The 72,089-nt window shown below is 40.2% G+C and overlaps 1 protein-coding gene across 4 annotated transcripts; it reads left to right on the top strand.

Moving 5' to 3' along the window:
- Window positions 1-25,383: 25,383 nt before the first annotated feature.
- MYB (MYB proto-oncogene, transcription factor) lies at window positions 25,384-60,777 on the top strand. Of its 4 annotated transcripts, XM_032651812.1 has the most exons (16): window positions 25,485-25,612; window positions 30,035-30,152; window positions 32,185-32,256; window positions 33,763-33,855; window positions 34,102-34,322; window positions 36,034-36,268; window positions 37,606-37,686; window positions 38,127-38,231; window positions 39,543-39,797; window positions 40,704-41,066; window positions 42,579-42,721; window positions 44,170-44,284; window positions 44,377-44,502; window positions 45,627-45,737; window positions 48,471-48,578; window positions 59,500-60,758. In XM_032651812.1, the coding sequence occupies exons 1-16, from the start codon at window positions 25,590-25,592 to the stop codon at window positions 59,614-59,616; spliced, it is 2,286 nt and encodes a 761-aa protein (XP_032507703.1). In that variant the 5' UTR covers window positions 25,485-25,589; the 3' UTR covers window positions 59,617-60,758. The 4 variants fall into 4 exon arrangements, with proteins under 4 accessions (XP_032507699.1, XP_032507701.1, XP_032507703.1 ...); XM_032651808.1 differs by lacking the exon at window positions 40,704-41,066 and having other exon boundaries at window positions 25,384-25,612; window positions 59,500-60,777; XM_032651810.1 differs by lacking the exons at window positions 40,704-41,066; window positions 45,627-45,737 and having other exon boundaries at window positions 25,384-25,612; window positions 59,500-60,777.
- Window positions 60,778-72,089: the final 11,312 nt, after the last annotated feature.

The following is a 72,089-nucleotide window of genomic DNA, read 5'->3' as shown; positions in this document are numbered from 1 at the left end:
AACACCCATGCTGGGGTAATAAGAGGATAGGGTAAGAGGTAGACTTTTTTCACTTTTAAAACCTCATTTAAGATTGTTGTAAAGCGTTTTTTTAAAGGCTAAAAACCCTACTTACATCTTTTGACCTATAGAGCATACCCACACACTGTCATTGGCGTCTTGCTAAGGATTCTAAGAGGAAAAGTAGACTTCAGTTTATTCCTCTACAGCCATATGAGCTGTGCCCTAGCCTAGTCATTGTAGTAGGAACATATTTTGGCAGTAAAATCGTAGTTAAGTTTAGTTGAACTGCTTAGCTATGCATCAGAAGCCAAGAGTTGCCTATATGCAGTTTAATATTACTTTCTGTAAAGAATCCATTAGGGTCTAAAGCCAGACTTAAGCAAAAATTTAAAAGACACTTTTAGAGAACAAGATACATCGTTCACTACAAGTTGCTTCTCAGTACAATTCCCTTTACCAATAATTCTAACTTTCACTGAGAAGTGTCTATGGGCCAGGCACTAGGCTCAGTGCTAGGGTAGACCAGGCATTATTTCATTTAATCTTTACAAACCCCTGTGATCTACCTACTATTACTATGCTCATCTTAGAGTTAGAAAAGTGAAGTAATTAGCTCAAGTTGACACATTCAGTGAAAGACAGAGCAGAATTTTCAACAAAATTCTATCTTATTCACTCTACACATACCGTCAAAAAATACAAAAAGTTAAAAAGGAAATTTTCACTTGAAAGCTCTGACTGACAATTCATAGGATTTGATCATTTGGCCATGTCAATGCATGAGCTTCTCTTTGGAAACTTTTCAGAAACATATTCCACGAGGGAGCTTCTGCTTTGTTAAAAGCCTGACGTTTTGTCACAGAGTCACTTTGCTCACTGGAAAAAAACCCAGCTCCAAGAAATAAGAAGCAACAAAATCATAGCAGTAGTTTTTAACTCTGACATATTCAAATTATCTGGGCAGTTTTGAAAAAAATACTGATATTTGGGCCCCATCCCAGACCAATTAAATCAGAATTTCTTAGGGATGGAGCCTGGGCCTTGTTGATTTCATATACTTCCTAAGCCCGTCATCTGCCTTCTCTACCTGCTCCACCCTGACCATGCAGGTGAAAAAAATGTATAACTAAGGTAACAGCAAAAAATGTCAATGCTTAAAATTTTTTTTTTTGTTAATAGGCCTAATTTGTAAATTTATGTGACTGCTTATAATTGTTGTTTATAAGATTATCTAAGCTCTGCCACTAGAATTTTCTAGTTTCAAAAGTCATACCAAAAGGCAACAGTAGATGGCTCACTCCTCTCAGAAAGATTCAAGAACCAGCACCGGATACTGCATGGAAGAACCAAAACTCTCCTTGAAATTAGCTTGAGGTAGGGGGTAGGTAAGAAGATAAAAAAGTGTTGGGGAAAATAAGAATTCAGAGTCTTTCCTAGAATAATTGAAGACTAGGTTAAAAGAGTCACCAGGGGGCTTCCCTGGTGGCACAGTGGTTGAGAGTCCGCCTGCCGATGCAGGGGACACGGGTTCGTGCCCCGGTCCGGGAAGATCCCACATGCCGCGGAGCGGCTGGGCCCGTGGCCATGGCCGCTGAGCCTGCGTGTCCGGAGCCTGTGCCCCGCAATGGGAGAGGCCACAACAGTGAGAGGCCCGCGTACCGAAAAAAAAAAAAAAAAAAAAAGAGTCACCAAAAAAAAAAAAAAAAAGTACTAGGAATGGAAATGAGCAAAAAGTGATTCCAAAGTATATACTGTCTTTGAAACTGATAATGAAAGTAGTGAAAGTTTGAACGAGGAAGTTGACAAACCATAAAAGTGAGTCCCAAAGTTCCCTCTAATCATGGATATCTTTTTTTCCCCTTTTTCGTTGAAAGTGAGAATGGAAGATTTGGGTTTTATATGGACAACATCTGTGAGGAAACTTGGTCTGTCTTTCCCCTGAATGTCAATATGTACCATATAGAAAGGCCCAAAAGGCCAGGAATTTTCTCTTGCATCATCTGTTATTAAAATTGTTTTCATTTTCACTTTTGCCAATTATACTGTACTTCAGAGACACGAAGTAATGATACCACTTGTTATCTCTTGCCGCTCTTTACCATCTCTCCCATCGCCCAGAGCACATGCCCTGTTTTGATCCAGAACTAACCATTTTTGGAGTGTGTTATTGGCCAAGATTGCCAGCTAGAGGTCTGTGGACTCAATCATCCTACAGACATGTTTTGTTCGGGTCTTACAGTGTTTAAAAAAATTTTTGTTTGAACATTTCCCAGGACTTCTATCTTCTTGTGAAAAATAGAAAATTTGTCAACATTGGGCCTACATTCCTATATGGCAACCAGCCAAAGCTAAAAAATGACTTTCTGCTTTAGATGTGGCCTGCAGTCTCGAATTCTCCACAATCCCCACCCCTTTCCATTGCATCATTCCTAGCCTAGTCATTCATTTTCTTTATCTGCCTGTCCCCTATAGGGCCATGCACCTTTCAATTCCATATTATTCCCTCATACTTGCTCCTCTTTGGGAAATGTTTTCTGAGTTTCTTTCTGGTAGACCTCTGCCAGTCCCAATTCAACACCTCCTCCACTGTGAAGTCCTTCATTTGTCTGTTTCATTTGTGATCCCTTACATATATTGTTATCATAATAATATCATAATAATATCATAATATATTAGAGTTCATTATAAGCATTAACTCCCTAAACACCTGTTCCCTCAAATTCAAGAATCTGGATCTATTTACTTCTTCGTTGCCAATATTTAGCACAGGTGCCAGTGAATGGATAAGTTTCCAAGAGAGTCATGATATAATATAGAAAAGGGTGAACTAATTCCCACAACATTGAAGGAGGAGTGGGTTTTTTCTGAGACGAGCCTTGGATGTGTTAACAGTGGTTGAAAGTGGGGCGAAAAAGTAGGGTAGTAAGAAAGTTAAGAATATAAGCGGAATTTTCGCTTAAGAACAAAGTCAGAAAATAGGACACATAATTGTACATAACCTGCAGATAGGTAAAAAATAAGTACACGGTGAGGAAAACTGTGAAGAAAACATATGGATACAAAAGTATTTGCATTAATATTTATAGTTTCCAGCTGAGAACATTTTCAAATGTAATCATATTGCTCTTACAATTAAAGAAGGCCAATTTCTGGGGTTCTTTATAAACCTATTCTTCTACATTATAGAGGTAAGAGGTTCAAACGCCCAAATGTGTGTTGTGGGAGAAAATAAGAAGAAAGTAACTCTCATTTTTCTGAACCTTTCACCAAAGAAGGAAGGAGAAGGGGAGGAAATTACTGAATCCATTAATATCTTAAGGTTTGACTGGTAGGTAGACCAGAGCTCAGCTGTATATTTCCAAAGCAACACTTACCGCTACATGGTCTTTAGATTTTTTATGCTTGCGTCTTAAATTAATTCCAGTAAACAATAAAAATATGGGAAGACAGTTGAACAGTTGTTTACTGAATGAGGTATATGAAAAGTAAAAATGATTGCACACATCATAACAACAGAACTGATACTCTGCGCTAATAAACAACAATAGTCTGGTTTGTGTAATGGATTCTTCTTTATCACTCTAAGGGGTACACACATTCTCTTGTATAATTCTAGATCACTTCCTTTAAAGCTTCTAACTAAAGTACTCTGACAAATGTGTGCTTGCATACATTTAAATTTATCTTTTTTATTACCTACTATTAATTTACTCCGACTTCTTTTCCATTAGCTGCTTAAAAAGAAGGCGCATGTAGTAATTGACTTAGAAAGACAAATTGCCGAGTTTTTAAATGAAAGAAAAGAAATGTGGTGTTTGTAAGGTGACAAGTTTATGTGGGAGTGTTATTTTCAGTGACTTCAAGGAACCCTCCTATTTTTGTTGTATAACGTCAAGTTAATGCTGTGCTCTTAATTTTTTTAAAAAAGTGTTCTCTCTCTTACAAAATCCTGTTGAAGAAATAAAACATACACATCTAAGTATAAGATACTAATTTCCTCAAGTATCTTCTATGAAGTTACAAAACTCATGATGAAATAACAGCCTCTTTAAGCCCTGTGTTCAATATCTCTGACTTCAGTTTATGCCGTTAGAAGATCCTTGGCATCAGAACATTCGTTCTCAATCCCATGCCCCTTAAACGTTTGCTCTATAAGTAAATAAGAGGTAGAGGTGTTAAGAGGAAGAACTGAAATGTCTTATTCTGAGGAGAAGAAAGTATGTCTCCACGTTTTCATTCGAAAACATCTATTATCATGATCAAATCCTTTCCTGTCACCAGTTTTTAGAATTAAATGTTTTATTTTACTTGAATGAATAGCAAAATGTATAGGCTTCACAGTCTATAAGTATATTTTAAAAACTGGTTTCTTGAATCTATTTTCTTGATCCTAGGAAGCTAAATTGTGCTTCCTTTGGAAAACTGACTAAAATTTCGCCAGGATATTTAAGGCAAAATGACACTAGTTACAGTCTTATTTTCATCTGTTTCTGTTCTTTACCGTAGGAGAAATTAACCTTTGACTTTTCAGAATACAAAGATCATTATCTCTTTTTAAATAAATTAGTCAGCATGAGCTCTTGTCTATCATTTTCCATTGAAATAAATGACCTCCCAAATATAGCAGTGCCTACCATAATTCAACTTACTTAACTGAGCATATGCTTTTAAAAGAATGCTTTGTTTTGTTGTTGTAGCTTTATTTCGTGTTTGGGCTCAGGACATTGCCTGTTAACATGCAGTCCAAGCCATTTGCCACAAGCCCTGTTTTTACATGTATATATCAAATAGGCAAATATGGATCTAGGGAATTTGGGGTGGGGAGCAGTCTGAGACCTTTTGACTTTGCCACTTACTAGCTGTGTGACCTTGGGAAGATTTAACTCTTAGTCTCCTCATCTCAAAAAGGAGGACAGGGCTTCCCTGATGGCGCAGTGGTTGAGAGTCCGCCTGCCGATGCAGGGGACACGGGTTCGTGCCCCGGTCCGGGAAGATCCCACATGCCACGGTGCCGCAGAGCGGCTCGGCCTATGAGCCATGGCCGCTGAGCCTGCACGTTCAGAGCCTGTGCTCTGCAACGGGAGAGGCCACAGCAGTGACAGGCCCACGTACCGCAAAAAAAAAGGAGGACAATACTTAAATTCTAGTGTTGCTGTAAAGATTCAATGGGATAATGTATGTCAAGCTGTTGGTCTAGTCCCTGGAACATGAAAACATGATCAATTAATGATACTGACAGAAAAGATGATATGATGATGAGGATAGGAAAAAGAGAAGAGAATGGTTTTTGGTCATTCCCTACCCAGGCCCTTTATCCTAGACAGAATTCAGGAATTCTCCACTCAGTCCAGGAAATGTAGGGAAGAAAGTGGGGTTCATTGACAGGCTGTGTCAAAGTAACGATGTCCTTTTTTTTTTAATTCCCTCATTCATTCAGGAAATATTTACTGAGTGCCCAATGTATGCTAGGCACTTTTCTAGGCAAAGAAGATACAGCTGTGAAGAAACAAGGCCTCTTTCCTTCTTGAACTTATATTCTAGTGGAGGAAAAGACAATTACAAGGGTGAGTCCAAATATATTGTACATCAGAAAGTGGTTACATGCTAGAGAGAAAAATTCAGCAAGAAAAGGGTATTAAGAATTTGGAGGTGGGGAGCAGAAATATTACATAGAATACATAAGAAGATCTCCCTGAAAAGGGAAATTTGAGTGAAGACCTAAAGCAAGAGAGGAAACAAGTCATGTGGACAGAAGAAGAACATCCAGGTAGAAGAAAAGCAGACCCTGAAGTAGGAGCATATGCCTATCATGTTCCAGGACCAGCTAAGAGGTCACGGTGACCGGAGTGGCCTGGGCAAGAACAGTAGGGTGATACGAGGTACAAAGTCAGGGCAGGAGGCAAAGCAGTGGTGAATCACACATATGTCATCACTGGGACTTAGCTTTTTACTCTAAATTGGAAAACCATCAGGTTTTGAGCAGAAAAGTGACATGGCCTGATTCGTCTTCTGAGAGGGTCTGGCTACAGTGTTGAGAGTAGACTGAAGGCAGTCAGTTAGAAAAGTAGAGTTTGTAGGTAGGCAGCTACTCACAGGGTGGTAGCAATGGAGGTGGTGAGGTGTGGTCATACTCTGGATACTTTTTAAAGGTAAAGCCAACAAGAGTTCTTGGATAATCTCCAAGTTTTATAAATGGAAGAATGAAGTTGCCCTCTTCTGAGGAAGGAAAGATTTGGAAGGATCCAAAGGTGAGAACCAGGCACTTCGCTACATGAGTCTGAATATCAAGAAACAGATCCAAACTGGAGATAACATTTCAGAATCAGAGGCATGTAGGAGTACATAGAAGGTATTTAAAACCATTTGTAACAAACTCTAAAGCAACAATGGGCTAAACACCTAAAACAAACTTGGAACAAGCAGAGTAGAAGATAGCAGAGAAAAAGAACATGGAAATGGAAGGGGATGGGTTACAATAGTTTGTTGCAAGGGGCTCCGAGGTCAAGGGCACCAAGCACAGCTCACTGTAACAGGAAATTGGCCATGGGGGCAGGGCTGTGAACAAAGATGAGCAATTCTGCCTCCTTGCACACCAGTGGGCCTTGATGATCTCATCTTACTATCAGCTCTTACACCTCAACCTACTCTCCGTACTCATTTGAGGGACACCTACTTCAGTGTTTAATTCTAACTTCATTTTTCTTTTGAACAGATAACAGCTCACTAAAGGACTTACTATACAAATAAATAATGTAAAAAATATTTCGAAAGGAAACGTTTATCCATTTGCTTCATGTGCAAAGAAAATATTGACATTTGAATGTGTTTATTAGGAATCATTCCTACAGATTGATTAAAGCAGGATCCTCAGTTATCATAACTTGGCATATGACACCTTGAGCTCCTGGAGCTTTTCTGCCCTGACTCTGCTCTTGGCTAGATTTTCCTCCCCATCAGGAACTCCTGGGAACTCTCTCCTTGGGCCATTCCCTTTCCCATCCTAACTCTCTCTTTGGGAGTTCAAACACCCCACACAACCACCAACCATATGCTGATGAAGTTGATGTTCCTCATTTTTCCATTTCTCAGTATTAATCCAACAAAAATAATACTTCCCTGGGCATCTTCCATCTCTCATAGGCACCTCAAAGGCCACACATGTCCAAACTATTATTTTCTCTTCATACCCTCTCCTCCTTACCCAGAATTACATTTCCTACAAGATGCATCATTATTTATGAAGTCTCTAGAGCCAGAAACCTCGGCGTGACCTTAACTCCTTTATTGACGTCTTTCTCAACTCGACATCAGTTAGTCTTGTTAATTCTGCAATTAAATATGACTTCCTCCCCTATACCACTTCTATAATTCCTGCATACTTTTATCTTTACATATATCAAAAGATTTAGCAATTATGTATTTCTATGTCTGTGTTCCCTGTTCACCTGTGAATTTCTTAAGGGAGGACACTGGATCTTCTTGTGGAAGTGAAGGGACTAATTCCAGATTTCAACAGAGTGAGACTAACTGGTAAGGGCTTGGAGCTAAAGACAGAGGTGACTGTAGCAAGTGACACCAAGAAGAAAGGGGCTGACATCTTGTAACAGTATGATCTCGGAAGGTAACCCCTAGAGTTGTACATATACAGCCTGTCCAGCCACCTACAGAAGTCCTGATTAAATACACTTGAATCCATGAGCGAGAATTTGCTGAATGCCTGCGGTGAACCAACACCATGATAGGCGCTGGTGGGGAATAAAGAAGTATCAGACACAGTCCTCTTTCCACCAAGAGCACAATACACGACAGTACAGAATTCACTGATTTACTTAATGGAGACTGTGTCCTGGAAGAGGAAAAAAAACATTGTAATGAAAACCTTCGCGCAGGAGGTGAACTTGAGAAGGGAGTAAAAATGGGTAGAATCCAATAGAAAAGGAGACTATGAAAAGGAAATGAACACATAGGTTCTGGAATGTGTTCACAGGACAGTCAAGAGATGAGGCTTCCTGTTGTGGGACAATGAGAAGTAAGGCAGGGCAGGGGAAAGACTGAAAATCTAGGCAGAGGAAGATGGTGGAAAGCCTGCGAGAGTCATTAATTTGAGCAAATTATAATTTAAATTTGACCCTCTACTCTACTTTTTAAAAAATCTATTTATTTTATTTATTTATTTTTGGCTGCGTTGGGCCTTGGTTGCTGCACACAGGCTTTCTCTAGTTGCGGTGAGCGGGGCTACTTTTCGTTGTGGCATGCGGGCTTAGTTGCTCCATGGCATGTGGGATCTTCCCGGACCAGGGGTCGAACCCAGGTCCCCTGCATTGGCAGGAGGATTCTTAACCACTGCACCACCAGGGAAGTCCCCTTCTACTCTACTTAAGGTTGATATTTCTTTGGGCTCTATTGAATTTCCTGAGGTCTTCTTACATATGAAGCATGATGACATGGATCCAGCAGTCTTCGAAAGTAAAGGAAGAGAGAGGGTGTGCCTGACACCAGTCATCAGAAACACACCAGCTGATTAAGGAGGGACATTATTTCACTTTAAAAGGAGGCTCTTGCTTCCTCCTAGGGACTCTGAGACTGACCACTTCAATAGGAAAGGCGACATCAAAAGGAACTGAGCGATGGGCAAACCAGAGTTAGAACTTCACAGTAGAACTTCAATTATAGACTCTAGAAATGTGTGTTTAACTACAGAAAGAGGACTTGGAGCCCGACCCAAAGAAACATCTTTGTGCATGTGATGGAAACAGACTACATCAGTTAAAGACAGGCCAAGAAAGGAAATGACAGAGAGGTGTGAGGTCTGTTTCCCTAATCACCCTCTCCAATTCTCAGTGAGTGCAATAGCCTACCCAATATGACAGAAAACTCATCGTGAAACTGGAGCCAGTGGCAAAGCAGTGAGCAATTTCATAGAACAACAACAGACATGAGGTCTTCAACAGAACTACAAAAGGAAGAAAGTTAACTGTTAAACCTCCAACAGTTACGTTCTGCCTGGTTTAGGAACAACAAAATTTAGAGGCCATAGAGTCTTAACTTTAATCCTCAGACGTAAGTGTTTTCCTTTTATAAGCTTGCTTAGAAACTGAACATACTAGACTAGGAGATTTTTTTTCCTGTAATTTGTTGTGCATTATCAGCTATTTACATAATTACTCTAATTAAACTAGTTACAGCAGTTCCTGTAAATATGCAAGAGATCACTGAAACATGTAATTATGTCCTTGTATCATTAATTAAATTATATCAGCTGGGAAAATTACTGTAACTATGTCTGGAGGTGTCACTAGTCTGTGTAATGGAGACATAGAATTCTTTACTGAATTACAATAAAGCGCTCTGCTCTAATAATCCATTTAAAACACCACTTGTGATTTTTAAAGGTCAAGATCCCAGGCATAAAAGAAAATTTTACCTTTCATACCCATAATGGTTTGAAAAACTGATCAGGTTTTAGACTTCCTTTATTACCAACTTGGGTAGAAGGCAAATTGACAAGTGGGCCCAATGACCTAGCGGTCATTCCTAGAATTGCAGAGAAAGTGGGCAGGGCCTAAGCTCTGAGCTCTTCCCCTGGTAAAGACACAGCCAAGGCCCATCCAGGAGGACATGTCTGCCTCCCAGGCCGGACGGGCCTCCACTGTTCCCTCCTGTATTCTCGTGTACCTAACCATTAACCTCTTTGCTCAGCGTTTATGTGTAGCTGTCCCAATGGCCCTAACCAAAATATTGGATTAATAAGGAGGATTCCTAGGAAAGACTGCATTTTAAAGGATACAAACATCAGAAGAGTGAAAATCTCAAAGTACTACATTTCTAAAGATAGAATTTCAGACATTGTGAGCATGATTTGTGAGGCTAAGGATCCAGTCTCTTATCCTTTCAAATCAGACAGCTTCTGCCTTCCCCTGAGGCAGGCCCTACTGCCTGGAGGTACTTCAAGCCTTATACCAGGAAATAGTATCCTGATTGAGTCAAGAGAAAATGCAGACAGCTCGGCCTGGGGATGGCAAATGATGGCCACAAAAGCCCTTATTGGTTCCAATGATGCTTGCTGTATAGGAAGAGGTAACTAGGACTAAAAAGATGAGGGGATCCCCAGAGCTTCAGAAAGACACACAGGAAACCCCCTCCCTCAGAAAATAACAAACAGAGAAAGCTTTCAGTTCTTCAAGTGCAAAAAATAAGAGCTTATGACTAGAATTCTGATTCTCTTTAGTTTAATGTTTATTTCTGGGGAGAGGAAAAGGTTAACTTTGTTCTTATACCAAAATCTTACAAAGGTTTTCATCTTTTTTGGAAACAAACAACTACATTCTAAAAGTTCTAATTCTTTGAAGTAGAAATGTCTAAGTTTTGGAAGAAAGCACATGATTTTATCTTCAATAATTTTAAAATATAATAAATACCTCCATTTGTCTCTAATCTTTGCATGTAGCAGATAACATACTTGACTAAGTTTCCATCAAATTCACATTTATGGACTAACCAGATATTTAAAAACTAGATTTGAATTATTATGATTTCTGCCTTCTTTCAACTTCATTTCCTGAGGTAGAATTAAACTCATTCCACAAAATGACACATAATAACATACCTCACTTTTTGGGTCCACCAAGGACTTCATGAATCTAATGATTACTACAAAATTCTCCCCTTTAAAAATGAAATGAATATATTCATTACAATTTACATGCAATTTAAAGTGTCCTCTAAAGTCTACTCATGGACCCAGGTTGAGGACCCAAAAAATACACTTTGAATTTTTAATATTTATTGGATTTGTGACTGTTCTCTGTTAGGACTTCTGGACTGAAGTGAAAAATCAACTGAAAGTTTCTTGCTTTTTTTTTTAACCAAAAGTCTTTAATGAGAGAAAATCATGGCTGATGATAATGTGTAATACAGAATACTGGCAATATTTCAGCGCAAACACTGGTCAGGAACTCAGACCAACTTTTAGTACACAAATACTACAAATACTGCTTGTTCCACTCCCCCATCCTTCCTTCTTTCAATGAATTTTCATAAGGCTCAGAATAGTGTATATATAAAAACTATTTTTCAACATACTCCTGAGGTAACATTGTCTCTCTGATCTATCAGTGTTGTCATATCTCCCCCCACGCCCCGCCCTGCCCCGAGTGAGGCAGCCTCAGCAGATCTCTCCACAGGCTCCAGGTTGTCGGCTTCTGTCTGCACATCACGATTCACCTACCTTAAGAGCAATCTGGTCTTCTCAAGGCGAAGCGTGTCTCTGAAGACAGGTTCCTTTCCAAATAAACCCAGTAAAGGCTGGAGGGCCTGCCTGTGAGGAGAAAACAAAATAGGAGCGATCTTACTCATTTTCTGAAACCCTAGGAGCACCATCCCCAAAGTTGTAACTCAATAAACAGAGCATCTGGGTACAAGATATTGCACGAGCCTCGGAGAAGGGATTTGCATCTCCTGCTGCTTCTCTTCCACTTGGTGACAGCCAAGCGTGGTCTCATTTGAAAGCCCTTAGTTAAGCTGTGCAATGCTACCTTCCAAATCAAGGTTCTTTTAGATCTATCGTGAGATGAAAAAGCGATGTGAAAACTGCATTTTTCATACTGACCTGAAGTTTTATGCCTTCTGCCAAGTAATTGCAGGAGCTAATCTCTTGATCAACCACAGTAAATAAGACTTTAGGATCACATACTTGGCCACAGAGTTTATCCTAGGATATAGGACAACAAATGGAGTCTCTGATACCATCAGTGGATTAACTCACCTCACTTAGGTAGGTAGTTGTTCTCACACAGTAGTTCAAGTGGCCTCAGCATGACCCTTTACATTAAGGAAAATAAGAATCTGGGACTTCCCTGGTGGTGCAGTGGTTAAGAATCTACTTGCTAAGGCAGGGGACACGGGTTCAAGCCCTGGTCCGGGAAGATCCCCCATGCTTTGGAGCAACTAAGCCCATGCGCCACAACTACTGAGCCTGTGCTGTAGAGCCCACAAGTCACAACTACTGAGCCTGCGTGCCTAGAGCCCGTGCTCCGCAAGAAGAGAAGCCACTGCAATGAGAAGCACGTGCACTGCAACGAAGAGTAGCCCCCGCTCACCACACCTAGAGAAAGCCGTCCTGCAGCAATGAAGACCCAACGCAGCCAAAAATAAATTAATTAATTTTTTAAAAAAAGTTTCAAATACAAGTACGAATGGATTTAAATAAGGGTTGTTAAAAAAAAAGGAAAATAAGAATCTAATATGTAATCTTAAAGACTTCATGTCTTTGAAGGACATTGCCTTTGAAGGAAATGTTTTTTAAAACGCTGAATAGAATGTGCATATTAGGGGTACTGTATTTATTAGAGGCAGAGGAAGAATTAGACAAAACTAAAAAACCCAGGTTAATTCTAGGCTGCTTCTCAAGTCCACCAAATGGGGTACTCTCACTAGGATTTTTATCTCCTACCGAATGAGGTTTTTCACTCCAGTATCTAATCTGGGCCTATTCTCGACCAAACCCCCAACTCAAAAATGAATGCACCCTTAGAGGTAATAGTTATAAATGGATCCATATGGTCTTTCAATTCAAAACAATCTTTGAACAGGAATCTGATCTCACCCTAGGGTGTCTAAGTGTCGGGTAGACAGGGAAAGTATCTTTGGACAGGACAGTCTACTGAGAACACATTAGACTAGGTAATACAGGCCAAATACTCACCAACATCTTCTCCGGTTGGTGGATAATTATGGACAACCTAAGCTCTCTCCCACAGAACTTCATGCACCTTGTACGATAATTATCACATGCTAGTCTCCCTACACTGAGCTCCTTCAAGGTAGGGACTTGTCATGTTCATCTTTGTCCCCAGCGCTGAAGGACTTCCTGGCAGCTGTGCTGGCCTGCAGCTTTGTCACTCTGCTGCTGACCCTGTTCCTGCTGACCCTGAGGAACGTGCTCAAGGCCTTCCATCGGAGCTGCCCTCTGGGCTGCCTGGGGGGCACACTGAAGCGGGCCGTGGTCTGCCCAGCACCCAGGAGATGGGGCTAGTGACCAGGGCAGCGGAGAGCCTCTCTTCTGAGGGGGAGATGGATGGGGTATACCAGTCTACTGTGGTGATCACAGAGTGAACCCTGATGGAATGTTTGCTGGTCTCCAACGAAGTGCTAGATGCTCTATTTATGTAAATACAGCCAACATGACACTGCTGTGAATCCTGGAAATTATTTTCTAAATCCCAGAAGCAGAAATAAAAGACAAATACAAATCTTTCTTGCTATACCAAAGCAACATACATTTTGTAAGCCACTTTGCTGGAGCTGTTTTACATCCTTTTTGTTACAAATGGGGGATCAAGAGGATATCTAAATAAGTAAGTATAATTGAAGCCCTGCCTTTTTGACTTTTGGAAGTAGCTGACGTTGGTTACTTCTGATGGTTTGAGTATTTGTGGTTGATTCCCTTTCTTCTCTGAACATCAAGTCATATATTCCATAAAAGGAAAGCTCTTAGATTTACATGAAACCTGATCGCAACTCTACTGAAGCCCAGTTGTTTTCTTTAAAGAGGGTATGCCTAATCATTGACAACTAATTCCATGGCTCCAGGCATGACTCAAAGCCAGAAATGCAAAACAATGACTGACCTCAGAAGGTGACATGCTCCTTTGGAAAATTATGCGGAGCAAATCCTTATTCAAAAATCTCTGTGGAGTTATTCTCCATTCTACTTGCTGCAATGGGTTAAACCTCTTCTAGGCCTAGACTTCCACAATCTCTCTCAAAATGAGTGATATTCTCAGCTCACTCAGTATTTCCAAAAATCATCATTAGATTATCTTACTCCAGTAACCGAAAAGAAATTGAGGAATTTTACCATTTTTTAGGGGGGATAGTTGTAAGGTTTCTAGGAAGATAGTTTATTAATAAGTATCTGATCTTGAACAATTCCATGTTTTATAGCTACACTGTCTAATATAGTAGCCACTAGCTACATATGACCATTGATTAGTTGAACTGTGGCTTGCGTGACTGAGGAACTGAATTTTAAATTTTAGTTATTTTTAAATTAATATTACATTTAAAACCTGACACTTGCTTCAGTTACTAGAAAACTTTTAAGTATGTTTGAAACACTCTGGCTCTGTAAATTTACTTTTTCAACTGTACATTTTGTGAATTCTCATAACAGATCAAATATTTCTGATAAAAATTTAGCATGTGAGTTGAGATGCGCTATAAGTACCAAAAAAAGAATGCAGAGTATTTTCTTAATAATTTTTAATACTGATGGTGCATTGAAGTGATAATATTTTAGATATATTAGGTTAAATAAAAATATTGTCACAATTAGGGTTGTCGGTTTCTTTTTACTTTTTTAAAACACAGCCACAAAAAATTTTTGAGGTAGATGTATGTGGCTGGCGTTAAATTTTATTTGTCAGCAGTCGTCTACAGAAAACTCAATTATCTATGTGTCAGGGGAAAATTACAGGTAATATCACTTTTCATTTTATTGATAAATTTTAATTTTTGACCAGACTGAGTCTCAGATTCTTCATTACTAAGATCTTTCAGGGATGCTACTTCCTCTGAGACGGCCAGACAGAAGGCAAGAATGTGGGCTTTTTGTTTGTTTTTTGTTAGTTTGGTTTTGGGGTTTGTGTGTGTGTGTATGTGAGTGGTAGGAATGGAGAGACAGGGGAAGGGCCTAAAAAAATCCTGAAATGGACATAACTCTTGAATTAAAAGCTATGTTCAGTCTAATTCAGTGCCTCAAATATTTATGAAATATCCACAAAGTGAAAGTGACTTGTTACCTGCAGGTTAATAGAAACCAAAATGCTGGTCTCTGAGGTGCTTATCATAAACCATCGAATCAGCATCACCGAATTCTGCCTATTAAAAACGCAGATTCCTCGATTCCAGAGAGGTTTATTGAATTGGAGTCTATTGACTCTAGGATCTATTGAACAGACATGGTTACTTAGGAATCTTGCATATTGAATGGTAATTCTTATGTCACTAAAAATGAGACCCACTGTTCCCGAGGACCAGGCAGAATGAAACAAAGGTTAAACATAAAGTAAGCATTCTGTTAGAGGCATTGATTCACAGTGTGCCCTGTGGTGACATACGAGCAGTGGACTGTTCTGAGGACATAAGAATGATATGAGGCTATTAGGAGTCTTAGATGTAATGCTAAGGATTTTGATCTCTACCCTGTAGGTAGGTCACTTTTTAGCGTGAAGGGGACATTGGTGGAGGTGGTAGGGGAGGCATGTGTAGTCTGAAAACAGTTTCCAGATGACCCTGATATTCTGGTCCAGAGCCACTGCTATAAGCAGGATTTTAAGCAAATGAAACTAAATGAGATTTAAGCCATCCTTAAATGGCTTTTAAGGATGCTGGCACAGCATCAGGGGGCTGACAAGTGTCTAAACTGAAGTGGTAGTAGAAGGGATAAAAAGGAGGGAAACTTGGATAAATGTTAAAGAAATAAGTTTAGCAGGAATTTGTGCTTGATTGAAGATTGGGGCAGAGAGAGTCTAGGGTGACTTCCAAGTGCCTGGTTTGACTAACTGAAAGGGAGGCGATGCCTTTCACTGAGAGAGAACACCAACAACTTAGCCTATTCTGATTTCAAAACTTTGCTTGGCATGTTCTTTGGAATGAGTCATTCTATGCAAAACCTTCTGACAGTTTTCAAAAGAAACCAATAAATCCATAACATGGCACAAGATTGTATACCACTACGCTGGAAACACATCAGGTTTTGCATTGATAACATCTGTTCCCACGTTACATTTTCAAAGAAACCTATTTACTGTGAAATGCTTTTAGGATATGAATCAACATTATCATCATGAAAATTCTGATATTTACATACTGAAAGGTATCTTTAAGTACATTGCAGTGAGATTTTTAAAAACTTTTAAACATTAGTAACACCAACTTCATATATCGATATATAGCAAATTGTGAATTTTAAAAAGTAATAGTCTGAAGATAAAAAGTATCTTCTTTCGGGCTCCCCTTGTGGCGCAGTGGTTGAGAGTCCGCCTGCCGATGCAGGGGAAGCGGGTTCGTGCCCCGATCTGGGAAGATCCCACATGCCGTGGAGCTGCTGGGCCCGTGAGCCATGGCCGCTGAGCCTGCGCGTCCGGAGCCTGTGCTCCGCAACGGGAGAGGCCACAACAGTGAGAGGCCCGCGTACCATAAAAAAAGAAGAAGAAAAAAAAAAGATTGTAAACAATTTGATATAGTTTCTTTAGAGGCTATTTTTCTTTAGAGGCTATTTTCTTTATGAAAAGTAAAATGTTTGCTTAACACAAGTATTTAAACCAAATTAAGATAATTCTGGGAACTGACATTTTACAAAAGCTAACTATTTTTATTTATTTCCTTAGACCCACTACTAACACCAAAAAGTAAATTAGAATAAATAATTCCATAGATGTCACAACTTTTGTAGTATTGGTTTTACACTTCCACAGATTTTTTATATTTCTAGCAATAAAGTTAAATGGAGAAAGTAGAGAGATGGTATACTTTATCCCAACAGGGTTCATTCACATTTTAAATTATGTAGCCCACTTGATCTGAAGGGCCAAAGAAAATAAAAACTACCTTAAAGCTATTCCCCTGTCCTCATTCTGGTGGAGGAAAGAACTTCATCTTCTTAGACTGTGGGTTCAGATGGAAGGAAGGAAGGAAGGAGGGAGAAAGGAAAGGAAAGGAAAGGAAAGAAGGAAGGAGGAAAGACATACTAGTGATTAGAAAAGATGCCAGTTCTTACCAAATGGTTTTCACAAAGACTAAGAAAGCTTTTCATATTTGCTGGACATAAGCACTCATTCACTCACTGAGTTTATGACTAGTTTCAAAATGGATGGCTCCTTAAGGTAAAGGAATGGAATTCAATATTACATGAAGACATATTAAAGTAAATAAATAAAGATACATATATAATGATAGGATAGAAATGGAAGAAATAAAATTCAGAAAAACAATATGTGAAAAAAACATGCTTTGAAAGACGACAGCTGCAAAGTCAAGTTGCCAAAAGGACAAGGATCTATGTAAATACTAGAAATAAAGCACTGCTTCTAAGATTAAAACAATGGTATTGATATAATTTGTAAGGTTATCAACCTTTACCTGAGGGCAGAATTGAATCCATGTGGGGGAATCCAATTTGAGAAGAATTACAAGAACGTAAAGGGGGAGGAATTAAAAGTTGGAGGCTACCATAGAGTAGTGAACTCAGGGTTTGGAATAAAAAACCTGGGGTTAAACAATCCCAGCTCTTCAATTTATTACCTGTGTGACCCTGGGCAAATCACTTCACCTCTCTCAACCTCAGTTACCCCCACCCAAAACTAGGGAAAATTATATATGAGAGGGGAAAAACCATAGGCAGAAAGATAAGAACTGCTATGGGGATTAAAGATAATATATGACAAAGCCTGTTGTAAACTCTAACACCCAAATACCAGGCATTAAATTTATTTTTAAAAATATTTATTTATTTATTTTTGGCTGTGTCAGGTCTTAGTTTTGGCATGAGGGATATTTTGTTGCAGCAGGCACAAGGGTTTCTCTCTAGCTGTGGCATGGGCTCCAAAGCGCAGGCTCCAAAGTGTGCAGGCTCAGTAGTTGCGGTGCACGGCTCTCTAGTTGTGGCACTTGGGCTTAGTTGCCCCGCGGCACGTGGGATCTTTGTTCCCCGACCAGGGATCGAACTCGTGTCCCCTGCATTGGAAGGTGGATTCTTAACCACTGGACTACCAGGGAAGTCCCCATTTAATGCATTTTTTTAAAAAAGCAACACATGCACATGACAGCTCCAGCTAATTCCTCATTAATTGTCAACAGCACCACAAATATTTATGTGCGTACCTGTGCTCAAGATCCTGCTCCAGGAACTGAGTATATAGAAAGTCAGAAGATACACCCCTCTCCTCTAGTTTATAATCAAAACTCAACATGAGATAAGGCACATTATAAAAAATAAAGACAGAGAAAAGAGATAAGTAAATATCAAAGGAAGGTAATGCAGGCCATATGCTCAATAAAAGGCAGGGAATAGAGGCATGAACACAACTCACCGGTGGGCACGCTGATTGTGGATTAGGGAAGTCTAAGAGGATTTCAGAAGAAAGGTTGGGCTTCAGCGGGGCCTGAGGGATGCGGTGGGGGGGGGCCGCTGAGGGATGCGGAGGGGGGGGCACTTATGTAAACAGAGAGGAGGAAGGAAAGCATTGCAGGCAGGAGGCATGGTGTAAGCAAAGGCCCTGAGATTGCCAATGCTTTTTTTGGGAGGAAGCAGAGTGAACAGAGCGTGGCGGGAGATAAGGTTAGAAGGGAGGTGTGTTGTAAAGCAGAACGACACTCAGCCAGTGCGCCCAAGTGGAGCTATACAGGTTGTGCTTAGCCAGGCCTTCTGATTGGTCGGTACATGAGCCATCCCAGTTATTAAATGCCATAACCCCCCGGGGGTAGGCCGAGTAGGCACAGAGGCCAGAGCAAGCTCAAGACAGGGAATGCCAAGTGGAGGAGTTCAGGTCTTAGCTTCTCAACATTAGGGAGTCAGTCATGGTATTTTAACATACGACTGAACTGCCAAAAGTGGTTAGAGTGAGATTGACTTGCTTGCGGTGAGTTGAGAATGGATGGGGGAGAAAGAGATCGTAGGGGGGAAATTCGTTGATGCGGGGCTGTTATGGTAGTTCATGGTGACGTAATGATAATCTAGGAGAAGGTGGTGACGATAGGAGTGGAACAGAGGCCTTGAACGATCAAGAATCATCTAGCAAAATGCCCCGTTCCTTCTGCAAGCTCGTGCTTCACACAGTGCAATAAAAACAAACTGTGGGGGCTTCCCTGGTGGCGCAGTGGTTGAGAGTCCGCCTGCCGATGCAGGGGAAGCGGGTTCGTGCCCCGGTCCGGGAAGATCCCACATGCCGCGGAGCGGCTGGGCCCGTGAGCCATGGCCGCTGAGCCTGCGCGTCCGGAGCCTGTGCTCCGCAACGGGAGAGGCCACAGCAGTGAGAGGCCCGCGTACCGCAAACAAAAAAACTGTGGAAACATTGTCAGGTATATAGAGGTAAGATGGGAGACCTAGGTATTTTGAGGGAAAACAGAATATTAAAGACTGGAAGCACCTTTCAAGCTCTCTCCTGCAATCTCCACATTTTGAAGGTTTGGAATACGAGGCTCAGAGAAATTGCCGTCTGCTGTATGTTTGATGACCTGACTTGCCCACCTTGTCATTTCGTTACTCCGATAAGCCCCTAAGTGTGACTGTTGTTTCTGTTACAATTTCTATTAATAACAGCTCTTGGGCTTCCCTGGTGGCACAGTGGTTAGGAATTCGCCTGCCAATGCAGGGGACACGGGTTCGAGCCCTGGTCCAGGAAGATCCCACATGCCACAGAGCAACTAAGCCTGTGCGCCACAACTACTGAGCCTGAGCTCTAGATCCCACGAGCCACAACTACTGAAGCCCGCGCGCCTAGAGCCCATGCTCCCAACAAGAGAAACCACCGCAATGAGAAGCCCGCACACCACAACAAAGAGTAGCCCCTGCTCGCCACAACCAGAGAAAAGCCCACTTGCAGCAATGAAGACCCAATGCAGCCAAAAATAAAATAAATAAAATAAATTAATAAAAAAAAAAAAGATTTTAAATGCCAAAAAAAAAGAAGCTCGTTAGTTTGTTTACTGACTCTGAAAGCTGCTAGTTTACATTTACTACACATGTGGAGGAAGTATGGAGAGGCAGGAGGAATTGGCCACGAACAGTTGTGAGAAGAGAGGGGAGAACCATTACTTCTGTAAACTGGTTTTGAGGACTTTCTCCCAAAGCTTTGAAAAGACAGGACTGCCACTTGGGGAAAAGTTACTGTCTAAAGCAAAAAGAGGTGAGGTCTTCATCCTCTCAGAAGTGCTTTTCAAACTGTCCTTCACTACCTGTAAGCAGGGCACAAAAACAACATAGGGTTCCTAACCAGGATGTATTAACAATAGAATGGAATGGGTTGGAATGGAATGGAGTAGAATAATGTGAGTCATGATCCAAAATGTTTGAAAGCCACTGACCAATAAATACTTTTTTTCAAAGTAAAGGAAAACCGGGACTTCCCTGGTGGCCCAGTGGGTAAGACTCCATGCTCCCAATGCACGGGACCCGGGTTCGATCCCTGGATGGGGAAATAGATCCCGCATGCATGCCACAACTAAGAAGTCCGCATGATGCAACGAAGATCCCAAGTGCCGTAACTAAGACCTGGCACAGCCAAAATACATACATACATACATACAATAAATATTTTTTAAAAAGCATTCTTTAAAAAAAAATAAAGCGGGCTTCCCTGGTGGCGCAGTGGTTGGGAGTCCGCCTGCCAATGCAGGGGACACGGGTTCGTACCCCGGTCTGGGAAGATCCCACATGCCGCGGAGCGGCTGGGCCCGTGAGCCATGGCCGCTGGGCCTGCGCGTCGGGAGCCTGTGCTCCGCAACGGGAGAGGCCACAACAGTGAGAGGCCCGCGTACCGCAAAAAAATAAATAAATAAATAAAGGAAAACCTTTCAAAGTCAGCTGATAAAATACAGAATCCTATCAAAAGAAGAAAAGATAATAACATTTATTTATATATATCTAGAAACTTTCTTTACTTCCCAACAGGTCTCTCCACCTAGCTCCTACACTCAGTCTCAACCTTGTCTTTCAACCTCTTAAATATTCTCCAAAGACTTTCCCTTGGCCATCTCTCTGGACAATGCCTATTAGCAAAGCCAGGCTATACCACAATTTCTGCCTTCGCGCAGACAACTTTTAACTGTTGTAGCATTTGCCACTTTTTATGGGGCAAATACTCCAACCAGAGCCAATTTCAAGCTACTCACACAACTTCACTGAACACAAAATTGGAAAGAAATGCACATTCGCATACATTACATAGTATTTCCATCATGCAGAGGTAATAGAGATAAACTCAAAAGCATATTTAACAGTGAAATGTAGTAAAATAATTAGGACATGATGAGTTTTTAATATTTATTACCTTTCAAAATCTATTTAATTGTAGGTTTATGTAATTTAGCATTTAATAATGTCCGTATCTGAGGACTGGCTCCCAAAGCTTTGCCCCAGGACACGGCTGTCCCAGCTCGACCTCTCCCACAGGCTCTGATCCCACACTCTCTACCACCTGCTCAGCAGCTCTACCCGGATCTCTTCCAAAAGAAACCACAAACTTAACATACCGAAATCTAAACTCACTTTCCTCTTTGAATCTCCTTAGCACTCACTTCTCTTCCCCTCTTGACTTCCCTATTTCTATTAATGGTGCCTCCAAATAGCCATCCAATCAGTTGTTACAGTCTTGAAGGTTCTGCCTCTGCAGTGTTCTTAGGATCTGCCCCCTCCTTTCCATTCTAAATAGGGTTACTGTCCTAGTCCAGCCCAATTAGCTGACCGACCTCTTCTCCTACCCCTTTTTCTCACTCCAATCTATTTGTGACACTGTTAGATTAACCTTCCAAATGCACCGCTCTGATAATGCAGATCTTCCATTCAACACATACACTCTGACCTGGCCTTCAAAACTCTCCTTGCTCCAGGAAATCTGGACACCTCCTTATTCTCTGTGCTTGGAATACACCTTGTGGTTCCCGATCATGTGCTTTTGCTCACACTTTTCCCTTCCTCTGGAATGTCCTTCCCACATCACACACAAAAAAAAACCCTCATACCTTTTATTTAAGACAAAGTTCAAATGGCAATGTAAATATGTGGTTTGGTTGTCACAGGAATACACATATAAGTTTATGAAGATCTGGAGGTTGAAAACAAACAGGAAATGCCAAACCCAGTAATCCTTTAAGGATAAAATTTTTTTGGTCACCATCCTGTATGGAGGCTCTATGAAACATATTGCACTAAGCACTTCCCCATTGTTATTACTAAAAGGTTTGCTGTGAGCCAACATGAGGTTTATCTCAAACCTATGGATTTCAATTATACATGCTACAGCTGTCATTCATTAACTGAAATGATCAAGAATTGTCTGTACTTTAACCATTTGGTGTTTACTGTAATTATTTCCCTCTTAATGCTCTGAACCAAATTGGCTTGAGGGGGTGGGAAAAGGTGGGTGGTTAGAGACATGGGGCCCCTGGGGCCTGGTCTGTCACCACCATTGGTCCTCATTCATCTTTGGGACACTGCTCACAGGTATTAAAGATCCACCATGTGCCCAGAATTTCTCAGCAGTCAGAAGCAAAAACGCTGGAATATACATCTTTCTTCTGTCAGCCCTTCCCCTCAGTGTTTAAAGTAAAATAAAATGCTTTAAGTGCTTACTTTCTGGAGGAGGAGATGATCATAATGATGACTAGCGTGTGATTAAGTGATTCCTTTTCTTTCAAGTTTCAAATATGAGGCAGAAGTTTAGTAGTAAAGGAAGAAGAAATAGGAGGCCACAGCCCAGCGGCCACTGGCACCAACTTTCCCATGGACCTAAGTTGTCTTGGGTTTCTGAGAGCCTGATTCCTTAGTCCAGGAGAGGTGAAAGAGAATGAGGTAGGGGAAGGTGGTGAGAGGCAACAGGCAGAGGGAAAAGTGTTTTGAAGCAGCCTGACTTGACTCTAATACCGAGATAGTCAATGACCGATTCAGAGACAGCTTGCATGAAAACTGTTTGGATACTTATTAAAAATGCAGAGTTTCCTGGGCCCTGCCACAAACCTATGGAATCATCTAGTCTCTAGGGGGATGGCCTGGGACTGTGCATTTTTCATGGATACACTTAGTGATTCTTATTCTAAAGACTGAGGATCACTGGTTTAATGTTGTCCAACTATGGCCTGCAGGCTGGATATGGCCTTCAAGCTAAAAATGGTTTTTACATTTTTAAAGGGTTGTAAAGAAAAGAAAAAGAAAGGTAGAAGAATGTGCAACACAGCCCCAAAAAAGTCTAAAACACTTGTGATCTGGCCCTTTACAGAAAAGTTTGCTGACCCCCATCTAGCACATTGCAAATAAAAGGCTGTATCTGAATTTAGATCTAACCGAGGCCTGCCACACTAAAATAACTGATGCAGCAGATCTTTAAAAAAAAAATGAAATATATAATATTGTCATCGAAAAATGCATTTGCAATAGTTATAAGTGGAGGAAGGAGATGTATAACTATAGTTACAGCTCATATTCTGCAATGTCTTTGAAAATACATTTTCATCCATACAAGAATTTATAATTCCATTTGATTCTATCCTTCCACATACTTATCAGGTGGCAATATATCCCAAATTAGCCTAGTAAAATCATTGCATGCATACCCTTTATCAGACTATATTTGTCCCCGTCCATATTTTTGTCACACATATGAGGGAAAAAAATGTAAACCTAAATTTCAAAATGTCTGGGGAATGACAATATTATAAATTCTCAAAACAACATGTATGAAAATGATGCACAAAGGGAATAAAGGAAATAAAATTGAATTTGGTATTTTCTACTTAAAAGGAGTTTAAGAATCATAGACCACTTCCATCTCCTAAAAATCCTGGGAAAGAGGTGGTGAGCTCACTTTGGGAAGGGTTCAGACACTCTTACTGTGCCAAACAGGCTCAGCATTTGGGAATCATGCCAGTTGGATTCATAATAATCCCAAAGACAGATGCATTTACTTTAAGGGTGGGCTCTAGATGTTTGTTCTAGGTTTTTTTTTTAATTTGTTTATTTTTGATATGGAGAAAGAAACTTTATTATAGAAACTAGAAATAAACATTGGCTTTTAAAATATATTAACTTGCAAGTGACTTGTCTTTCAAGACTGTGAACTGAATTATCTCACAATAATTTTGTTCCAGTGTTATTTCTTTTTCCTCAGGAAGAAAGGAATGTTAAAACCTAACTAGAAACTCACACTTTTTGATAAGGATTTAAACTATATTACAATGTTAAGAAACAAAGTTTAAAACACCAGATAAAATCTTGAAACCAAGCATGCTTCACCATTTAATAAAATTGTGACTCATTTCAGTAAGAAAATGCTTTTTTAGTAAGAAAAATGCTTTCTGAGCTAAGTTTGAACTGCCGGGGCACATGGGACACTCACAAACCCAGTCAGCAGAAGTCTCAAACTCCTATGAGATTAAAGGAAAAATAAATTAGTGTGTACAGAGAACGAAAAAAAAAAAAATCCCCAATGGTACAAGTGTATAAACGGAAGTAAAACTAAAACTCCCCTAAAATCCCCCAATCATCAATCCTTATAAATTCAGCACTTATATTCTCCCTCTGCTTCTTCGGGAGCCCCTACTTAGATGAACACGAAGGTCTTTCGTGATTTTTATCTCGTAAAACAAAGAGTCCTAAACTATGCTCAACGTGGATACCGACCTCCGTATCACAAACTGTTGAACTTTTAAAACCATGCAAGCACACGTGGGGTTTCCTGAGTTCTGCTGGGGGCGGGCTGTTTGGAACCCTGTGGATTTTGCAGGTGTGTAATCCAGGGCGCGCGCTGCATTCTGCATGGGCAGAGGTGTGTGGTGGGCGCCGCCTGGGCCGGGCAGGGTGGGTGGGGCCGGGCGTGTGCCCCGGTGAGAATGAAGGCATGTGACAATGCGAAGGTGGCGTGTTGGCTCCAGGATCTGGGTGGAGAGTGAGAGCTCCGCCGGGGTGCGCCATGTGTGAGCGGTGATAGCTCCAGCCCCACTCGTACTTAAGTGTCTTTGGTCATCAGGTTAAATTAGACATGATCTTTATTTAAAAAAACAAAAACATAGCCAAACATCCTATGCAAACGTATGCTCCCATCCCCTACTACCTACCCCCCAATCCAACATTGCCCCATCGCCAGGGAGCTGAGTTTTAAACCCTGCAGAAAATCCAATCTCAAATGCCGGAGTCCCCCCCACCCCCCCCCCCACCCCCCTTGCCGCCCCTGCGACAGTGAGGCAGAGCCCGGCGAGCTCGGTTCGGGTGCCCAGGAGCAAGCCGAGTGGGGCGACGGCGGTGCGGCCACCGAAAAGGAGGGGAGGAAGCATCAGTGGGACGTGGCGCGGCCCCGCGCGGCCCATGCCGCCGAGCGGGTTTTGCTCAGGAAAGGGCGCCGCCGCGGCCTCCGGCCGCCCCTCCCTGGCCCCGGGCTATCCGCCCGCGCGCCTCCTGGGCCTCGCAGCGCGCCAGGAGCAGCTCGGCGGCGCGAGAGCCGAAGGGGAGCGGCGGCCCCGCCGGCCGCGCAGCCCGGCGGGCGGCAGACAAGGCTACCGCGGAGGCGGTGGACAGGGCGCGTGCGCACTGCAGGGGCGCCAGATTTGGCGGGAGGGGGAGTGTCCAAAGCTCTTTGTTTGATGGCATCTCTGTTTACAGAGTTTACACTTTAATATCAACCTGTTTCCTCCTCCTCCTTCTCCTCCTCCGCGACCTCCTCCTCCTCCTCCTCCTCTTTCTCCTGAGAAACTTCGCCCCGGTGGTGCGGAGCGCCACTGCGCAGCCGGGGAGGGACGCAGGCAGGCGGCGGGCAGCGGGAGGCGGCAGCCCAGTGCGGTTCCCGCGGCTCCCAGCGGAGCCCCGCGCCCGCCGCGCCATGGCCCGAAGACCCCGGCACAGGTAACGGGGATCCCGGGCGGGCGGCCGCGGGCGGGGGCGCGCTGGGCGCCAGGCGCCGGGAGAGCAGGTGGGAAATGGTTCCCGGATCTTCTGCGGGGCTGTCAGATCCTGCGAGGACCTAGAGCCCCTGCCTTGGCAGCAGAAGCCGCTCGAGGGACTGATGAATGGAAGAGCCTATGCGAGAAATGCATTAGGACGTTGAGAAGCACGCCCTGCGGCTCATTTTGCAAGTTGCACGGGGGTACGTTCTCTCTAGGGGGAAAAAAGCACGTTCCAGCCGGGGGCAGAGCGGTGCCCACCATTCCCGGGGAGCCCACTAGGTCCCTGGCTTGATGCCGCGGGTGTCGGCGAGGGAGTCGCAGCGTAATTGCTGGATGCATTGCGATATGTTTGGACTTGGAAGTGCAGAGCATATGGCAGATATAAGGAAAATGCCGGATTGTATAGTAGCTGCAGGTAGTTCATGTAAATTTCATTCATTCTTTATGGAGGCGAAGAAGAGTGTCAGCTGACAGGCGGCTGGAAAGAAGATTGTAGGGGAGGAAAGGGTCTCTACATTTGCAAACTGTTTTAAGCCCTGGTTTTGAAGGTTCTAATCATTATTCTCTGCGAGGCTTTTACTTCTAAAGCAAACATTGCACACCCGCTCCCACGCACCCGCGACGCACATGTCAACCGCACTTGGGGAGGCTCGCCGGGTATCTTGAATGAAGTGCCCTTACATTTCGGCCGGAAGGAGGGGAATAGGGAGCGGAGGAGGAAAAGACTGGTCCGAACTGTCACTTGCTGAAGCTCCCGCTTCCACCAGTCTCTGGACTTCCCGGACTGGACGCGCCGGAGCTCCCTGCGGGTGGCCGGGTGTAGGCGCTCGCTCGGCGGCCGTCACGGTTGCCACTCAACGGAAAGGGACTGAGGCGGGCAGCAACCAAGGCCGCTGCCGCGCAACCGGGACGCAATCCCCCGGAGCTCTTCCCCTGTGCAAGAGGTCCCGGCGCGGCGCGCGCACGTGGACCCGGCCGAAGTCGCCGTTCCTCCCCGCGCCCAGCTCTGCAGCCTCAGGTCGCCCTGTCGGAGGAGGGGAGAGGGGACGGACCCTCGCCAGGAGGTTTTGGGGAAAAGTCCCTGGAGGCAAAGTAAACCCACCCTCTTTTCCTCGGGTTTCTTGATTTTCTTTTACTTATTTGTTTTCGAATCAGCGATCACGGGTCCTCTTGCAGAGCTAGGAAGTTGCAAAGAGCGTGGGTGTGGGCCCCGCTGCAGCACCCTCGGCCGGGCCTGGCCGGGCGGGGAGCGGCACCAAGGCATGGCCGGGTGCCGGAGAAAAAGGGAGGCTTGGGGGGCCGCTGGCTCCCTGAGCTTCGTCCAGGGCCCGGCCGCGCGGGGCAGGGGTGCTGCCCCTTAAGTGGTTTCACCTTCGCCCTTGGGACTTAACAGTGGAGCAACGGAGGTCACCTATTTTTTCGAGAGCGGAAACTAGGAGGAATAGGAGAAGGAGGGAGCTGGGAAGGGGTGCTGGGAGGAGGCGCGGGGGAGGCTCAGCGCCCCGAGATCTCGACTGTCCCCGCGGGGCGGGGCCGCGCAGGTTCCCTGTGGCTCCCAGGTAGCAGAGAGGGGAGGCGGCCAGGAGGGGCGGGAGCCTTGAACCTGCTTCAGGGGGAAGAGAAACCCGGCTGCGGGCTCGAAGCCGTTTCTTGCAAGGCGAACGTCAACTCGGCAGGGATTATTAACCAGGTCAGCGAAATGAGTCTGAACCCTGTTTCTAGAATCACAGTAGCGGCCACAAGGCACTTCCTCCCGCTCCCCTCCCTTTTCCCAACCCCCAACACTTCTTTTCTTTTTCGTTTCTTTGCACGGTTTGTTTCCTTGACAGAATGTAATATTCATAGTCGTACTCTTGTAACCGCACCAGGTCTAGCAGGTGGGGAGTCGGGTGCATCAAGCTTGAAATCAGCCTTTGAGAGTCTTCTGACTGTTGGGTCTGAGATCTTCTCAGAGCAGATAAAGGAAAAGTTATTTCAGGCCCTTAGTAGAAATTAATCATGCTACTTAGACGACCCGGACAATTGAGAACGAGGAAATCTCATGCAAAGCTCAAAGGCGAGACCCGCGCCTAGCCGGCTGATGGACCCAGGAGCTGACAGTGTGAGCAGCCCTGGGCTCGCCCTGCTCCCCTCATGGCCTCTTCGGGACCTGCGGAAGTTGCACACCAAGTTTTCCCCAAGACTTTGCTTTTGCACATCTCTGATTTTGCACATCTCTGCTTAATTTTTAAGAGTCATGGAAGATGTGGAATTATCCCTTATTAGCCCTGGAAAATACCTTAGAAGTAAAATCCAAGCCCTCTGTATAGGCGAGGAACTGAGGTCGTGAGAGAGAGAAAGTGATTTGTCCAAGTCACGCAGCTAGGTGGAGGCAGAACTAGCACCTTTGCCTCCAGAACCCTAGTCCTGTTTGATGTCTATTCTCTCTCACCTGGTGTAGGCTGCCCCCTATGGGCGGCTGAATTTGTTGCTTATTCCTGAGTGTTGATCTGTTTGCCCAGACAGTGGTGTCCAATTACTGATTTGGAAAACCTAGTCCTCACACCAAGGGAGGGAAAGGGGGAGGTGGTGGAGGGATGAATTGGGAGATTGAGACTGACATATATACACTAGTAGGTATAAAATAGATAATAAAAACCTGAAAAAAATATATAGTCCTCAGTTCTGAAAACGTGATCTCCAGATCCACCCAAACCCCCAAAGTTGAATTCAGTTGAATCTATGACTCCACTTTCAGATTATTCTGGTTTTCTTGGTATCCCTGATATTTCACAAGGGTGCCACCTCATTTGGGGGGCTTTCCAAGGAGTTCCCTATGAACCTTTCCAAAGCTCTAGGATTATAACTTTTTTTTTTTACCTTATGATGCTTGTGCTTTTTATTAAAGGGAAACTACTGTAATTTTTAATCAGAAGTTGGTTTAGAGCCCCTTGTTGACAATGTGAAACAGGATCAGGCTCTTGTCTAAAAGGATAGGTACTAAATGAAAGATAGTTATAGATTATAAACACAGTTTAGTGGTCTTTTTTGTGGTGGCGTTTTAAGTTTGGATCACATCCTACTTGTCGATATGCATCCTGGACCTTCAGATTGTTTCCCAAAATAATAGTTTTAAATTATAAGAACCTCAAATTCAGGATTTTGGGTAAGCATTTTTGCTTGCTTGTAAGGGGTGGGTAATATATACTTGTAAGTTACTTTTGGAAGACAAAACCTGATATGAACATACATTTTCCTTTTAGAATAATGATCTGCATTATGATATTGCTTTATATCATTTTTATTGTTCTTAGTTTGATGGAATTCTCAATATTACAATGATAAATTTTAGTAAATTTTTAAAGATAGTATAATTTTTCCTCATATCTTAAGTTTTATAAGTAAAATTATAACTAAAAGTAAACTGGCTGTAAAATGACTCTCACCTATCCATTATATGATTAATAAACATTATGTATAGAGTTACTTCAAAAGTCATCAAAATTTTTAGTTTTGGTCAAGTAGGTAAAAGAAAAAGCTCTTTTGAAAACAGTAATGGGTTCCTTTTAAACCCACCTGGGGGAATCCCTCAGTTTTGAATTAGGTACATTTTAAGATCTTTCAAAAACCATTCAGTCAGAGGTAGAAAAAACGTGAATAAGATTCTATCATGTGGCCTAATTATTCACTTGGTTACTCTGGAAACTGAGGATTGTAAACATGGCCACAAGTTGGATCAACCTGTCCTGGAGTTTTGAACTGTTTGGTATTAATGTTATTTACAAAGCAGTTTGGTCACTTGATCATTTATCCTTTCTCAGGTTTTTAAATCCTTTCCTTTTAGATTCTCTTAATCTTCTAATCTTTAAGGGATGACTACAATTATATTGTTGGGTGCATTACTTCTTGAATTTTTTTCTCTTAATAAAACACCAGTCCCATTAGGATAACATAATTGAGGGTTTTTTTTAATTGTATTTGGGAAATATTACTTAAATGATGGGACATATACCAAAGGTTTTGCGAGTGTACTTATGTAAAGGACATGGGCTCTCGTTCCTTTTATTGTCCTTAACATTAAGTTTTAAACTTAAACCTTCATTGGTTGGAAGGTTGCCAATTGTGTAACTTGTCACTGGTCTAACATTAACAGCAGGTTTAAACATGCAGAGCAATAGAAAGTGCCAGGTCCTTTGCCGTATCTGTGGATACCAATAACAGCAGAACCAGTTTACAGTCCTAGAGCAACAGAGTGCCAAAAACAGTCTCGTTATGCAAGTTTTCAAAGTTTTATCTTTGTAACCTTTGAAAAGATTGTTGAGGAGTTTTGGTGTAAGTTTTGTAATCCAGTAGTTTGAATCCTCTTGTTTCAGTCCACATCTGCCCATTTTTATTTCTGCAGCATCTACAGTAGTGACGAGGATGATGAAGACATTGAGATGTGTGACCATGATTATGATGGGCTGCTTCCCAAGTCTGGAAAGCGTCACTTGGGGAAAACTAGGTGGACCAGGGAAGAGGTAACTAATCACGTAATCAAAACATGGGGAAAAACCTAGAGTGCATCCATTTATAAAAAACAAAATTTCAGCTAAACTACAGATGTTCAAACTCCTTAGCGGGCTCTCTGACTCTTATCCTAGCCTGCCTCACCACTCCCCCACATGGACACTATACCATCCTTTTCCAAAATTTTTGCAGTTGTTTGAAGGTCCCCTCCTCACTTTGTTTTATCTGCGTTTCCTTCTGCCTATTCTGTTCTTGTCCATTTGCCCCACAAATTCTTACTACTTCTTTTTTTGTGTGGCGGGGGGGTGTTCGCGGGCCTCTCACTGTTGTGGCCTCTCCCTTTGCGGAGCACAGGCTCCGGACGCGCAGGCTCAGCGGCCATGGCTCACAGGCCCAGCCGCTCCGCGGCATGTGGGATCTTCCCGGACCGGGGCACGAACCTGTGTCCCCTCCATCGGCAGGCGGACTCTCAACCACTGTGCCACCAGGGAAGCCCCTTACTACTTCTTCATCACTTGTGAAGACATCACTTCTTCTGTGAAGCCATCCTTGGCTTCCCCAGACAGGTTGGATTCGTCCTCCAACCAATGGATACATGTTCTTATTTATTGTTGCTGTAATGTACATGCCCCCCCACCCAGTAGACTGTAAGTCTGCTGAAGGCAGAGCTAAACGTCTATTCATTTTTGTGTCCCCTGAACCCAGAATCGATTGCCACAAAGTGGGATATTAACAGATGTTCCCTGAATGAATGAATGAATTGCTATTTCCAAAAACAAAACAAAAGAATAAAGCAAAACACTCACAGAACTTGTCTTTTTATAATGGGTTCATTTAACATTCTTGGTATATAATATTACACAGAGAAATATATGTGGATGTCTGTTCTGAAGGCATTCAAAAATGGATGGAGGTGTGTCTCCTTCTCACCTCTCTTTGTCTGCTAGCTTATCAAATCTTGATCTCTATGGGAATGGAAAAATGCTTAGGAGGCAAAATTACTAATGTAAGAGAAAAGTTGCTTTTTCTTCAAAGTTCTTTAAAAAAATTTGCTACGAATTGTAGAAGATTTCATGTTAGAATAAATGGTATTGACTCTTCTTCGGTTTCATCCTGTCCTCCTTCACTTAAACCAGAGCTCTCATTGACAGGCAGACGGGATTTCCAGTGAGGTCCATAGGAAATCCATAATTTACCTATGGAAATTGTGCACTTGGGTGATTCTCAGCGGTTTAGAAGTTCTGTTTGTAACACTGGTTTCCTAATTGCTGTGACTGTGTCATAGCGAGGACTCACATTGTGTGTGAAAGTTACCTTTGCAGGAACATGAGGATTCTCTTTTGCTTGAACATGTTTAGAAAGACACTTGTGAACTGAAAGATTTCACCCTGACGTTTAGCGTCTTCTGTGTTCTAATAAGTTTGGTGTCATTTAAATTGTCAACACATTGATACAAAAGCTAAATGATTTTCTTACATCATACATGCCTTCGAGTGTAATTAAGAAAAGTGATCTTACATTTTTTTATATGAAAGAGGTTGAACTTACTAAACGTTAGACTAGAGCTTGAACTATTTCTTACTGAGAGTCTATCTATTGCCATAGTTCAATGTCTCTTAAGTCAAACACTGGAGTTCATTACTTTTTTCCTACAAAGTAAAATTTTAAAAGTTACCATATGTTAAACATTCAATGCGCCAGGCATTATGCTAAAGTTTTGCGTAATTAACTCACATAATCCCCAAATAACCCTGCTGACATCATCGTTTCCATTGTACAGATGACAATACTAATGTCCAGAAAAGCAAAATGATATACCCAGGTTTATACAGCTAATCAGTAGCTGAGTTAAGATTCAAACTCTGGTCTGTCTGACTCTAAATAAATCTATGCTGTAAACCAGTATATCACCTTAATATTTGTTGAATTTGGTTATTTTTGAGAGATTTTTTTTGGTGGGGGGTTGGTTCCCCTTTAACTCTGACTTGAATAGAGTTGTACAGTAAATGACTGATATCCTAGGATTCCCTTTAAATGTCTTAGGATGAAAAACTAAAGAAGCTGGTGGAACAGAATGGAACAGATGACTGGAAAGTTATTGCCAATTATCTCCCGGTGAGTTAGTAATTTTTTTCTTTCTGTAAAAGGAAATTTTCTCCTCCCAAAGATTTAAATAAGATATTGTAGGAGATGATATTAAGACATTACATATTTGCTTGTATATAAGAAGTAAGGGAGAAATGCCTTATCTGTAACTTATATTTCTTTTGTAATGCATATAATTAAAATTTCTAAATATATTTTTAAAGGATTTTTACAATGTATTTTAAACGTTTGCTTCTTATTTTATCTTTTAATTTTTTAGAATAATATAAATTAGCATTTTGATGATTTGTTGTACGGTAGATGACTAAACTCATGGTACTTCCCCCAAGTCAGCTTCTTTTAAATTTCCTATTTTTTCAATAGCCATAATTTTGGTACCCTGGTTTAAAATTTTAGCGTTCTTTTAGACTTATCATACTCCCCCATCCCCTACAATCAAGCAAGGATTAAGGAATCTGGGATTCCTTTGTTTATTCTTCTCACCGTTCCGTATGTTCGGCCCCTTTCCCTCTTCTCTGGCCAATTGCATTGCCTTCATAACTGGCTTTCCTACTTGTAGCTTTCCACCTTCCCATACATTCCAGACACCACTGACAGATGGAGCTTCATAAAATGCAGCCGTACTTTACTTTTCAAAACTAGCAGCAGTAACTTCAAGTCTCACACATCAGGTAGACTGCCTGGCACATGAGGGCCTTCCCATATGCCTCAACTTACAGCCCCAGTTCTGTTTCCTACTTCCCCTCTGTAAGCAGGTTTGGTTGAATTCATTTCTGCTTTCCCTCCTGAGGGCTTTTGTCCCTGGTGATGCCACCTCCTAAAATGTTCTAGCCATCCTTCAAAGTCCATGCCAAGAGCTTTTCTGTACTCCTTCTAAGGAAACATAATTTCTCCTCCTCAGAAGATGCTCCTTTTTCCACCCCAATATCATTTTACTTTGGTCTCTTCTTGCATATGAATCAAATTCTGCCCTCTATTAGTTAATTATATATTTGTCTTTTACTTCTTACAAGACTATAAACTCTTATAAAACAGGGCCTGTCTTTATTCACCTTTGCTCTTTCCACGATATTAACGCTTGTGGTCCTAAATTGAAGCACATCTCTTAGTTTGAATGGGAATCAAACTTGAGTCATTTAGAGTGGGTTTCCATAGAAGTCCAACATCAATATGGAATCTCTAAGAAGTCCTAATCCATGTGGGTACTTCCAAATGCAACACACTGAGGTTAAGGTTAAGTTAAATTGACAACTAGGTATACAGTACGATGAACCTTTAGTTCACATGGCAGGACTATTTCCCTGAGGATGCAGAGCTTCTAATTTTAGATGCAACTTTGATATATTCTTTGTACGTTCTTTAGCTGTAAGTAATGGGCTCTCCAGATATGCCCTAAACTATGTTCTTGAATGTTTTCACTGCATATTGTCCGTGTGTGATTTTTATTACAGCAGTCTTCATGTGCTTATCACATCGTATCTGTATGACAGTGCACACTTTATCTTATTTGCCTAGAATCGAACAGATGTGCAGTGCCAGCACCGATGGCAGAAAGTACTAAACCCTGAGCTTATCAAGGGTCCTTGGACCAAAGAAGAAGATCAGAGAGTAAGTTCTTTCTCCGTTGGTGTGTGAGTCACAATTATGAATATTCCCCAACATTGTTGACTGTTTCCCAACTTGAAGAAACAGGTAAAGTGTGCAAACAGGAAGCAGAGGACTCCATTCCCATATTTCCCATGAATGAAAGGAGAGTTTTAGAAATTTTCTAAAGATCTTGTAACATGAAGAATGATTACACTGACTCATTACATAACATTAAAACATAGGTTATTTTTGTGTGTTTATCTGAAGGTGATAGAGCTTGTACAGAAATACGGTCCGAAACGTTGGTCTGTTATTGCCAAGCACTTAAAGGGGAGAATTGGAAAACAATGTAGGGAGAGGTGGCATAACCACTTGAATCCAGAAGTTAAGAAAACCTCCTGGACAGAAGAGGAAGACAGAATTATTTACCAGGCACACAAGAGACTGGGGAACAGATGGGCAGAAATCGCAAAGCTACTGCCTGGACGGTAATAATATGTCAAAAAATATATTGATTGGGAAGAATGAGGGAGCGGGTATTGAACATTCTGCTTTAAAATGTATGGTGAGTGAATTACATTTTATCGATGGTAAATGTTTCACAAGATAAACTAGATCCATAGCTTTTACAACTGGAAGAGATCTTAGAGTTTACCTGGTTGAGGACTTCCAGAATCCACCCAACAGTGAGCTTGGGCCAACTTTCCTCAGCCTCAGTTGCCGCATTTGCAAAACAGGGCATAACCTACTTTGTAGGGCCAATGCTAGTATCAAGTAAAACAAATGTCAGAGCACTTTGTAAACTACGAAACTCTAAACACATAGAAGCAAACCAAGGGTAGACAGTTTGTCTTTGGTCTGAGTTCACACAGCTGGTTAAGTGACCAGAAGGAATTTGGCTACCATTTTCCTGATACCGTGTTCATTTCATTATACCACTTGGCTTAATTTTTTCTTTTGAATAAAGAAAGATTGTATTTCTAGAATTATCATACTGCTTCCAGGTTTTTAAATGATGTCATTGTTAAGCTTTCTTTTTAACGAACAAAGCACGAAAATGACCTCATTATGAGGGATATCTATGGAAGCTCATTTTTGTCCCACTTTCCCCATTTAAACAGTTTATAACGGATGTCATTTAGTTTGGAAGATACTAATTATAAATCTTACATTAAAATATTGTAGGATAGGAAATATTTTAAATATTTTTATTCTTGAGCTTCATAACCCCAAAGTGGAGAAAGGGTCATTTCAAAGAAGGCTATGGCTCTCATGGTCTATGCAGTGTTCTCTTGTGATGTTCTGAAACATTTCCTCCCTCCTGGTTCAGTATAAGCTTAGAGAATTCAAGAGGTTGATAAAAGGAGGCCTTTTCTCCCATATGGTCTGAAAGGATATGCTGTTGATTCTTCCCAAAATTTAAGGGGCAATTGAACTTCCTCTTTCTTTAGCATACATTCCCCCACCCCCATCGAAATAGTAAAAGGGAGGCTTAAAACGGTTTTTTTGAATTGAGAAACTGTTTTCCTGAGAATTGAAAAACCTTGGTAAAAATGCTTTGCAGTTTGAAAATATATTGGGGAGTTAGCCTCTTTCCCTTCGGGATCCCATTTTGCATTTTCGCCTCTGGTTATGGTTCCATTTGCCTGGTTACGGAACCATTTGAGGTAGTTTTCAAAAGGTGGGAATTTTTTTTACTCAAAATCTCTGGCTAGTGCTATTCTAGATAAAGAGTAGACGCTGAGATGGCAGCAACGTCATTATTGCTCACCAAACTTTACTGAGTGCCTGTTGTGATGTGTAGGCCCTGCTAAGCCACACTCAAAGGAGTAATCTTCTAGAACAGCCAGAACTTTAAGTTGTATTAGAGTCTTGTATCACAATCAGAATAAACATGAAGGGTGTTGTATTGGAAATATTCTTAACAAGGAAACAAAATGGCTAAAAGATTTCAGCATTTATAGAAAACTATATAAGTTCCAGATTATGTAATTTAGAGAAACCTATCAATTTTTAATTAGGTGATAGTGGAAGCATGATTTTTAGGAGGCAGAGAAGACAGAAACGATTAAAAGGAAAAAAACACTCGTAGTGGACCAAAAGAAAGGGTCTCTGTTAGAAACAGTTTTCTGTCAATTAACTGTAATCTGAATTGAAATTTTTGTTTGTAAAATGTGTATGTGATATATTTCTGTGCAGAACTGATAATGCTATCAAGAACCACTGGAATTCTACCATGCGTCGCAAGGTCGAGCAGGAAGGTTATCTGCAGGAGTCTTCTAAAGCCAGCCAGCCACCAGTGGCCACAGGTTTTCAGAAGAACAGCCATTTGATGGGTTTTGCCCATGCTCTACCTTCAGCTCAACTCCCTCCAACTGGCCAGCCCTCAGTTAACAACGACTATTCCTATTACCACGTTTCTGAAGCACAAAACGTAAGCCATTCCTCAGAATTTAGTTTAATGAGAGAGATGTTATTTTAGCTCCAGGTAATAATGATACCTTTCAGGTGCATACTTCTCGGCTTTCATGAACATGATCTTGATCACGATCAGTCCGAGAGGGGTAGGTGTTGTTATCCCTGATGGGTCCGGAAATGAGGATGTTAAGTGATTTGTCCAGGATTACACAGCTCATAGAGATAGTGCAGACTAAAACCCAAGTTGTTTGATTCTACCTTGCTGCTTCGAATCTAATTTGGGAAGTTAGCTTTTGGATGTAAATTTACTTATCAAGGTACTGCTGAAGAAGAATGGGGGTATGGAGGTGCAGTTGTATCTAATACTTTTCTCTGCTCAAATGAAAAGTGAATGTGATATTACATTTAAAGAGGAAATAGTTTGACCCTGAAATTTAACAGATGATTGTAAGTTCAATTCTGGTAGTGATCTAGCTGAAGTATCTTAATTTATTCATTCAGTAAGTGTTTACCTTCTTACTGTGAATCAGGAGCAGTTTCATGACTGACATCTGACATCTTTTGTCTTCCTTTGAATCGGTGTGATTCTTTCTTCATTTCTTGATATTTATATTTATAGACAAAAATCTTCAAAATGGGTGGGAAAAGAAGAATAAAGAGAAAAAAATCAAGAAACTTGAATCTTAAAATCAACAATAATAAATGGTGAAACTTATCCAAGAATTCAGAGCTCATAAGCAAATTCTATGCAAAACATATTAGTAGTTTTTACTCTTCTCTGTCTGTTCCATATATTTGACTACAGACCTTCCTGACTGGTCTCAGGTGAATGAACTATCTTAAGAGGTGCTATACTCTTTCCTAAAGCTCATAATAATTCACAGAAAAATATTTTTATTTATAAACAGCTAGTGCCATCCGTTTTTACCATCAAAACTTTCATACACTCGTGAATGTATTTTAGATTATATTTTTCTTTCTGTTTTACTCTAAGGAATACTTCCTATCAGGATCGATGAGCACCTTAAATTTCTTTCGCTCTGTTGCTTTAGCTCTTTAACAATTATTAAAGGCTTGGCTAAACTTTCCAATTGGAGTTAGGTTTTATTTATTTATTTTGCTTTGTGAATTTTATCAGAAAAGTGTTTGTTTGTTTGTTTTCCTTAGTCCTAGAGCAAAACTTCAGGAAGCCAACAAGTCCCCTGAAGCACGTGTAACCATGAATGTCTCAGCCTTTGTTTGTTTTGCCTTTTTTTAAAATTTAATTTTATTTATTTTTTTTATACAGCAGGCTCTTATTAGTTATCTATTTTATACATATTAGTGTATATATGTTTTGCCTTTTTGATGTAGGTCTCCAGTCACGTGCCATATCCTGTAGCGTTACATGTAAATATAGTCAATGTCCCTCAGCCAGCTGCTGCAGCCATTCAGGTAAGCCCATTTTAAGGTCATTTCATGAAGAAACTCATTAGCTACTCAAGGCACAGTTCTGTTTCTTTCATCCCAATGATTATTTGCACCTGATCCACTGAAGTTAAAAGAAAAGGGGGCTGTGGGGAGGTGGGCAGAGCTCTGGCCAGCAAGCTACACTTCCGGAGTGAATTAGTGCCGGAATTCTTAGGTTCTCTGATGTTAGAAGTTGAAACAATCCCTCCGTCAGCATCTCCTCTAGCCTCAGGTTTCACATCCCTCCCTTATGTCTGGGATAACATTCAGAGATTTCTACAGTGGCCAGATTCCGTTGGCGTTTGTTCCACGCCAGGGCTCTTTGGGTTCTATGTGGTCCCTCGTGAACCTCGGGCCACGATCATTGTATTTACACTTTCCCACCAGATCTTTGTCTTTTTTTCTCCCTTAACTTTTAATTTCAGAGACACTATAACGATGAAGACCCTGAGAAAGAAAAGCGAATAAAGGAGCTAGAGTTGCTTCTAATGTCGACTGAGAATGAACTCAAAGGACAGCAGGCACTTCCGGTAAGATGTCACCGCCTGCTTGATCTGGGCGGGGGATAACGCTTGACCCCAGTGCTCTTCTGTATCTTTTCCCTTATCTTCTAAATATCACACTAATCAAGACTCTGTATATCCACTAACAATGTTTAAACACTAGAGGTTGCTTGTAATAAAATGCAGTTGGTATCACGATGTGTGTTGACTAAGTTGGAAGTAGTCCTTTTGTGTTGCCATAGAAACTCAATATCCATTTGTGATTCTCATTCTTGATTTTTCTTTTCTTCAGAAGGACTGTAATCAATTCAAAGACTAGCAGAGAAAAAATGAAAATTAGCAATTTAATTTTTTTTACAAATCTGTGTATCTGTTGGGTGCCTATTCATTCGATATTTTCTTTTTCTATTATTCTTTTAAGCTAGATTTTCATACTTTATAATTTCAAATATGATTTGATGTATGTCCAGTATATACATGTAAAAAAAGATATATATTAAATCCCTCCATAAGCAACATAAATGTCTCTCTTTTGTTTGCACACACAAAAGCTGTGTGGACCATTACTGAATTTTGACATCTTTTCTAGTGATTGGGCAGCAAACTGGGAAAGCAGCTTGCACTTTGTAACGTATGTAATTAACCAACAAAGAGAATAAAAGATGGGATACCCAGTAGGTATTCTGAGGAGTAGATTTCTTTTTGGTTAAATAATAAAATGATTATGTGCATATGATATTTCGACCACTTTTTAACTTTAGTTAATGTTTTGCAATTTCTCCTGTTGCGTGGTCATGCTGAAAGGAGACTTCTGTTAATTTGCTCTTCTGCTTTCCTAACCACGTTGATTTGGCAGCCCTTCACTGCATCAGTGCAATCTGTAGCATTAAAAAAGGAGTAGAAGCCACAAGAATATATGCAAATAAAAGCAACTCTAACTCTTGAATCCTCCAGCCTTTTTGTAGGTTAGAATGAGAATAGTTCACTTCTTAATTTGCAGCATTTATGATCCTATTGGAAATTATGTTAAAGTAGATTTTTAAGACATTCCATGTGAGAGTTGTACTTGGTAACATAATCCCTCTATTTGCAGTTTTAACAAAATGATGACAGTGAAGGCAATCCTATAGATGACAGGCTATACCATTATTAAAAAGCAGGGTCTTGCATTGATAGAAGGAAACATCTTGACAACTGTCTCATAGGCGCAAGTTTTGGATGATGCAACGACTTTTATCTTTCCTCTAACAGCATCTGATACCTTGTGCAACTTCATTGCTAAGTTCCTTCTCCCTTTTTCCTCCCCGCTTTTTCTTTATTCCCCCACCCCCTCCTTAGACACAGAACCACACATGCAGCTACCCTGGGTGGCACAGCACCACCATTGCCGACCACACCAGACCTCATGGAGACAGTGCACCTGTTTCCTGTTTGGAAGACCACCACTCCACTCCATCTCTGCCAGTGGATCCTGGTTCCCTACCTGAAGAAAGCGCCTCTCCAGCCAGGTGCATGATCGTCCACCAAGGCACCATTCTGGACAATGTTAAGAACCTCTTAGAATTTGCAGAAACACTTCAATTTATAGATTCTGTAAGTAGAATTTTTAAGGCAAGTTAACGTTTTTGGAAGGGGGATTAGGAAACTCCTCAAATTGTTGCCATTTTCTATGGCGAATATCATGTTACTAGCATATGTTAACGTAAACGTATGACTTTAGTTTCTGTGTATGTATTTTTTCAATATCTGATTTCTTAGGCTACCCAGATAAAAAGGTAGCTTTTCACATATTTCCTTCAAAATGCATATTTTTAAAAATAGTAAAGTTAATGACCTATAAGTAGAGCTTGGGTAATAGGAATGATATTTGGATTATTTTAAACTTGTTTTTTTGTACTTTGTTTACTCCTTTGTGTTTCCCTAAACTTGTGCTTTGCTTTTGGATAGCACATTAAGAATTATGTTCACTCGGAGCTTAAAGCCATCTTTCAATATATTTGAAGTGGTAATATGTTCATTTGTTGGCACATGGCTTTCTCCACAAAACACTGATTCCCAGTCCCAACGGATTCACTGAGACAAACCATCTCTGGTGAAACAAACTTGAATTCAGTATCACAAAAGCAGACACTCAATTCATTTCCTTTGTTTCCCAGTTGGTTAAAAAGCATTTACTGCATCCCCCATCAGACAGAGGATGAACATTGCCAAAATGTGCTATCAAAAAGTCTTCTTTTTGCTTTGAACTGCATGCAAATGATAGAGTGCCAGGAGGTCCCTGCAGCACCAGGGTAGGGCCAGCCTTGAGGCAGCATGGGAGACGCACCATGCAGTGTACCAGAACAACTGTTCATCCCGAAGCTGTTTCTCAGGAGGTCAAGCAAGTGGGCCAGGTGTTTTCTTTGCATTCAGCATCTCTTTCTCAGCGCTGTGTTTCAGGTGATGGCACACATCATGCACACACTGTCTCAAAGTTCTGCGCCTCCCACATTGTTTCAGGATCCTTCATCGCGGGGTGATCTCAGCAGTTTTGAATTCTTTGAAGAAGCAGCTTTTTCACCTAGCCAACACCACGCAGGCAAAGCCCTCCAGCTTCAGCAAAGAGAGGGCAATGTGAATAGGCCTGCAGGAGAGCCTAGCAAGAGGGCGAACAAACGCAAATTGAGTGAGGGTTCACTTGACTTGCCCAAGCCCTTCCCTCCTGCGAGGCCCAGCACAATTCCACGGGTCATCCTTCGAAAAAAGCGGGGCCAAGCCAGCCCCATAGCCACTGGACACTCTAGTTCCTTGATATTTGCTGACGTCAGCAGTTCAACTCCCAAGCGTTCCCTTGTCAAAAGCCTACCTTTCTCCCCCTCACAGGTAGAGCACAATTTCTGCACAGCTGTTACTAATTTTCAACAGACACCTGACCCTTAATAATCTAGAAACTAATCCTTTGGAACAAATGACTCATTACTGTTGTCTTCACTGATTTCATTCCGTTGTTGCCTCTGGCTGTTGCTAAGTCATACTGCCTCCCAGAGTGTAGGCTATCTGTAGACGGACTGATGATTTTGTCATAATTCTCTCTCTGACTTTTTGGTGATTCTAAAGAGAGTTAGTTGCCTGGGATGTGCTTTTATTTCCTTCAAGACTGGAGTTTAACATTTCTATTTCTTCCTCTTCTCCCATCCCTTTAAAAACTTTAACAGATTTTCTGCCTCTTTGTTCACTTATTGTTATGTGATTCACTGACCCAGGGGAGGAGGGAACCAAATTATGTTTAGATAACATTTGAGCTGCAACGAGAAAATTTAAAGGTTCCAGTCCATCTTTAAGTGAAAAAGTTTTGGGAGAAAATGAGGAACAAATGCTTAAGAAAAACAACGTATGTTTTAATTTCAATTTCTCAACATTGGCTCTTCTGAGTCGTGCCATAATATTTTATTGGCAGTTTTTGCCAATGAATGTTCTTATTTCGTACAGCTTTTTTAAGGCATGGAAATTATAATTTTTATCAAAGACTTGTGTTCCTTAATTATGAAAATAATTGAAGCTAAAGGATAATTTGGCACTTTAAAACATTTTTCCAATTATGCCTGTCAAGTCTGTTATAAGAACAACTTAGGTATGAGCAAATGATATGCCCACTAAAAAAGATCTTCTTTTTTTGCTTGTATTTTCCAAACCCTGTTCTGAAGTATATTAGTTCTACAAGACCTTAATGATGTTCCAGAAAAACATCTAAATATATAGGTATATAAGTTTGGGAAACACTGAATCAAACAAAATTAAAATGGTTTCTTTACTGCAGGACCTCTCAAAGTTTTTAACATACGGATGTGCATTGTGAATTTCCAGGAGGAGATTACAATATGTGTGTTTCCCAAATTTGTTTTACCTTGGAACCATTTGAGGAACACCTATTACTTTCCCAGAACATCAGTGTTCTGAGAGATACAGCTTAAATTATTCAAGAATTTTCCACATAATGTCAACTTTATATAATAATGGTTCCTAGATCATTAAAGAGAAAAAACAAAGTATGAAAGAAAAAAATGATTACTTTCCAAAAAAAATCACTTTAACACCTTTAATGTTAAGAAGAAGTGCATCTCATTCTCTTTAATGACAAGTGTCCTTATTGAGAATGTTTTCTTAGGATTTTGCAAGTTTTTCAGCATTGACTCTAGATTTTATTTCTTGGAAATCATACTCCAAATCCCGGGTGCTGAATTGAAATTAAACACTATGTGCTTGTTAACAACATTGTTATCTCATATAATGGGCCAGTAAAACATACCTACTTGTTAACAACATGTCATTTTTAAATTGGGCTGACTAAAGAATCACTGTTTAATGTAAGTATATTTTCTTTCTTCCCATATTTAGTTCTTAAACACTTCCAATAACCATGAAAACTTAGACTTGGAAATGCCTTCTTTAACTTCCACCCCTCTCAATGGTCACAAATTGACTGTTACAACACCATTTCATAGAGAGCAGACTGTGAAAACTCAAAAGGAAAATACTATGTAAGTCCTTGTTTCAAGAAAAAAATTATTTATTTTATTTACTTATATTTAATTAATAGAATATAGTCCCCAAATGTCTGATCTATTTATATGTATGTAATTTTACTGATCCACTTTTATATACACAGTCATGTGTATCTCCACATTGAATATGCCTGTCCTGGGCATGTTAGGACTACCTAGAGGTAGAAGGTAGGAGAATAAACTAAATTACCTTTTGTAGTTCATTTCAAAATTTCCTATATATGGGCTTCCGTGGTGGTGCAGTGGTTGGGAGTCTGCCTGCCGATGCAGGGGACATGGGTTCGTGCCCCGGTCCGGGAAGATCCCATATGCTGCGGAGAGGCTGGGCCCGTGAGCCATGGCCGCTGAGCCTGCGCGTCCGGAGTCTGTGCTCCGCAACGGGAGAGGCCACAACAGTGAGATGCCCGCGTACTGCAAAAAAATAAAAATAAAAAAATAAAATTTCCTATATATGCAGAGGTAATTTTAAAATAACTTTTCCATTCAGTTTTTCTGTTTGTTCAATAAGTCCTTTTCTTCTTCACCAAAAACAAGCTTTTTCAGCCTCCTTTCCTCTTTGATTATAAACTTAAGAATAAGAATGAGTATGGGGCTTCCCTGGTGGCGCAGTGGTTGAAAGTCCGCCTGCCGATGCAGGGGACACAGGTTCGTGCCCCGGTCCGGGAAGATCCCACATGCTGCGGAGCAGCTGGGCCCGTGAGCCATGGCCGCTGAGCCTGGCGTCCAGGGCCTGTTCTCCGCAACGGGAGAGGCCACAACAGTGAGAGGCCCGCGTACCGCAAAAAAAAAAAAAAAAAGAATGAGTATGGTTCTTTACTTAGTTCATATTTTTTTAATCTTATTTTTTCTTTTTGAAATTTATCTATAGATAGGACCTCTTTTGCCATCCCCAGGAAAATTATATGATTAGAAGCCAAGGAGTGATTAAGTAGTCATTTATAGTCAATAAAGCCTTAACCAATTCAAAGAAATGGGAGAGAACATCAATAAGAATTATAAGAAACCTTTTAAAAAAGCAATTTTATTGTTTCCAATATAAAATACACTTTAAAAGGTTAACATATGTTTTCTGTTATGGGTAGATAAGAGATAATGAATGGATAAAATTGATTTTTAAATGACATCAGATCTTCACAATACTTATGGTCATTATAAAGGCTTAGGGGTACTACATGTGTTTTCAGAATGATTAAAGAAAGATGAGAAATATTTTAATGCTCTTAGTTTTGTGGTATGATATTTTGAAATATGTGATTGCACATATTATCTTTTCCCTAACAATACCTATGTGATTCATCATCATACCCTATTCCATATCAATGAGTTTATTGTATTCAGTAGAAAAATATTAAATTTAACAGGTAGAGAAATGTAAGGGACATATGTTCTTTTATATTTAACCAAAACTTGTTTTCCTTTTAAAGTTTCAGAACTCCAGCTATCAAAAGGTCAATCCTAGAAAGCTCTCCGAGAACTCCTACACCATTCAAACATGCACTCGCAGCTCAAGAAATTAAATACGGTCCCCTGAAGATGCTAGTAAGTTCTCACAAAGTTCTTGGGGTTTAGTTGGTTTATTAGCACAGACAGAAATTTTCCTCTGATACAAATGTACCCAATCATCCCTTCAGCCTCAGACACCATCTCATCTAGTAGAAGACCTACAAGATGTGATTAAACAGGAATCTGATGAATCTGGAATTGTTGCTGAGTTTCAAGAAAATGGACCACCTTTACTGAAGAAGATCAAACAAGAGGTAAACACAAGATTCTTTGGAAGGAACAACCCTGCTGTTTTTGTCCCTTGTGGGCAGCTTGATGTGTCTGGGCGAGGGGGGAGGCACTGTGTAACAACACCACTTTTCATAAAAGATTTTCATATAAGATGCAGTTACGAGGTACTGCCAAGCTGTAGGCATGCAATCTTGCACTTGGGAAGCCGAGCCACTTCTATTTCCTTCCTGTTTGAACAGAAAACATGTGAGAGAGTATAGAGGAAAGAGAAGGAAGCAGTTTTGTATTGTACTTTTTAAAATCACTGATATATAGGTGGATGGATGACTGGTTGATACATAGATATTTAATTTTTGGACATCATGGAAAATTGAAACTAATTAAATTAATAGTATCTATTTTTTTGGTCTTTTTGATTTTATTCATTCTAATGAGTGTGGCATTGCACCTCATTGTTGTTTTTTTTTTTTTTGTAGTTTTTTTTAATAGCTCTTTATTGGAGTATAATTGCTTCACAATACTGCATTAGCTTCTGTTGTACACAAAAGTGAATCAGCCATATGCATACGTATGTCCCCACATCCCCTCCCTCCTGAGCCTCCCTTCCACACTCCCTATCCCACCCCTCTAGGTCATCGCAAAGCACCGAGTTGATCTCCCTGTGCTGTGCTGTTGCTTCCCACTAGCTAAATGTTTTACATTGGTGTCAAGAAGCATTTCCAACAGGTTCGATACAGTGCCTCTTGAATTTATTTTCATATAAGGATAAGTGGTTGAGAGACTGGCCATAGATTTACTTTTTCTTCAGCCTTACTGAGATATAATTGACAAATACAATTATAAAGTATTTAAAGTGTACAATGTGATGTTTTGATACATGTGTACCTTATGAAAGGATTCTCCCCCATTGAGTTAATTAACACATCCATCTCCTCACATATTTACCTTTTTTTTCCAGTGAGAACATTTAAGTTCTACTCTTTTAGCAAATTTCAGTTATACAATACAGTGTTAGCAACTATAGTCACCGTATTATACATGAGATCCCCAGACCTTATTCATCTTACAGAAGTTTACTCTTGAGTTTAACAGTTTCATGGGAAGTTCTAGCTCTAGAAACAACAAAGCACTTCCTGTTTGCTTTTAGGTGGAATCTCCAACTGATAAAGCAGGAAACTTCTTCTGCTCAGACCACTGGGAAGGGGAGAGTCTGAACACTCAGCTGTTCACACAGGCGTCGCCTGTGGCAGATGTGCCCGTAAGTTATGACATGTTATGAGATGTGGGAGGCTCACAGAATTCTGTGTGTGGCATGTGGGCCCACTGTGGTTTCGGCATTTAGTGCATCATACTTCTGAATATTCTCTCACATGCTTATTTTCTTATGATTATTAATGTTGAATATAAAGTGAGATTTTCTACACGTGTTGGAAATAGACTGTGTTCCATTGCAGACTTGTTTATTTTCTTTTTTTTGTTTGTTTGTTTTTTTTTGTTTGTTTTTTGTTTGTTTGTTTTTTGTTTATTTTCTTATGATCTGAGTCCTTGCCACTTAAAAAATCTGCTGCGTGTATATACACATTTCCATGAAAACAGAATATTAAGTTTTACATTTTCTTTTAACTTACTTATTTGTCTTCTAAATGTAGTATAGGGTTTCCCCTGCTATCTGAAAGTAGAGCATTCCTATGATACCTTTAGTAGGCCAAAATGACATAAAGCAAAGAAGCAGTTTACCTTCGGACATATCTTGCTAACAGGTGCAAAAATTAAATAACATTAAAAAAAAAAAAAGAAACAAATGTAACAAATAGAAGCAGACTCACAGATACAGAGGACAAACTAGTGGCTGCCGGAGGGGAGAGGGGTGGGGAGAGGGACGAAATAGGTTTCGTGTAGTTCAAGGTAGTCCGTACCTCCGGATTAAGAGGTACGGACTCCCAGTTATAAAGTAGATGTCACAGGGACGTAATGTATAGCACAGATAAGATAGTATTTTTTAATAACTGTGTATGATATGTGATCTATAAAAATATCAACTCACCATGGTGTACACCTGAAACTAATATAATATTTTAAATCAACTATACTTCAATAAAAAGTGAATAAAAATAAGGAAATTGACATAAAGCACAGGTACTCACACAATTCAAAACTATGGGGCTTGATGCTGAGATGCTGAGTGTAGCGCCTGGGGAAGGAGCTTGGTGGTGCCACTCTAACTGCCCAGGGTGTGTGCTGCCTCTGTAACAGTTGTGGCTGCAAAAGAAAAGCGAAAATTCTCTTCAGGTTTCTTTTGGTTAGCAGTTAGTGAAAATATTAGGTACTAATGTAGGACTTTCATAAAAGCAAAGTGGTGTGAAGCGAACTTTTGAATAGCAGGGGATGCCTGTATTTCCTCCTTGCTAAGTTGTCTCCTGTTTGGTTTTATGTAGCATCTAGCATAATGCTAATCACAGTGTCCATAGTAAATTCCCTTTATTGTACCCGATATTGCATTGCTTTGCTTACCACCATTTTTTTTTTTAAACTAACATAATAGTTAACCCTGTTAACTTTTTTTTTTTTTTTTGCGGTACACGGGCCTCTCACTGTTGTGGCCTCACCCGCTGCGGAGCACAGACTCCGGATGCGCAGGCCCGGCGGCCATGACCCACGGGCCCAGCCACTCCGCGGCACGTGGGATCCCCCCGGACCGGGGCACGAATCCGTGTCCCCTGCATCGGCAGGCGGACTGTCAACCACTGCGCCACCAGGGAAGCCCTACCACCATTTTTTTAATAGACTATTTTTCAGAGCAGTCTTATGTTAACAGCAAAGTTGAGCAAAAGGTACGGAGATTTCCCATATATCCCCTGGCCTCACATATGCACAGCCTCCCGATCATCAACACACCCCACCAGAGGGGTATATTTGTTACAACTAGTGAGCCTACATTGATACATCATCACCCTAAGCCCAGAGTTTATGTTAGGGTTCACTCTTGGTGTTATTCGTTCCATGGATTTGGACAAATTTGTACTGACATTTATCCACCACTATAGTATCGTGCAGAGTAGTTTCAGTGCCCTAAAAGTCCTCTGTGTTCTGCTACTATTCATCCCTCCAACTTCTGGCAACCACTGATCTTTTTACTGTCTCTAGTTTTGCCTCTTCTGGAATATTATATAGTTGGAATCATACAGTGTGTAGCTTTTTCCAGCTAGCTTCTTTCACTTAGTAACATGCTCTTAAATTTCTTCTGTGTCTTTTCGTGGCTTGGTAGTTTTGTTTTCTTTTGTTTTGCCCTTGGTTATCCATCGATTTTAAAGTTTGTAACTTGTGAATGATTGCCCTTTCCCCTTATGAAGAATCAAAGCTAATAGCAATTGCTAATATTTATTCAGTGTGTTCTAAGTGGTGAGTAATAGTCTAAGAGCTTTAGATACATTAACTCATCTAATCCTCACAAGGTTGGTAACATTATCATTTCCATTACACCGGGGGGAAACTGAGGCACATGGAGGCTTAGTCACTTACTCAAGATTGTATAGCTTATAAGTGGCGGTTCTGGGTTAGAACTTTAGTCTAGTTCTAAATTCCATACTTTTCACCATTATATTATACTGCCATTAATCTGTAAGTCAAAAATATTTCTTTACCAATATATAAAATAAACATTTCTCTCACCAGAGTTTAGTAAATTTTTAAAAGCACAAATTTATTAATCCATTTAGCAGATGTATTTTGAGTGCCTGCCTCATGCCTAGAACTGTGTGGGACCCTGAAGCTTTTTGCTTTAGTGATGTTTGCCACAGTGGGGATTAGTGTTAGTACATAGTTGAGTTCTCAGTTTAGCTCATTGGGAAGAGAATTTCTGGCAAATACCTGCATTTTTTTCCTGCCAATGTGTATCAACTCACAGTAATCTACTCTCTAAAGTGTTAGAATTGTGTCGGCTCTCCTATTATCCAACCTCATTTAAATTTCAAATTATTCTCTTTCCCTTTAGAATATTCTTACAAGTTCCGTTTTAATGACACCAGTATCAGAAGATGAAGACAATGTTCTCAAAGCATTTACAGTACCTAAAAACAGGTCCCTGGCGAGTCCCTTGCAGGTAATTATTATTCCAACATTGGTATCTTAAAAGTCATTCACTAAAAAAAATTTTTTTTTTTAAAAAAGAAAAACATTTTAGACATAGAGGAGTGACGCTTTTAAACAACTCCCAATGTCTAAAAACCTCCTAAAATTCCTTGTTGCCACTCATATGAGACTCACTGGAAATTTTTTATTAGAGCAGGCTCCCAAAGCCTGATGAAGTGAAACATTTCTTACTGTGACTGAGACTAAGATTGTTAATTACACATGTGTCAATACCTCTTTCTTCTACTTTTAAAGGTTTTATAAAAAATTGGTATAGTTTAATTTTAGTTTCAAAATTTTTTATGTTTTCTGCTCCCTCACTAAGCCATCAAAGCTCAGACCCTGTTTAGATTTTCAATGAAGTTTGAAATTAGATAGCTAGAAAGGAATTACAACATATTTGACTATCAGAATGACAAACTCAACTGTCAGTGTTATGTGGCTAATCTGTAGTTGAACATCTGCTCACGGGTTTTAATATCGAAAGAGATTTCCCTTTTTTGAAGGAGGTGTATGTTGTTGAGATACAACAAATTCCAAATTAACCCTGAGCCAAATGTAAATAAGAATGCAAATTTGTTTCCTTAAATTATTTAAAGCATTTCCCAACATTCAATAGCCCAATACCCAGCCACCTGCTGAGCCCTCCCCTCTATCCTCCTGTGCTACACTGAGGGAAAAGCCATAGCCCCTGCAGCATGCAGAGAACCTGGATTAGGAAGTGGAAAGTCACAGCTGTCCTGTGAGGGAAAGGCACTGTTTTAGGCAGTGTGATTTGAAAGAGTGTCCTGTTCCTGGAAGGCCTTTCCCATCACTGCAGTAGGCCTTCTCTCTCCAAATTGTGAGACCCTTAAGACTACCTCCTTTAAAGCATTTGTGATATTTAGCATTATTTTTAAGAAAGACAAATACAGCTGGAAGGGCTGTAGGCACACTTTGTGTCTTAATTCCATCAGATTGCTCTCCTTGTGGCTTCTATCTGATCCAACTGCTTTGATGAAAGGCGACTGTTGACTGGAGTGTGGACTAGGGAAAGTCTGTCCTTGCGGGGAATCTGGAGTCCTTCCTGAGTCAATCAGGCTTGGGTAGCCATGTGAAGAAGACTCAGAATATGGCAAAGAACTGGAAGATGAGGAAAAGAACAGAAGGGGGACATATGGGGGACAAAGAAAGGGGATTAGAAGGATTATAACCAGAGCATAGAATTTGACTAGTGCTATTAGTGCATTAATTAAACTAGGTTGAGTTTTATGTATATTTTGTAACATAGGCTAGGATCTGACCGATATTTATAATAGTATAAAAAAAGTGCATTCTAAGTGGCAAAGTGCAACATATATATATATTTAGGGACAGTTATCATTATGTAGGTTGAAAACCCCTGGTTCTTTCCCTAAAACTAAATCCTAAAGCTTTTGGCCTAACCAAATGGTGTTTAGCAAAACCTAAATCTAAACCTTTATGCAGATATAAATAAAATATATCCAGCCAAACATGGTACAGATATAAAATATACATATTACATAAAATTTGGCAAGAGTGTCAGATTTCTAAAAAATAGGTTGTCTAATTTTTACCTTGAAGATTTTAATGATACTAATTTAAAAAAAATCAGTATGGAACTTTATTATCAGCATATTTATATTTTATTTGATGGAAATATTACTTATCTTTGAAACTCAGTATTAAGTAGTAGGTCTATTTTTTTAAAGTTTATTTATTTATTTTTGGCTGCACTGGGTCTTCGTTGCTGCGCGCGGGCTTTCTCTAGTTGCAGTGAGCGGGGGCTACTCTTCGTTGCGGTGCGCGGGCTTCTCATTGTGGTGGCTTCTTTTGTTGTGGAGCATGGGCTCTAGGCCCGCGGGCTTCAGTAGTTGTGGCATGCGGGCTCAATTGTTGTGGCTCGCGGGCTCTAGAGCACAGGCTCAGTAGTTGTGGCGCAAGGACCTAGTTGCTCCGCAGCATGTGGGATCTTCCCAGACCAGGGCTTGAACCCATGTCCCCTGCATTGGCAGGCAGATTCTTAACTACTGCACCACCAGGGAAGTCTAGTAGCTCTGTTTTTATTAGTCAGTATTTTCTAGTATATTGGTGAGCCATATGTGGCACTCTACAGATTCTGATACTGTATATTGAGATTAAGCCACCTACGTACATCACATGGTGAAGGTAACATTTGTCGGCTCCACTAAACTAAATAATTGAGACCTATAAGTTGATTTTGGAGTCAATGCTTCTATCTACATTATATGGTTTTAGTGATTTACACCACTCAAATATATTTTAATAACCTGCTATAATAGATAACTAATTCATTTTAAGAATGAATGAGTGAATGGCACGCACCATGTATCTCCTTCATTTTGTGTCATGGAAACGTAGCTTCTCGTACCATAGAAATATGTGATTTCTAAAATGTTTCAAAGTTTTGTGATAAATATCAGAAAATGCATCAGGTGATTCTAAATATTTAAGCATATATTGCCTATATTTCATATAACCCTGACTCAACAATATTTATGTAGGTGATTTTAAGCAATTTGGTAATTTTTTATTAAAACCATTATGCTTTATCGTATATTTCCATTGATAATTCAATTTGACCTAATTAGGCAGATTTCTCATGAACGGTATTGTTGAACATATTGTGCATTTGTTAAATGATCTGGCTATTCAACTTGAGTACTTTATATAACCTAGAAATTTTGTCATTTGTACTTATAATAAATCAAATGTGAAATGGGATTTTAACCAAACAATCTAGACATTTTTGTTAGAGTGCATTTAATTAAAACAACTAAATATGACTCCTAAAATATTTTAAATTTCCAAAACTTCTAAAATGTAAAATGTCATTTGTGGAGTACAGTTGATTGTCTATCCATCTAGTTGACTAAATAAATTTACGTAGGTACAAGAAAAGTTTATAGAAGACTACACTAACTGTGCAATCCTGTGTTCTGTCATTTCAATGGTAATGATCCTTGGCTTAATTATAGCTGTAACACTTTAGACAGAGTAGTTACTGTTTTGAGGCCCCAAATATTGGGGCTTTATAGTTCAGCTTCTAATGCACATATAAATGCATGTGCTTATACACGAATACGTGTAATAGTTACATTTCCTTCCTCTCTTCTTGGAACCAGCCATTTCCCTAAGGTGCTGTGATCCTTTTAGTGGGAAATGGTATGTAGAGACCAAACTCAGGGTGCTAAGTATGCCCATTTTTTATGCGGGTTGTCATTGAGAAGCAAAGAATTTTAATAACTCAGCGCTTTCCATATAACCCCTAGTCCGTAAGCTATAATGTCTAGAGGCTATTATAAACCATTATGCACAGTGTTATATTTGGTTTTGAAATTATTTATGCTTGATCTTTTTTTAAAAGGAATTTGCAGCAGCTGCATAATAGTTGGATTTCTTCTTTTTTTTAGTTGCCTTAACTTCAATTGTAAAAACAAACAGGGACTCTTATAATAAAAATGTCCTGAGACATTTTTTGATATTTGTGTCTTTCATGCAGCTCAGAATATGTGAGATTTTCAGACCATTGTGCTGTTTTCCTCACGCTGTATGGTAGTAGAGAATGGAGTCTAGAAGCTTATACACAAATGAGGAAATAGACATTCAGCCTAGAAAGCTTGCAGTTTGGAGCAGGAAAGGCAGATTCACTGTGGAACACTACTGGATTCTGCTGTTCGAAAGTTACCCTGAAAGAGCCCAAGGCAGACACACACACATACACACACACACAGCTCCCTCAGCAAGGAGAAAAGAACTGCCTGTTTTTCTCAATGTGCTTTCAATTTGCTTTACATTTTGAAATAAATACATTATGCCAATAAACATTTCCTAAGGTAGACGTTTTCATTGGTAGACCTGAAACTGTACTTAAGTTATAAGCCTCTGAACTTCTGTATTTTTCTCTTAAATTATAATTTCCTTTTATTCCTGTTTAAAACCCAAATGTAAAAGATGTGTTCATATGCTTTTTACTCACTCACTTTCCTCTTTTTTGTAACCACAGAATGACAGCCTTAAATTTTAATTTCCTGACTTGGCTTGTCCTAGCCTTACTTTTTAAAAACAGTGAGTTTAATTTAAGTAAATTTCTCAAGCCATTAATACTTAAACACATTTGCACAGCATCAAAGCATCTTACGATATTATTGCAAGCAGTTGAAGCTCACTTCTTCAGTTCCATGTGCTTTGGATTGCTTTTTGCATGATTGGCATTGCTAAGGAGTGTAATAAGCTAGCATGCAGGCAACAGGCACCTGGGTTCTAGTCTAGACATCAGCAGTTTCTAACTGCATGTTTTTAATTCATTAACTTCTTCAGATGAAAATGCTCTCATTTTAAATTGGGGACTATAGTTATTTCCTCCACTTATCATACAAGGTTTCTATGAAGATCAAATGGATATAATATTACTTTCAAAATGGCAGCACAGGGCTTCCCTGGTGGCGCAGTGGTGGAGAGTCCGCCTGCCGATGCAGGGGACACAGGTTCGTGCGCCGGTCCGGGAAGATCCCAAGTGCCGCGGAGCGGCTGGGCCCGTGAGCCATGGCCGCTGAGCCTGTGTGTCCGGAGCCTGTGCTCCGCAACGGGAGAGGCCCGCGTACCGCAAAAAAAAAAAAAAAAAAAAAAATGGCGGCACACTTGCCAATGTACATTGGTGGTACCTATTTTCAGACAAAGGGTATGCACTGTCCCTGTCCTTAGAAACATAGGCAAGGAGGCCTCACTTTGCACTCTGGTGTATTATTTCCTCTCACATGTTCTTTCTCATTCCTTGCTCCACTCTGGCAGAACTGTGTCAGTGGGTCACCAAAAGAGATTGCTGATTCAACTGATTCCTGAAATAAAGGTAGTCAGATCTCTTTGGTGTTATGGAGATGAAACAACTGATTTACTGGTCTTCTCTATTTTTCTGCTGCTTGTGTTGGCATGTCAACTGACATAGAAACAGTCCGTCTCCATGTGACATAGATCTTTCCAGGCATTTCTTGTGTTAGTGTGCTGTTGTTGACCTACTCCCCTGGATACCTCTGTATCCATTTGGTTCTCCCTTGGGTCACTTTTTTCCACTTGCCCTGGCAAGATTTCACATAGCTGTCAATAATATTTCAGTGACCTGCTTTCAATATATCTTATATAATAAGCAAGTTTACCATGTACAGTTTTTGGGGTGAACTGAGAAAGGCTAAATGAGTGGGGAAGGCAAGTTGAGCTCAAATTCAGAGTGCTCTACCCCAGAGAGTACACGACCTGGATTCTTTTTTGTTTGGTTCGGTTTGGTAAACACTGTGATATTGAATCTTCCTTGGGCCAACAAAGATAGAATTGCTTTAGAGCAATTTGGCACTTATCTTAATCTTAATAGTTGAAAACCAATATGTGACTAAGGAAAGAGCTATTCTTCTAAAAAATTGTGACATCTGAGGCTATGTGATTACAACTGTTGGGAAGTCTATCAACATGTAAGATGAAAAGAACCCTAGAGACATTGGCGACAAACTCCAAATTTGGGAAAAGTCCATCCCTATTAGTGATTGTTAACTTAGACATGGGTGGGATGTGGAGGCACTGGTGGATGGAACACCCTCCATCACCATCTGGACCTTTGACCCATGCTAACTTTTAGGTCTCTTTTCTATGAAAAGTTAGCAACTCTGAAGTTGGGAGCATTTAATTGTTTTGTGCAGACATAGGGAAGCATTTATGCGTGGGAAAAGTTTGATAACCATTAACCTTACCTTAGCCACACTTCATCTCAGGTTTATTCTTGACTCTCAAGATACAGCTAAAGATTTCAACATTATCTCTTAGATAACTAATACATTTTAAAGGATGCCCCACTGGGAAGGAATTCTGACTTTTAGAATTTTAGTCCAGAGTAATTCTTTTCTTCAGATAGGTTAAATGGAATTATCAAATAATTCTTAGTCTTTTGGACACCATTTATATCTGCCTATTATTTTAAAAAATGAAACAGAAAAACATAACACCATCTTATAAGTTGTTTTGTTTTTGCAAAATCATTTTTTTATGACTTAACGCAAGTTTCTTATGAGGTCTGTGAACTGTAAAGCACATGCCCTGCCAAGGCTATTGACGGCAGCAGCTACTGTATGAAGCTGCTCTATGAATATAACAACAATGGCAGTTCTTGTTCAGCATGATGAAAAAAACCATTCATATTCTAAGTGAAAATGTGGAGATAATTTAATTCCGACAGAAAACCACCTGTGGACATGGTCTTGTCTCATTTTTTGTCTTGTTTTATATAAAGGATCTGCATATTTATTTAAAGTGCTTCAGCAGGATATCCCAGTTAGACCTCTGACAGTCCTTTTTCAGTTCACTTCTGCCCAGGGGCAATTAAAGGTAAATTATGGGCTAAGTAAGATAACTCGCGGGCAAGAGAAGGAAGATGTGCAGTAGGATTATTAATGTTGTAATGAATTAGGGTAGAGTGACATGTCTGCAACAGCACCATGAGTTAGTCATTTAGCAAGAATTCATGTGCCGAAATCTGTAATTCTTTTTTTTTTTTTTTTTTTTTTTTTTTGGGGTACGCGGGCCTCTCACTGCTGTGGCCTCTCCCGTTGTGGAGCACAGGCTCCGGACACGCAGGCTCAGTGGCCATGGCTCACGGGCCCAGCCGCTCCGCGGCATGTAGGATCTTCCCAGACCGGGGCACGAACCCGTGTCCCCTGCATCAGCAGGCGGACTCTCAACCACTGCACCACCAGGGAAGCCCAAAATCTGTAATTCTTACTAATCCTTTAGTGTAAATGAAACTAACATTTAAGGAGAGGGAATGAGGAGGGTGCCCAAGGATCTATTTGACAGTATTAAAAAACATCCTCCTAGCACAAAGACATTTAATCCTCCTTTGTCAGAACTATTCCATCAGCTTGAAAAGTTGGCCCAGGGCCCCAGGGCTTCAAGGTAAGGAGGGAGAAAGAAATAGCAGTAGGAGGCAGCTGCCCTTTTGGCTGGTGGACCTCAGCATTTCCTTTCTTACCCGAGTATTCGACCTTCTGCTCTTCCTTTACCTTCACAAAGTAGGTATGTGTCTGCTCTGACCAGTATTTCCATTCATGGCTGTAAGAAGTGCTTGCTTTGTACTCTCACGGTGCGGAAAAGGAGCTGCCCACTCACGTTCGCCTTTTTGTTCTGCGCTCAGTGGTTCTTGCACACAGTGGCTACTGTGTCTTGGTGTCTGTCTACACTGGGAGGTTCAGGTGTTCCAAGTCGTCTTGCCCTCCCTCAACTCTGAGCTTCAGGGCTTAGGTGCCCCTCAAATGCTCTGCTTTCTGAAATTCGGATAGTTCAGTCAATTTGATTTATTTCTTCATAAATTTCATTTTGACTTGGGGGAAGCTGACTGTTTGAAAAGTGTTTTCAAAGTACTAACTAAAAATATATGGCACCTTCTTTATATTGATCTTGTTTTAAATATCTGGTCCTGGAGGAAGAGCCAAACATGAATAAGTGATGAGCCATCTGGGAGATCCAACAAGAACACAGTTAAAGTCCAAGTTGAAAATATACTAAGCCGATAACTGTGTTAGATTCTCTTGAACAGACATTGGGAATCCCGAATTAAGTACTATGTTGTCAAGGATCAGAACTTGACTTTTACCAAGAGGCATTGTAAAAGCAAGCATGAGATTCTTTTAATATAGGATTTTAGGATACTTAATTTACTTTAATATAGAAAATTAATCCTATGTTAATTGAAGCACAGCTAAGTAGAAAAATTCTTAACCAGAGAAAAACAGAAACAATCCTTTCTTCCTTGCTCCTCACTTTTATCTCTGTTTTCACCTACATTCTCCCTTCCCCCTCATTTGTTTGTATGTATTCTTTTGAAATATGTATTTTTGGGTTTTGTGTGTATCTTTGTTATTTTTTGCTTACATATAAGATATTAGCATATTAAGATATTTCATTCTGCTTTTTTTTTTGCGGTACACGTGCCTCTCACTGTTGTGGCCTCTCCCGTTGCGGAGCACAGGCTCTGGACATGCAGGCTCAGAGGCCATGGCTCATGGGCCCAGCCGCTCCGCGGCATGTGGGACCTTCCTGGACCGGGGCACGCACCCATGTCCCCTGCATCGGCAGGCGGACCCTCAACCACTGCGCCACCAGGGAAGCCCTCTGCATCTTCTTTAGTCACTTGCTTTTAAGATCCATGTACTTTGTTCTGTGTACATCACTGATTCTAAGCCCTGCATAGTACTCGTGATGGACAGCCATCATCTTTAACTATTCACTCTCAAATGGTAGTTAGTATATGTCATATTGCTATTGTATGTCACATTTTAGGATGTCACATTGTTATTATATGTCACATTGTCATATATGTTCTATGTGTGTCACTACAAATACAAGCTCAAAATTACAATGATAACATTAAATTTTATTTTGTTAATTGGATTCCTTGTGTCAATTAGGTGTTTCAGTGCTGCACTGAAAAATGTTAGCAACAACCTGTAAGCAGTCAACTAAACTAAAATATGAGACTTGGATGGGCAGTTAACACACCAAAGAAATATGTATATGTAACCCACTTCCTTCAAACTAGACAAACATCATTTATTCAGGACTGTATCAAAGAATGCTTAAACTACTCTGGTGATTTTACTTAGTAAAACATTAAATGTGACTCAATGGCAGAAGTCAGCCCAGAACGCCTTGTCATCTTTGTCCTGTCATTTTTGTGATTCACAGTTCCGGGAAAATATTATGATAATCAATCTTGCCTACGTAGTATTTCAAGTTATGTATTGAGCCTCTGAGCCTTGAGAGTAAATATGTGTAAACTTGGATGGTGCCTTTACATTGGCAGTGACATGGCACGACAGACTGGGCAGAAACGGGGTAATCTACTTTGTGTCCTGTGAAAGTTTACAGGTTACAAACATGGCACCGTAAACCTTATGTCACTGAAAATTTATTCCAGACCCTAGGCAAGGAAGCCTCATCACCATACAAATACCACGTTCATTTGGAATTGTCTTACCTATTTGCTAAAAGTCTGATGACTTTGACACCTCATCTAAGCACTTCTTCCTGCATTCCAAGGCCCTGCTGACCGGACCCTACAATTTCCCACTGATAAGAACGCTAATGGAAGCAGCGAGTTAGAGCCCGGATTCACATTTCTACTTCATCACTTCTTAGCTGGGTGACTTTAAGGGTGTTGCCTCAGCTCTCTCTTCCTTTAAAATTGCCTGCTCTGTAAGACATGTGTAATGAGCCATACTTATGCCACTGGTGTTTTGTATGAGAATTAAATGAGATGATACATGTAAAATACTTAGAAGCGTGAGTGGTGTGTAGTAAGCACTTGTTAAATGTTGTCATTTAATCCACTGTGTCCCTTCCTCTCTGTCTCCCAGTCCCTCCCACAAGCAATGTACAAACTGCAGCTTCCTGACTCTTTCATGTTATTTTCCCACCTGGGTTACCCTCTTTACCACTTGTCTATCTAAACCCTGCCTATTCATGCCCTTTGCCTAGAGCATGGCCCTGGCTGCTCGTTGGTGTCCCCTCTCCTCCTCCTCTGGCCGTGGGACCACAAACCTTTCATCTGCCTGTCGTCACTCCACCGGTTTCACATGTGTTCATTTTTTCTCTTAAAGGACAGCAGAGGCCTTTCTTTTCTTATTCTTCTTTTGTCCATGAAAAGCATCCCTCTTAGATATCAATACTAGGAATAGTTGTGCTTTTTAAAACCACTGATTTCATTTTGAGCTTATAGACAGCAAATCTTATATCTGCTTGTGTTTCTGTTTCCTTCTTTGCATTGACTGCTAGAGAGCTCAGAGCCATGTTTGGAGTTTACATCTTGCCGGTGCATTATAGTTCATGGCAAGTGTTTTGACTACAAATCTCACCTCTTCTTCGTATTATTTATTTTTTCCACATTTCTCTGTGACCCTGCCTTGTCCACTTTTTAAATTCTCTTTGCTTATATTTACTTTGTAAGCATCTTAAATCCTTTTGGGAACTAAGTAGGGCACAAATAGTACATATTTTGGTTTGAAGCAACATGGAGGGAAAGCAGGAGCCAGGGCTCGCAGAAGACAGACACACGTTCAAAACCATTACTCTAGTTACCCATAGAGTGGCCTTGGACAAGTTATCCTTACTTTCTGAGTCTCCATTTCCTGCCCAGTTTAAGAGAGAATGAACCTCCCACCCAGGGTAGTTGTGCTGTGTAAATGAGATCATGTGTGTGAAGGGTCGAGATGCTGCCCATGAGATATTAGTTCCATCCTGTATCTTTAAAAAGTAAGCTATCCAAGTAAACCGATATTTCTTAATTAATTGGTATTTAATTGATAAATATCCATTTTAATTGATAAATTTAAATTTTCATAACTGAACTTAATCAATTTAATTGTTTAAAAAGATATACTATGTTTAGTAGGTGTTGATCAATTCCAGCACCTACAGGAGCTTCTTTGCTGGGTGGCTCAAGCACTCACCAGTTTGCTTAATAAGTAAATGCCCACAGCTCACCTTAGGTATCTGGGGGATTAGACTCATTCCTGTCTCCAACTCTGTAAAATCTCCTAATAGACAAAAGGCACTCAAGTGTGAAGATACAGCTGTATCTTATCATACTGCTTGGAGTGGGTTTTCTCTCTTCGCGATAAACAATTTCTGATAATTAATATCACTTAAGAATGCTGGATTCCTGGTTGTCAGAGGGAAGATTTTATCTGACAAAGGCTCCCTGGTGTCTACTACTTGCTGTCTGGAGGTCACCCGTTTTTTCTGCTGGCCCTGCTGGGACTGGGAATCCATTTGTGGGCTAAAGTGTGTGCTTCCCGGTCTGACCTTGCCATTGCCTTCTCTCTCCCCATTAGCCTTGTAGCGGTGCCTGGGAAACTGCATCCTGTGGGAAGACAGACGATCAGATGACGGCTTCCGGTCAGGCTCGTAAATACGTGAACGCCTTCTCAACCCGGACTCTGGTCATGTGAGACGTTTGCAGACAAGCATTATGGTTTTCAGAACACTTCAAGTTGATTTGGGATATAGCATTCCTCTACATGAAACTTTTCATGAATGGGAGAAGAGCCTATTTTTGTTGTGGTACAACAGTTGAGAACAGCACCAAGTGCATTTAGGTGGATGAAATCGTATCAGATTTCACCCAACTAAACGAATTTTTAAAAAAAAATTAATAAATAACAGTCTTACCTAAATTATTAGGTCATGAATTGTAGTCAGTTAGTATCTTACTGCAGATTTTAAAAAAAAGAAAACATAAAGTGATTTATCTGTATTTTAAGAGGACCAGTATTTTTTCTGTGATAGGGTTTTTGAAATTTTACACAAAAAGGTACTCCAATATTTCACTTTTCTCAATCACTAAACACAATGCATTACTATAAATGTTGGCTTAACACCATGGAATAAGTAATCAATATTGTAAATGCTCATTTATGGTTAATAACATTGGAGGTACATTTACTGTACTAAACCATTTTATGAGGGTTTTTTTTGTTAGCTTGCTTTAAAAATTATTACTGTATGAAATAGTTTTATAAAAAATTATATTTTTATTCAGTAATTTAATTTTGTACATGCCAAATGAAAAAAAATGTGTTTTGCTGCTATGGTCTTAGCCTGTAGACATGCTGCTAGTATCAGAGGGGCAGTAGAGCTTGGGACGGAGAGAAAAGAAACTTGGTGTTAGGTAATTGACTATGCACTAGTATTTCAAACTTTTTTATTTTTTATATATATATATATACTTTTTTTCCTTTTGTAATACATTGGAAAACTTGTTTGGGAGATTTTGCATTTGTGGTTGTTTTTTGTCTTTTGTTATTGTTGGTTTATAAGAGCATGCACTGCACTTCTTTCTTGGGAGATCTGTGTTGTTGAAGTCCTATGTTTTGTTTTGAGTTCAGCCTAACTGTTCTTTAATTCAGGGGTTATGTGTTTAATCAGCATTCCCCGTGGTCTCTAAGTGTATAGTCTCAGAACTGCCACACAGAACCTGTGTTTGCAGCTGGGGTCGATAGCCAGTTGCTGCCTTAAGAACATTCGGTGCAAGATGGCCGGCACTGAACTTTTGATATGACAGTGTACTTACTGCCTTGTAGTGAAATAAAGTTGTGCCCTTATTTTACTTACTTTTGACTTCTGTCTTACTTTCGACTGTGGACAATAGTTACAATTTTAAGAAAATGGAGTGAAAGCAGAGCACTTTCCTCTGTTAATAATTTGCACACCATCTGAACTTCACTTGAAGAAGCCAAGAATTATAACTTTGGAGAAAGAAGGACAAGCAAACCAAGTTCAGTAGTTCCCAAAATAATCACGTGCAGAATGACAGCTGGGAAGAATGGTCCAGAATCTATCATTCAGGGTTCCAGCAGCGTTTGAATTAGAATAATGCAAGGAGAGGTCGTTTACAAGGGTACTAATACCACGGATGTGGGCAGCGGGTAGCAGGACCACAAAGGGTAGTACGTGCTCATGGATGCAGGCCTGAAGGACACTGTCATGTGGAAGGGGAGAGTCATGGAAAGCAGGAGCTCTTGAGAGGAGCAGCGACCTTTGGAATTCTCACAGAAAGAGAGCCAAGGGTAATCCCTAACTTTATATTCCCTGTCCCTCCCATCTCTGCCAAGGGTCCTCATTGCAGAACCAACCAGAAGCTAGAAGGTACAGGAGTACCTGGATGCAAGGCAGCTGATCAGCCTCCTGGGGCAGAGCCAGAGGACATTTTTCCACTGGGGTAAGGACAGGGCGACCCAGCCGAGGCATCCATTCTGTCCAACTTCCACTGGCTTCCATCTCTCAGCTCAGTGTTCTCCTCACTGTGCTACAATATCCCTTTCACATAGTTTCCTTACAATTTCCTTTAGTCACTCCTTTCCAACTCATATTTTGAATTCTCATATGCATGATGCACTTGGTGTTCCTAGAGCCAAGGATCTGTTGCCCCTAATTATTAGTCTTTAAGACCACTTAGTATTCTTTGATTGTCTTTCTAATAGATAATAACACATCTCAGTGTTAGGAAGCTTATTACATTCACACACCCACAGAGTCTTTTCGAGGTGCTAATTCTGCCACTTATTAGGAGCTTGAACTTGAACAAGTCATTAACCTCTCTGAGCCTTTTTTCTCCATCTGTAAAATGAGTTCATTCCTACAATGCACTTTTGTTAAATAATGCACTATACAAATGTTCGTTATTACATAAGCTTTCCATAATTAAGTGATGCATGCTGTGTTGTGTGTCAAATGTTCATCTCATCGATAATGTGCATTGCCAATTGCAGAGTTCAACTTAGGGGTCATTGAATATCTATTAAAATAAATTAATGGCAAGAGTGAATTCAGCATTATATAGAACCAAAATATTTACTTTTGAAATAAGCACATAACCTAATAACTAGAGACTAAGCACCTAAACTAATGAAGTGTAAATTTAGGTTTTATGTATAAATACATTAATGTAGCACCCATTTCACAAGCATCTCTAAAACCTTTATCTGTCCTAGACATTTTTTTTAATTCTCCTGCTGTCTACCGCAGAGATTCCAGTACTAAAATAAATGGAAACAGCATTACTTACTACCCAAACAATGGTTGTCCTTTTGAGTCACTATGTGTAAAGTTTGAGTCCACATGTGCACATCGGAGAATAGGAGAGACACAGAGAATATCCTAAACTGTCTCTCAGCCATTAATAGGGCTGATAATCCAAGGTGAATAAAATGTACAAGGAAGAACTTATTCTCTTTAGAAATTATACAACATTAGAACTGCAAGAGACCTTTAACAACATGAGGGACTTCCAATAAGAGGTTCTCCACGCTGCTTTATTGAAAGAAAATCAGTTTTGGAGCCCAAACAGTCTTGTTTTAAGTTCAGACTCTGCCCTTTACCAGCTCTGTGACTTGGTAAGAGTTTTACTTAATCTCCCTAAACTTTACTTTACTTATATTGGAGATAAAAATACATCTCAAGGTTGTGGGGTATTGTGAAGATTATATGAAATAGTAAATGCATTCTTGCGTCTTTGTAAAATGTTGTCATGCTTATTGATGACATAAGTCACTATAATGACTATCGTCAAAGAAAAAGCAGGTCTGTAACCTAGCAATGGAGAAGTAAGTACCACTGAGGCCCACATCCTTGATTGTGTGTTAAATCTATTCTTTGTATTAAAATTAACTTTAAATCTAAATTATATCTTTTCAAAATACTCCTAATCATTCAAAATATTACTAAACATATTTAAATATATGTTTCTCCTTCTTGTACAACTGTATGTGGGAAATATGGGGTATATTTTCCTTAAACGCATGGGTTTCTAATTCGAAAAAGAAAACTATCTAGTAGATAAAATGTGACGGGCAGATCTGTTACACCGCACTTAAAATACTTACAAGTTTGGTGCTTATTTTTCTCCTCTAATCTTGCAATTATAAAATAAGGTCTTCCTTATTCATCATTTTTAGAGGGTAAAGGAAAGAAATCAGCCAAAAGGCAAAACCTCTTTTAAGAAATGAAGTGAAATTGTATACAATTATACGTAGTAACTTTGGGAATTACAGTAAGAGGAAGCTGAACTATAAATCTTAGGGAAATTAGCGTTTGGGCAACAAATAGGTTAGAATTCTTTTTAATTAACATTTGACACAAATGTTCTTGATGCTAATGTGGAAACTGGAGAGACTGATATCTGCCTTATGGACCATGTTTCTCTTATTCAACTAGTATATGTTCAGCACCTACTGTATGCTAAGTGCTGTATTTGAAGTTGGGGTTAGAACTCAGAACAACATAGATTAAAAAATCCCGGGGCTTCCCTGGTGGCGCAGTGGTTGAGAGTCCGCCTGCCGGTGCAGGGGACACGGGTTCGTGCCCCGGTCCGGGAGGATCCCGCGTGTCGCGGAGCGGCTGGGCCCGTGAGCCATGGCCGCTGGGCCTGCGCGTCCGGAGCCTGTGCTCCGCGGCGGGAGAGGCCACAGCAGTGAGAGGCCCGCGTACCGCAAAAAAAAAAAATCCCGGGACTTTCCTGGTGGTCCAATGGTAAAGAATCTGCCTTACAACGCAGGGGACGTAGGTTCGATCCCTGGTCAGGGAACTAAGATCCCACATGCCCAGGGCAACTAAGCTCTGGAACCCGTGCACCACAACTAGAGAGAAGACCGTGCACCTCAGTGAAGATCCTGCGAGCTGCAACTAAAACACGACCCAGCCAAAAATAAATTTAAAAATAAAATAAATAAATCTAAAAAAAAAATTCCCTGCCTTCTGTGAGCTTATGTTCTGATGGGAGAGACAGATGCATAAGTGGACAATTATGGTATGTTCGTATAGGGGTAACAGAAACCACTGGAGAGGACCAGATCTAGACTTGGGGGAGCCACAGAAGTTTCCATGGAAGAATCTAGCAGGACTGACAGACAAAGCCAAGCTAAAGAGGGGGGCAGCAGGGTGAGGGTAGCATCTGAAGTTTACTGGAGAAAAACATCCAAATATAATGACTTGTCTTACTTTAAATTCATGATGACAAATTGCAAATGGACACTTAGGCAATGGTACTGCCTGGAGATATTCTCTAGTGTATTTTTCTTCCCTCCCTCTGGGCAACCATTTCACACCACTTTCTCTCAGCCCTCTCCATCCCATCTCCAACCAATTCCCAACTGATAACCTTGACTCATACACATCCATGACAAAATATAAGTATTCACCGTCCCACACCAAAGCCACCCACAGACCAGCACATGTACTGACATCCTTGCCTTCCCTCTTGTTAGCATGGACGAACACTCCTGGCTGCAAACAAGGGCTGGCCCTTCCATTTGGCCTCTGCAACCTTTATATCCTCCAGGCCTCATCCTGCAGATACTATCTTTCTCCTATATGCTAGTGTCTTCCTCTCTCCCAAATCATTCTTATCACATTAACATGGTCTACATCTCCCAGCAGTAAAAAGTAACACTCTCTTTATCCCATATCACCATCAAAAAGCCCCATTTATCTGCTCCTCTTTTCAGCAAAACTGCTTAAGGGATCTTCTATGGTTTTGGTCACCACTTCCTCTTGTTGCCGTCCTCCTGCAGCCCATGCCACATGAACTTTCATCGCCCCGACTCCATCATGTTCACCCTCGTCATTGTCACCAGTGGCCTCCATGTTGCCCAATCCGGTGGTTACTTCTTAAGCCTCATTTTACTTCACTCATTGGCAGCCTTCAACAGAATCGACACTCCCACTTTTTTTTTGTTCGTTTTTTTTTTTTTTTTTTTGGCCAAGTTCCATGGCATGTGGGATCTTAGTTCCCCGACCAGGGATCCAACCTGCGCCCTCTGCACTGGAAGCACAGAGTCTTAAACACTGGACCACCAGGGAAGTCCACTCCCACTTTCTTGAATCACTTTCCTCTCTTGGCTCCAGGGTACCCTCTTCTGGCTTTTTTCCCTTCCTCACTGGTTACCTCTGCTTGCTACTCCTTCTCCCTTTGGCCTTGAAGTGGTCCTTTCCACCTTCTCTCTACATCATTCTTTCCAAGGGATTTCAAGACTGCTGTTGCTTTAAGTACCATCTCTATCTTCAGCTCTAACCCTGTTCTGAAAGTCCAGACTCCTGTATCCTATTCCATGTTAACATCTCTCCCTCACCCATAGGTATCTTAAACTTAGTATGAACAAAACAAAACTTGCAATCACTCAATGCTTCTTTTTTTCTCATTTGCAGTAATTAGGCCTAATTTTTAAATTAATTTCTTCATTTCTCAAGCCAAAAATTTAAGTATCATCCTTGATGTCTCACCCCTCTTACACCCAAGGGCTCAGAAAGACCTGACTACTCTTACCTTGAAAATATATCTTAATGTGTCCACTTTTCTCCATTGTCAGTAATGAAATTATTAGCAATAATACAATATGTGTTAAGTGCTGACTACATGCTGGAGAAGAAAGGAGAAAGAGGGAAGGTTCCCAGCAGACAGAAGAAAACTGGTGAGATCTGAGAGGTCAGAATGAGAAGAAACCGAATGGGAAACCTGGGGGAAAGACATGAGGCTGGAGAAGGAAGTCATATAAATATTCTGCAAGCGTTTGGACTTAGTCCTTAGAGATATGGGTGGTCATTGAATGATTTTAGTTCAGGGAAATAAAATGATTAATTTACCCCTGATTTGTAGAAATAATTCTGTTCAAATCCCTTTTTTTATACATAATATAAACTTAAACCTCATGTTAACAGGACCAAATGATTGCAGTCTGAATTTTATACCCAGTTAACTGGATTGTACACAGTATATTTCCTACTGCTTCTTAATTTCAAAAGAATATGCTTTAATCCCAGAAAATCTCATTGAAAAATATCCTTTGATCTGAAGTATATCAAGGCTGTTTTCATAGTTTATCTTATATAAAGTAATTAGTTAAGAAAGAATTGTTTGGAAGAATCGTTTGCATTAAACACTTTTCCCCTTTAAGAGCAGAATATTTTCAACCAATAATTTATCTAAAATCCTCCTTGTCGTTTTCAAACACTAAATCTTCAACAGACTTTTTAAAATATGGCATAGTCCTTGATTTGCCTGGTGTTTTGCCCGTTAAGGAATCCTGCCAGTATTGCTCTCGAGGGTATCTTCAGCTTACTTTAACATTTCTTTTATTACACTCCTTAATCTAGAACATATTCTTATATTCCAGTGGTTTTCAGACTTTGGGGGCATCAGAAACACACTGAGAACTTACTTAAAATGAAGATTCTTGACCTCGCCCACAGGGATCTGATTCATGAGTCAGGTGTAGAGCTAGAAATATTTCAACAAGCTTCCAGGTGATTCTAAGGCAGGTGGTCTTAGGGGATCACACTAAGGCCTTAGGAAAAGCCTTCTAGTCCCCCAACCCTGTGCTTTCATTCTAACCCTCCCCATAGCGTTCAATTCCAGTGGAGCCCATAATTCTTCATTAAAATGCCCACTGGTCTAGAGAATATTTGAAAAATATTAAGCCCATAACTATAACAAGAGTTTCTTAAATCCAGAGAATTACTATGTGACAGGTATTGTTAGTTAATGCTAACCTTGGCCTTCAGATCCACCTTTTGTTCGATTTTTACAAGATGTGGGGAAGCATAATTTTATGCCCGTGTATCTGAATCTCTAACAACAACACTATTTTAACCCAGAAGCCCCTGGTTCTAAACCAGTCTCTAATGAACTTACTGAAAATCCTTGTTCAAGTCACTTTACACCTCTGTGCTTTGGGATTTCTATTTAAATGGAGGAAGTATTTAATCCTGTATATAGTTACAAAGCACACAGAGGTCCTCAGATCAAAGACAAATGAAATTCAAAGAAAGCTTTAGTAACCCAAAGACACTGGAGTACTTAAGATTGTTAGGTTTTCCTGATGGAAAACCTCCTCTGAACTGAATTTGAAAATTAATAAATCACCCTTAGCCTGTGTTTGGGAGCAGATGTTAAGGACAGAGCTACGATTTTCTTTTATTCACCTAAAGAATGTAAATTCATCCACCTATTTTTTATTGGTCCCAATTACCTAATGATGGGAAGACTCTTTCAACTTCCCTTCCTTGGTCAATTTCTGAGTCAGTGCAAGCAGTGAACAATGACCAGCCTGAAGCACACTGGAAAGATGGTTATTGCATAAGGTCATAACCACTTGGCTTTACTCAGATCATCCCAAATCCATTTCTCTCCCCTATTTCAAATCTTCCAAAATGAAAGGACATTAGAAACATGTATTCTGGTTGAACATAGTGTATTGAAGACATGAATTAATGACACTCCATCAGGAAACTCCACCAAATGACAATGAGGAGACAAATAAGGGGCATAAATATACAAGTCAAAGAGAATAGAAAACAACAGGTAAGAGATATTTGCCAAGAATCTAAGTCACTTATCCAACAAGTGTAATATTTGTTGAATATTTATTGAGCACTTCTCATGCAAGGCAGAGTTCAAAACTATACATAATTTGATATACATAATTTTCAAATAACTGGCAGAGCAATATGGTCTTGGATACCCCCAAAGTACTAAGAAAATGGTCTATTTCACATTTTTCTCTAAATCTTCATAACCATATTTCTCTAAACCTAAAATGTCCTTTTTCATGTTTTAACATTTTACATCAGGATATGTTTTTAACATGGTCTGATTTTTTTCTTTCTTTGAAAATTGCTATTAAATCTGTACAGCCATAAAATTGATGATACCATAAAATAAAGGAAGAGTGTGGGATTCTTGGAAAGCAGGAATTTCAGAAAGAACTCCTCAGCTTTTTTCTTTTTTTAAATTTACTTTTACTTTTTTTTTATAGAGCAGGTTCTTATTAGTCATCCATTTTATACACATCAGTGTATACATGTCAATCCCAATCTCCCCATTTATCACACCACCACCCCCCGCCGCTGCTTTCCCCCCTTGGTGTCCATACGTTTGTTCTCTACATCTGTGTCTCTATTTCTGTCCTGCAAACCGGTTCATCTGTACGATTTTCCTAGGTTCCACATATATGCATTAATATACGATATTTGTTTTTCTCTTTCTGACTTACTTCACTCTGTATGACAGTCTCTAGATTAATCCACGTCTCTACAAATGAGCTAATTTCATTCCTTTTTATGGCTGAGTAATATTCCATTGCATATATGTACCAAATCTTCTTTATCCATTCGTCTGTCGATGGGCATTAAGGTTGCTTCCATGACCTGGCTATTGTAAATAGTGCAGCAATGAACATTGCAGTGCGTGTGTCTTTTTGAATTATGGTTTTCTCTGGGTATATGCCCAGTAGTGGGACTGCTGGGTCATATGGTAATTCTATTTTTAGTTTTTAAAGGAACCTCTATACTGTTCTCCATAGTGGCTGTATCAATTTACATTCCCACCAACAGTGCAAGAGGGTTCCCTTTCCTCCACACCCTCTCCAGCATTTGCTGTTTGTAGATTTTCTGATGATGCCCATTCTAACTGGAGTGAGGTGATACCTCACTGTAGTTTTGATTTGCATTTCTCTAATAATTAGTGATGTTCAGCAGCTTTTTATGTGCCTCTTGGCCATCTGTATGTCTTCTTTGGAGAAATGTCAATTTAGGTCTTCTCTCCGTTTTTTGATTGAGTTGTTTGCTTTTTTAATATCGAGCTGCATGAGCTGTTCATATATTTTGGAGATTAATCCTTTGTTGATTCGTTTGCAAATATTTTCTCCCATTCTGAGGGTTTGGTCACCACTTCCTCTTGTTGCGTCCTCCCGCAGCCCATGCCATATGAACTTTCATTGCCCATACTCCATCATGTTCTTGTTTATACTTCCCTTTGCTGTGTAAAAGCTTTTAAGTTTCATTAGGCCCCATTTGTTTCTTTTTGGTTTCATTTCTATTACTCTAGGAGGTGGGTCAAAAAAGATCTTGTTGTGACTTATGTCAAAGAGTGTTATTCCTGTATTTTCCTCTAAAAGTTTTGTAGTGTCTGGTCTTACATTTAGGTCTTTAATCCATTTTGGGTTTATTTTTGTGTATGGTGTTAGAGAGTGTTCTAATTTCATTCTTTTACATGTAGCTGTCCAGTCTTCCCAGCACCACTTACTGAAGAGACTGTCTTTTCTCCATTGTATATCTTTGCCTACTTTGTCATAGATTAGTTGACCATAGGTGCGTGGGTTTATCTCTGGGCTTTCTACCTTGTTCCATGGTTCTATATTTCTCTTTTTGGGCCAGTACCATATTGTCTTGATTACTGTAGCTTTGTAGTATAGTATGAAGTCAGGGAGTCTGATCCCTCCAGCTCCGTTTTTTTCCCTCAAGATGCTTTGGCTATTCGGGGTCTTTTGTGTCTCCATACAGACTTTAAGATTTTTTGTTCTAGTTCTGTAAAAAATGCCATTGGTAATTTGATAGGGATTGCATTGAATCTGTAGATTGCTTTGGGTAGTATAGTCATTTTCACAATATTGATTCTTCCAATCCAAGAACATGGAATATCTCTCCATCTCTTGGTATTGTCTTTAATTTCTTTCAACAGTGTCTTATAGTTTTCTGCATACAGGTCTTTTGTCTCCCTAGGTAGGTTTATTCCTAGGTTTTATTCTTTTTGTTGCAATGGTAAATGGGAGTGTTTCCTTAATTTCTCTTTTAGATTTTTCATCATTAATGTATAGGAATGCAAGAGATTTCTGTGCATTAATTTTGTATCCTGCAATTTTACCAAATTCATTGATTAGCTCTAGTAGTTTTCTGGTGGCATCTTTAGGATTCTCTATGTATAGTATCATGTCACCTGCAAACAATGACAGTTTTACTTCTTCTTTTCCAGTTTGTATTCCTTTCATTTCTTTTTCTTCTCTGATTACCAGGGCTAGGACTTCCAAAACTATGTTGAATAATAGTGGAGAGAGTGGACATCCTTTTCTTGTTCCTGATCTTAGAGGAAATGCTTTCAATTTTTCACCACTGAAAATGATGTTTGCTGTGGATTTGTTGTATATGGCCTTTATTATGTTGAGATAGGTTCCCTCTATGCCCACTTTCTGGAGAGTTTTTATCATAAACAGGTGTTGAATTTTGTCAGAAGCTTTTTCTGCATCTATTGAGATGATCATATGGTTTTTCTTCTTCAATTTGTTAATATGGTGTATCACGTTGATTGATTTGCATATATTGAATAATCCTTGCATGCCTGGGATAAATCCCACTTGATCATGTTGTAAGATCCTTTTAATGTGTTGTTGAATTCTGTTTGCTAGTATTTTGTTGAGGATTTTTGCATCTATATTCATCAGTGATATTGGTCTGTAATTGTCTTTTTTTGTAGTATCTTTGTCTGGTTTTGGTATCAGGGTGATGGTGGTCTCATAGAATGAGTTTGGGAGTGTTCCTTCCTCTGCAATTCTTTGGAAGAGTTTGAGAAGGATGGGCATTAGCTCTTCTCTAAATGTTTGATAGAATTCACCTGTGAAGCCATCTGGTCCTGGACTTCTTTTTTTGTTGGAAGATTTTTAATCATAGTTTCAATTTCATTACATGTGATTGGTTTGTTCATATTTTCTATTTCTTCCTGGTTCAGTCTTGGAAGGTTATACCTTTCTAAGAATCTGTCCATTTCTTCCAGGTTGTCCATTTTATTGGCATAGAGTTGCTTGTAGTAGTCTCTTAGGATGCTTCGTATTTCTGCCATGTCTGTTGTAACTTATCCTTTTTCATTTCTAATTTTATTTTATTTTTTAAAAGTAATTTTATTTTATTATTATTTTTTTTTTTGGCTCAGTTGGGTCTTCATTGCTGCATGCGGGCTTTCTCTAGTTGTGGCGAGCGGGGGCTACTCTTCGTTGTGGTGTGCAGGCTTCTCATTGTTGTGGCTTCTCTTGTTGCGGAGCACGGGCTCTAGGCGCACGGGCTTCGGTAGTTGTGGCGCGAGGGCCCAGTATTTGTGGCTCATGGGCTCTAGAGCACAGGCTCAGTAGTTGTGGTGCACAGGCTTAGTGGCTCTGCGGCATGTGGGATCTTCCCAGACCAGAGCTCAAACCTGTGTCCCCTGCACTGGCGGGCTGATTCTTAACCACTGCGCCACCAGGGAAGTCCATCTAACTTTATTGATTTGAGTCCTCTCCCTCTTTTTCTTGATGAGTCTGGCTAGTGGTTTATCAGTTTTGTTTATCTTCTCAAAGAATCAGCTTTTAGTTTTATTGATCTTTGCTATTGTTTTCTTTGTTTCTATTTCATTTATGTCTGCTCTGATTTTTATGATTTCTTTCCTTCTGCTAACTTTGGGTTTTGCTTGTTCTTCTTTCTCTAGTTCCTTTAGGTGTAATGTTAGATTGTTTATTTGAGATTTTTCTTGAGGTAGGCTGTACAGCTATAAACTTCCCTCTTAGAACTGCTTTTGCTGCGTGCCATAGGTTTTGGATCATCGTGTTTTCACTGTCATTTGTCTCTAGGTATTTCTTGATTTCCTCTTTGATTTCTTCAGTGATCTCTTGGTTATTTAGTAATGTATTGTTTAGCTTCCACGTGTTTGTGCTTTTTACGTTTTTTTCCCTGTAATTGATTTCTAATCTCATAGTGTTGTGGTCACAAAAGATGCTTGACATGACTTCAGTTTTCTTAAATTTCTTAAAGGCTTTATTTGTGACCAAAGATGTCATCTATCCTGGAGAATGTTTCGTGTGCACTTGAGAAGAAAGTGTAATCTGTGTTTTTTGGATGGAATGTCGTATAAATATCAATTAAATCTATCTGGTCTATTGTGTCATTTAAAGCTTGTGTTTCTTTATTAATTTTCTGTTTGGATGATCTGTCCATTGGTGTAAGTCAGGTGTTAAAGTCCCCCACTATTATTGTCTTACTGTCGATTTCCTCTTTTAGAGCTCTTAGCAGTAGCCTTATGTATTGAGGTGCTCCTATGTTGGGTGCATATATATTTATAATTGTTATATCT

The sequence above is a fragment of the Phocoena sinus genome, chromosome 12, assembly GCF_008692025.1.
Source record: "Phocoena sinus isolate mPhoSin1 chromosome 12, mPhoSin1.pri, whole genome shotgun sequence".
Lineage (NCBI taxonomy): Eukaryota > Metazoa > Chordata > Mammalia > Artiodactyla > Phocoenidae > Phocoena > Phocoena sinus.
Note: the sequence above shows the minus strand (reverse complement) of the source record. Positions and strands in the feature narration are given on the sequence as shown.

Excerpts from the sequence above, each read along its gene's own strand:
- MYB (XM_032651812.1), top strand. The coding sequence starts at position 25,590 with ATGGCCCGAAGACCCCGGCACAG. Across the intron at positions 25,613-30,034 it reads GCCCGAAGACCCCGGCACAG|CATCTACAGTAGTGACGAGG; the intron begins GTAACGGGGATC and ends TTATTTCTGCAG. Across the intron at positions 48,579-59,499 it reads CCCTGGCGAGTCCCTTGCAG|CCTTGTAGCGGTGCCTGGGA; the intron begins GTAATTATTATT and ends TCTCCCCATTAG.